General features: G+C 35.2%; 1 protein-coding gene across 1 annotated transcript; it reads right to left on the bottom strand.

Moving 5' to 3' along the window:
- Positions 1–4,387: 4,387 nt before the first annotated feature.
- Positions 4,388–60,952, bottom strand: TMPRSS15 (transmembrane serine protease 15). The gene is made up of 25 exons (XM_042788287.1): positions 60,808–60,952; positions 59,097–59,227; positions 58,727–58,794; positions 57,846–57,890; positions 55,451–55,593; positions 48,205–48,366; positions 42,510–42,618; positions 39,633–39,742; positions 37,482–37,619; positions 35,425–35,574; positions 33,007–33,109; positions 32,371–32,521; positions 31,008–31,149; positions 26,143–26,232; positions 24,689–24,814; positions 24,091–24,222; positions 21,516–21,626; positions 19,185–19,317; positions 13,185–13,280; positions 9,711–9,760; positions 9,112–9,286; positions 7,001–7,182; positions 6,654–6,749; positions 5,596–5,735; positions 4,388–4,543 (listed from the first exon to the last, which is right to left on the bottom strand). The coding sequence occupies exons 1-25, from the start codon at positions 60,950–60,952 to the stop codon at positions 4,388–4,390; spliced, it is 3,084 nt and encodes a 1,027-aa protein (XP_042644221.1).
- Positions 60,953–63,619: the final 2,667 nt, after the last annotated feature.

Below are 63,619 nucleotides of genomic sequence, written 5' to 3'. Positions count from 1 at the left end.
AGATTAAAATTGCTTGTTTCAGTAAATCTATGTAAAAAAAGACATTAAAGATCATTTAAATATAGCTAATAGTTTGTTAGGAATACTGTAACGTTGAATTAGAGAAGACAAATGGCTTTTCTGCAAAGTGGTACTAATAGATTGATCCCAACATTACTCAGGCTATCAGCTAGAAAAGCTAATTATGTTAATTGACAGACAGATTTAGAGGTAACCCTGATGCATTTAAAGTCTTCTTTTAGAGTTATTATTAACATTGTTAATGTCCATTCTCTTTTGTTCCTCAAGAGCTTTCTGTGCCATAAGAATGGTTTTACCAGTCATTAGGAACAGATCTTGGGGTGGTAGCAATAGCACCCTGGCTGATTTGTTGGCGTAGCAGGAAGTCAAGGGGATTTGCTGCAGTTGCAGCAAGAGAGTTCAAGAGCACGAGTTCAAGCTAGTTGGCTTTATGTTAACGCAGATTCAAAACTACCACTGGGTGGAAGTTGGGGAGAGAGAGACAGAAGCAAAACTGTATTACTCTTTGGGGTGCCTACACTGTGCTGACTCATGTTGACCACAGCTTTGAGTTCAGAGACAAACACGTATTAATTTTTCTGAGTAAAGAAAAAACATTTAAAAGTTCAATACCACTGATACTAATTGTGCAATGCTATTGCTGAAGCACTTTTGGAAGCGTCTTAAAGTTGCTGTTATGCCATGTTTTTACTTCCTCTTTGAAGAAGCCTTCTTCTGTAGTTCAGGTTAAGTATTGCTATTCCTACTTAAAATATTCTATAGTTTTCCCAGTCACAACTTCTTTCTTTGCTCAATCTGTTACTTCAATTTATTTTGTAGTGATTGTAAATAGAAAATACTGTGATCCTGCATGATCACCAGGACCAGAATTGGTTTTCTCCTGATTTAAGTATTGCTTAACTCAACTGAGGGCAAGGGATTCCTCTTTCTTGGGAACAGGTGTGATAAAAAGAACTTAGTTCTTTTTTTGTGGTCTTGAAGGATTAACTTCTTTTAATTTAAGGATTAACTATTTCATACTTTGTGCTTGCAAAGGACATGTAAAGGTATAGCAATTGATATGATTAATGCAGCAGAAGTGATTTCCATGCAGCACTTGGGAGAATGCAGGTAGCTTCAGATGACTTAGAGTGAAGGCAGTTGCTGGGCAGTTATCAGCATAGACCAGTCTTAAACTCAGTGTGAAGGAAGAATGGAAGGTGGCATGCAGTGCTTTTATTATAATGTATTCAGATTCAATATATAAATAAGAAATATTGGTTATTGGGACAGCATATTTCCATATCATATCACCTGCTTAAGGAAATAGTTTCCTTCCATGTATTTGTTTTGCTTAGGATGTTGTTCTTAGTTGCTAGGTAAAATCCAAAGAAACTCAAGAATCCTACATGGAGGACTGCAAAGCGTGCACAAATCAACTTTGTATCTTATGACTCCCACCTTTAATCTGGTGATTCTTTTCCATGCAAAACATACAAATCCCATACATACACAAATTCTTTCATCTTTATTTCCCTTATTTCCATTAATGAAAGGGAGATGGGATTAAAAGAGGAGAGGGAGAAAGACAGGTGTGTTACACACTTACAGAGAGAATACCTAGAAATTAGACATTGTGCTTGTATTTCCTTTGGACTTTGTTGAGGCTTAGAGAATACAGAAAAACAACAAACATTTTGAATTTATGTGACATGGTCCACTAGTGGCAACAGAATTGCTATTTGAAAAGAAAAACAAGCAAACAGAAAACAACAGAAAAACCAAACAAACCCCCCCAACCATCTGTCTTTTGTATTCCTGTTAAAAGCTACAGAATGGAGAAAAGAAAATTATTTCCAAATCTAGGTGACAGATACCATCAACTAGAGCCACTTCGGATAAGCTTGTTGGCTTTTACATATAGCTGTGGGGTCCCCTCGCAGTGACCACATTCCCTTCTGCTCACTGCCTTTCAGTCTCTTCCAAATGGCATCAGTAGGTGAGGCAAGGAACTGAAGGATGAACAGTAAACCTTATCTAGTCCTTGGGTGGAGGGCGTGGCTTCAGTGTGGCATTTAAAAAAGATTATATTCCTGCTGCCCCTATTTTCCCTAGGGAATGTGATTTTTAATTTTTCCACTGATCTTGGCCTTTTACAAGGAAGAAGCATCTGAAAGAGAAAGCTCTTGTTTCTTTCTTTAATCTTTTAACCTTTTTTGGGTGCAAGCAAGTGTAACTCAGCATCGAGCATCCACCCTCTAGTTCAAGACATCTTGGAACTGTGACTCAATTGAAAATTTAACATAGTAATGACTGGTATCCCCACAGGTTAATGTTCAGACAATTGAAGTAATGGATGCTGAATGAAGGCTATAATGTGGTTGACTAAGGTTATGTTGGCTTTATATAGACATAAATTAGTTGAAATAAAATGTTTATTTTTAATTACACTGGTCTATATTACATACATTGTTCTATACCAGAATTTATAATAGGAAATTTTTTTGTCTGATAGAATGGTTTATTAATGTACATCTGAAAATACATCTGTGCTTTGCATTTTGGGAAGCAGAAAATACACATAATAAAAGCATATTACTGTATTTCTGGGAAGCACATTTCCTAGTGACTTGATCTGCTTTCAGTTGGCTCTTGTATTTCATTAACAGACTGAAATACAATTTACAGTAGTGATGTATGGTAAATAATGCAGAAATGTCACATTTTAATTAAGCATTTTAACATAATTGCTTCATCCAAATCAATTTATACTGACAGCAGAATGCACTTTATTTTCAGTGGCTGTTTTCAAGTGAGGGAGACTAAGAGGAGAAACAGTACTCCACTACAAAAGATAGGATTTGCAACTTCTTAACAAATGTTAAGCTGGGTAATATATGAAAGAAGGTGTCTAAAACACCTTTTATGTTCTCCCTGATTTAATTACATCTGTCTGTGTTCCTTGTGGTCACAGATGTTTTGCTAAATATTTTGGTCTGGACCTAGTTCTCTAACACTTATGAAGACCCGAAAACAGTTTGGGAATTGATATTTTGTTTATCAGTGACTGCCAACCTGTCTTTGTAACTTAGCCTTGTGTTTTGAGCCCTTCATATCTGCATTTAGCGTTGTAAGCACCAAGTGTGGGAGCTCCTTACAAAATCACACATCTATGTGTATATGTATAGATACAGGTACCTAGTAAGTTAGAATGCATTTTATATTTTCATACAGTGTTTTAGAAATAAAAATATATTAGATTCCTACACTAGGCAGAAAACAAAAATGAAGGAGATGCATCATAATACACTAACATAAAGACACCATTGAATTTAAGGCATTTCAACAAGTAGATAATTATATTTTAATAGAAACCTATTTAGAAAAGATCTCAGGAAGATAAAACCCCCTTTTTTTCTTCATATTCTTCCCCATTTAGAATGCTGCAGTAAGGTATCATGATAGTTTTTATACAAAGCACAAAATCATCAAAAGTTACCAGTACAGAGAAAGCATGTAATATATCAAAGGAACCCTATTACTTTTTATTCACCAAGAATAGCTGATAGTCATTATTCAGATGTTTTTTAAAAAAACATTACTTTTTATGAGAGAAAGTCACAGTATTGTGAGTCTGTGCTTGGCTATACACAGGCACATATCTATAATTGCTTGAATAATTGCCAAAACACTTGCCTGAAAAGAAAACTAAAGAACTATATTCAATCCTTATTTAACTCTATTAATTCCAAATGAATTACACAAGACTTTTGGCTTACATTCAGTTTATTCATTAGAAAGCAGCATGATACATGATCAGCCTTTATGCACAATCCATAAACCTCATTCTAGAGCTTTTTGTAATGGACAAGAGAAAAATTCCCATGAGCCCAGTTTAAACAGATAACATGCCTTAATTTTGATAGGTGGTGAGATTACTGAAAGGAGTTAACTGTGCATGAAAATAAAAATGCACATTGAAAAATACAATGTAAAAACATAAAATCAGGTAGTGTTTGTTCTGAAGTTAATAATTTGGACCATTTTTCAATAAAGCATTTGGAGTTTGCAAACTTTTTTTTTAATCTGCCTGTGCTTTGTAAAGTCCTCCACTATACATGTAATGCACCGATGTTCAAAGAAACTGTTTCCCCATGTTTTCATATAAAAGAAAAATTAAAATTATTAAACTATTTATTAAAACCACAGCACCTATTTTGAAATATTGCTCTCAGTTGAGAATAGAGTTCTCAATTATTAGTATTTTCCTCCCTTATTCCTCCTTTATTCAGTTTCTGTAACTGATTCAAATGTCAGTCTGTTTTACATCATAAAACAATAAACTTTGAACATTTAACTTTTATTTCTATCAATGAAAAATCTCAAGTTAATAGATGATATTTTTGATCCAGTCCACAAACATGGTGACTCGAACATACACTCCTGGTCGTTTGGGAAGTGCACACTGATAGCCAAATGAAGTTACACCAACCAAAAACCACTTGTTGCCATCTTCAGATGTCAGGGGACCACCTGAATCTCCCTGAAATATGACATTCAAAAGTTAAGAGTGAACAGCGTCAACTCTGAAACAGAGCCTGTTTATGATGTTTTGTTTGTGTTAATCATTAATCATAGACCTTGTATCCCTATAGGTCTCAGACGCCACTAGTGAGATCAATATGAACTCTTCCATGTGGAAAAATTTTTGAGATAACCAAATAATCAATTTCCTTTTTTCTTTTCTTTTTTTTTTCTTTTTTTTTTTTTTTTTTTTTTTTTAAGGATGTGATCTTAAGCTCTTATTGATCTTCCAATACAGGGCTGGGTTTCAAATGATTTTTTTTTTTTCTTAATATTTTTATGTTAAGCCCTTCATCTTTTCCAAAGCCTGGGTGAATGTGTAGGATTATTTTTTAGCTGAATCTATTAAGCCAAAATGCAGTTCTATTTTCAGTCGCCAAAGAGTTTCTCATCAGACTTGAGGAGAAACAGCCAGTCTCCATGCTGTGGACTCCATTTTGATGGAAGAAACGTTATGTGACAGCCAACTCTGACATCCTCAAAAGAGAAGCAGTGTGTTATAAGCAGAGCTGGAATGGATAAAAACTAGATCCCCAAGAAGCACTATATAAGATCAATATAGAAAGTCAGCCTCTCCAAAAACCTGTGGCATCCACTTACTAAAAATCTCCAAAGTCTACAGATCATGGGGAAAAGGTCTCTTCCAGAATGAACCATTTCTGAGACATCAATCTATTTGGTATTTATTTCCTTGTACTCTGCTTTTCTCTCAGCATGTCCCTTTTTCCTTCATGGAATTACTCAGCAGTAATTATTCAAAGCTTAGTGCAGAAAATTTCCAGTCCTCATATTTTTCTCCCTCCATGATTGTTTATGTTGAGATGATACAAAATAGATTTTTATCTTTTCAATTTGTATCCTGATAAAAGATTAAATGGGCAAATAATCAGTAGAAATTACATTCATGGACAGAGATTGTCCCGGTTTCAATGACTGAAGGATCAGGAAGCATTTTATTTGGTAATTAGATGTGGTGTATGCTGGCAGTGGGAATGAGTCGCTTTTATTTACCTGACAGGAATCTATTCCTCCCATGTCATATCCTGCACAGATCATATTCTCAGTAATACTGTATTCTGGCATCCATTGTTGGCATTTTTCATTTGAAATGAGAGGGACCTCTGCTTCTTGCAATATATCTGAAGGGGGACCTGACGAAAATACGAAGTACGTTTACTTGCTGTAATAAATATGTACATCCTGTGCAGAACACTGATGGTTTTGTGCCTGTTCCAGCATGCTGGGCATGGTACAGAGCAGCAGGAAGCCCTGCCTCACTGCTGTGCTATTCAGGCTTATACCCCTGTAACACAGCCACTGATTAAATGGTGTTCATTAACTGAATCCTGTCTTTCATTTGTGTAATGGGACTGAATTCCGTTATAATTAAATCAAGATTACTAAAATCAATGACTATAAACTCACTGTGGGGAGATCTGGGGGATAATTAAGGTTTTAGGATCTTGGATTGTCCAATGTTTCCTCATTGTTCATTGTGTAACTTTGAGTATTTCAAGTTTTTATATATATATATTTTTTTTTATTAATTCCTACTCAAAGTTTTAAATACAATTTTATTCTGGAAATGTAGAAGCAAATGCATACAAGCAACTGTAGAAGTGAAATGGCATTTTTATTATTTCACAGAGACTCCAAATCTGGAGTATATGATATACAAACAGAACATACATTTCACACTACAGTCAGTATGCTTGACTTCTGGGGAAAATCATTTGCACATTGTCAGAAAGACTAATCTTTCTCCTCCCCCACCCAATATCGTACATATTTCATGTTGAGAAAAGTAGTCATCATAATTTCTAAAGGGATGCAATAAGGGGTTTTTAATAATTTAATGATCTTAGATCTCTATATTTTTTTCTAATAAATATGTTATAACTTTATTACTTTGCTCTAGAAAAGGAACAGTGGAGGGGGATAGTTCCCAAATTTTCACACGGAGTACCTCTCTAAACTGTTTGACCTTAGCAACTGCTATGGAATCAGGAGCAAGCTTTCCCTCATGGCTTCATGCCTGTCATGATTTTCCAAGCAGATAACCAACCCACCTTCATTGATAATCCTACCCCAGCCAGCAATGGAGCAGTTAATTCCTGGTAAAAACTGTTGATTTTTTTCTGGTAAGCAGATAGGTTGTATGTAATCTGTGAATGAGAAACAAGCAATCAATTTCAACCTCTTCCCTGTATTCAGGTTTTTATGAAGTCACATAAGAAAAAGTTAATTAATTCAAACCCACTTTTGGGGCAAGCTATCCAGGAATTAATTACTGGACTGATGCCAGAATGATTAAATTGTAAAAAATGTACAGCCACCCCATCACCCTCATATGCTTAGCACAGCTAGAGTTTTGCATAATAGAGTAAATCTGTTTTATGGGAAAATAACAGCTCACCTGTATATTGCAGTTTGTGTTGAAGATGCATGAGAGCAATATCACTATCTTTTGTACGCTTCATGTAATGAGGATTTATAACTATTTGATTGATGTTTCGAACTACTGTTGAAGGCTGTGTCATATCTGATTGGTCATACAAGCCAAGAACTGCTTTCCATTGAAATGGTTTTAATTGCCTCCTAGAAGTTGCAAGGAATATTCACAATTTGGAATAATTAATGAAAGTTTTGAAAAATATATTAGGTAAAAGGCTGATCTTTAACCTCAAGGTAATTCATAGCATTCACATGTTTTGTCTAAGTAGCATGTAGTGGAGATGCTTACAATTTTGTGATAGTAATACTATCTTAAACATCCACACTGTAGCAACATGTGGTTGATTTTTTATGTTACGCTTACAATAAATTATTTATAAAGACTTAGTCAGACAGTAGTGCAGAGGAGGGAACTACATTAACTAAATTACTATGGCTTTTTAAACATTGTGAAGAATACTGCTGACTGCCCACCAGACAATTAATATTGGTCCCAGTTAGAAAATGATTATGGAATACCTAAAAAATGATAGGTTTAAAATGTCATTGGAAATGTTGCAGCTCATAGGCTCAGAAAATTGGTCTCTTAATTTTTTAATCTAAATAAAAAAAGATATGCTAAGACAAAATATGACAATCTGCATTTTTCGCTGAAATATGCATGCTGGTTTGAGGCTGTGTTTAAGTTAGAAAACTTAATTATTTGCTGTTTTTTAATCAACCAGTTCATAGTTTCAAAAGTATGTTTTCAGCCTGATTGTTGTACTGAACTGGTTTCTGCTGATCTTTTGGTTTGACATCAAGAGGTTATCACATTCTAAACTAGGAGCGTTTAAGCTAAATGTTCAGAATTAAGGTGTGAAACTGCAAACTGTCACTTAGGAAAAGTCCAGAAAAGTCAAGATGATAGAAAGAGATTTAAGTGAAAACAGAAAGGTGATTTAAGTGAAAAGGAAGTATCAAGACAGGTGTGGATTTATTGTGTGAAAACTAAGAGGGCTTGATCTGTTTCATTTCAGTGTCTTGGTGTGGAATGTGGCTTCTGCTATGCCATGAGACAGCATTAATATTTGGCATAGTCTCTACTGCCTTACTACTTAGCTATTTATAATGAAAGCTCTACTGTAATCTTGAATATTAATGTTTCTTTTTTTGCCATTCCAGTTTCTAGGTGTCTTCTACAGCACTTGTTTTTGTTACAGATGTTATGGAAACAAACCCTAGAAAACATTTAAATATGCATCACTTATTTGAATAGTACAAATAACACCATCTAGAGGATATCCAATGTTGCCTAATCAATGCCCGTAAATCAAGATTCATTCTAATGATGCACAGTAACTCGTGATCAATCTATGATAATATACAGGAGGAACAGGCAACGCTGAGTTTACCTTTATCAGGTATGATGTCATCCTTTACACCCCTAGCAGAGATTCAACTAAATAGTGGAGGCCCACATTAATCATGGGTTAAGTGCAAGTGCTCGGTATTAATACCATATATTTAAAGTGCAATTCTCCATTGTTCAGAAAATGTCGCTTTGTTTCTATGATTCTCTGCTTTAAAGTAAGGACTGAGGGTTTACCAGAAAGTAAAGGAGCCTTTAGTTGAGCTCACATGTGATTAAAAACACAGAAATTAAACAGTCAGCTAGCTGTTAATTTTTTATATCTGTGTCACAAATTACTCATTTTCTGATGCGTCCTTAGTGAACCTGCACATAAAACAAGTGTTTCATCATCATTAAAATAAAAAAGACAAGACACGGCATGGATATCATACGGCCATCTCAGCTAGCTGGAAGGATGCCCTGGAGTCAGTGGAGAGAAAGAGGCACTTCTGGTTATATTCGTTGCATTGTAAGGTAAACATCTAGAAACTCTCTTAAAAGTGCCGCTCCCCAGTGATTTCATTATGATCCTTTGGAAGTATGTTTTGCTCTATACAGGACTGATCGATGGCTCAGGTCATACCTCAACCCAGTTTTGCTGAACAACTATCCACCATTTGGATACTTGCATGTTGTGGGAGTATCAGAACGCGTTAGCTTGCGAGTGCAACAAACGTTACCCGTATACACAGTGTGCTGCTGTCACCAGCCATTCATCACTTATGAGGGAAGCTCCACAAACAGGTCTGGAGTTAAAATGAAGTGAAACTATCCAAGGCCAAGCCTCTCTTCTGGCATCACTTCCACCTACAATCCTTGTTCCGTTGTTCTGAGTTACCAGATGTTTTCCACAAGCTAAAGTGTTTAAAAAAAAAAGTGGATTTTTTTAGGGGGATATGGCATATTTTATTAGACTAGCTAATATTCTCGGATAAATAGGCTTTGTAGTATCTAAACTGCTATTCAGAAATACGATTACTGTGGAAAAAAGTTTGGTGTTTTATAGCTGAAATCAAGATGCAACTTTATAACTTAGATTTAGATGTGTTCTTTCCTCAGACCTTCTGGATTCTTTATGTTTGTGTTTTCAGTATAGACCCATCTCTAGTTTATACCTAACTCTGAAAACAAGTGAAGACTGTAAATTTTCCTGTGTTTATATCATTACGAGTATCGCTTTTATAGTCCATTCCCTAACCTTTCAATTCAAACTATAAACATTAGGCTTTATGAACTGAACAGTTTGATTGTGAAATATTCCCAGGGTTTATGTACTTACATTTAATGTTACATTGCAGATGAACCACCAGGTTGTTCAAACAGTATTCTCTAGAATGAAAGTGCAATTAAATCCCAAATATCTGCACACCAGATAACACTAAATGGCTGTCAAATATACATATACACACACACATACATAAAAATGTATATAAGCATAGATATATATAAGTACATTATCAGTATCAAACTGCTAAATATAATATTTTGTTCTAGATGTTTTAATTACATTTTATCTATAAATACACAAAATTATATTATATATAATACTAAATGTACATATTCCTCTTCAATGGACACTTAATTGGTGTATCTTGCAGAAATAAACGTAAACTCCCCTTGTGTTTTAGGGAAATGAGTCATCTGTCTGACAGATTCTCAATAAAACTGTAATTGCATATGGTATTTTTTCTATCTTTTGTGGTGTTTTCAGTGCCTTACCACTAGAGATCAGTATGACCAAAGAATTTAAGAAGTTATTTTGATATCACTGTATCTTTTTACTAAGATTATAATGTACTGTAAAATATATAGCTGCATATACAGGGCTAGAAACTATTTAGCAGAGATATAAAGCCAGAGTCTGAAGAGCATAAGACCACAGATCAAAACCACTCAAGCATTTCCGATACCCAGAGGTTTTAAGATTATCTTCATAGCTTGTAATGAATCTGAACATTTGGGACATTGTGTGTGCTAGGAATTTAAATCTGATACACACTGAAATATATCAGAGAAAAAAAAAATAGTCTGCCCATGGCTAGTTTACAGTATGCATTTCCATATCATTTTTAAATGGAAAAAGGGAAGGATACTTCAAACATGATACGGTGTTATGTATCCCTAACTGTGTATGCTCTAAAATTTGATATCTGTTGTGAGGGAAATAATGCATGATGTGACCCAGCATTTTCACAATGGCATAGTGGTGCAAGAAGGACAAGTGGGAATATAGCCATCTCCCACCTCCCCAGTTAAATCTTTACTGCAGAGGGCTTAAGAATGAGATACGCCTCCAGCCCTGAATAATCTCACATAGCCATTTTCCACTTCAAGACAGATGCATAATTTTAAAGCTGTAATTTAAAAAGTGGAAACCAAATTCTGTAATTTGCATTCAAATCAGTATTGACTTGATAAAGGTGTTGCTTGGTAGTGAGACAAACATCAAGGAGGGCAACCAGAAATGCATAAACCCACAGGAAACCAATACCATCCTCTGCATAAACTTCATAGCAACTAAACACTTTTGACCAAGCTCCTTCCATGAGCCTTAAAAGGATGGTCAGTGGTACAGTATATTAGCTCCTTTATCCAGTCCTATGCTTTCTCTTAGGTAGATGCATAAACTAGCGAAACTAACAACGAGGGTCTTTGTCCCACCAGCAGTACCTACTGATTGCTTTAGTAGAAATTACTTCATGGACCTTTGCTTTTTCTTCTTTCTGAAGCTTGGCACCCAGTATGAAAATCACTTCCCTTCCAGCACTCCAATTCACCAGTCCTCAGCTGCCTTTTGGTCAGCACAAGAGAGTCCAGAAGGCAACAGAGGCATCGCATGTGCTGAATACCCATCCTCTGTGCCTCTCTGAGTGTCATCTATGAAGCAGCATGCCAGACAGAAATCTGGAGTAGTTGGGACATCTGTGAGTATGATCTTCACTTAGGACTGGCAAAAGCAATTATGCCTGTGGAATCTGCTCACATATATCTTCGAGACAGGATTTTGCCCGTTACAAATCTATCCTGCCAAGAAATACATTACCTAAGGGCATCAGAGAACAGTTTTGCTGTCTCTGCAGCTACAGCTTTCAAGTATATGCATCCTCCTTTGATTCAATGGCAGTTATGCTTAAATAAAGACCAAAGACAACGTGAGAAATACATTTTAGACTTGGGTCATCAGTTAATGAATTTGAATTTTTTAATTATCAATTCTGTGTGATCTTTCTATCATTCACTATATGTACAAAAAAAGTGTGCGAATCTGTAATGGTGTCACCCTGTAAAATGATTCCTATCAGCTGTCAGCTGTCCAGATGAAATGTGGTAGAAGATACCTATTTCTGCAACAGAAATACAACTAAGATGAATGAACCTATTCCATTTCCTCCTGCATTAGTCACTTCTTAGTGTTTAATAGATATTAACAAAAGACATCTTTAAATCATTGATGCTCTTTAAGATCTCTTGTTGTAATGCTGGTTAAGACATCCACTCAAGAAGAAAAGAAAAATAGCTTGCAATGATATTCCATTAGTTTAAGATACTTTAACTACCAGTGAGAATGATAAATGTTTGGCATTAACATTATAATTATAACATAAAATGTATCTTTTTAATTTTTTTTTTTTTTTTTTACTGTAGGTAAAATACAGCATAGCAAATTCAGAATTATCTCCTGCTTTGTTATTGTGTGGTATGTTTACAAAGGAAACCTGAAAGAACATGTACTCTTGCCATCCTCAATATGGTTTCAGCATTTTAGCAATTAGACAGTAATTTTCTGCCTCAGTGCTTTTGGTAGGATTCCAGAAAAATGATTATAATAAACCCTCCTATAAGCAGAAAGACAGTAATTGAAGTAATTATGTATATAATTTTTTTATTTGATGATGACAAGCCTTTCTCCTTTTGGAGGTGTACTGTAAATCCCCAAATTTCCTGAGAATATAATCCTGTGCTAACTTTACATTTTCATTTAATCTATTAGAAATTCTACCAGTTTGTAGGACCCTTCAGAATCACTTCAGCTGTTACTTGAAATGAGAAAGATTTGAATATAATCAAATATATTCTGAGGATCATCACATCTAATGATTCATTTCTAAATGTGGAGTCAAATCCAGAAGTAATTTTTTGAGTGGGACTAATTTGTCTAAATATAGATAACTGTCTGTGGATTGTTTACTTTAGCAATCCACACTTAGTTCTAAATCTGCATTAATAACATCAATGGATTATAGAGTATGACTCATCATATTTCAAGGAATGCCTTGATGGATCACAATTTGGACAGCTTATTTTTTTCTATTGATTACTGAGAGAACCTGGTGTGATAACTACTATAAAACCATGGGTGAATGCCACTCCATTTTAATTTTTCTATTATATTATATATTCGTAGTCTAGAGATTTCTAGATAATAAATGTTTTGTAAAAATAGCAGTATTTATCATTTACACGATAAATGTATAAAGACTTAATATTGTACTGAACGCTAGCTAAAAATATAGTAAGCATCCCTCTGCTTTTAAATTTACAATAGATGGGCAAGTATGAAAGGAGGAAGAGTGAGTTGCCTGATGTTTCACAGAATTCAGCAGTAAGCAGAGGATAAAACAGATAAGTTTATAGTCCAGACCTCATACAAAATCACATTACCCCTCAGATAAACTAGAAATTAGTGTATTAAATGATCACCATCATACTTTAAATTATCCTTTGTATGAGGAAGAAAACTCACTATATGCACCTTTTTGTAAATATTAGGCTGTGGTTAGCTGCTTCGATGATGTTGACAAATGGGCCATCTCCAGCGAATAATACAGTTGATGACATATTTGCATCCCTGCAAGGAAAAGACACACAAGCATATTTTTAGATATTTATCCTGTTCCACCAGTGGAGTAATGTTTGGGAAATTATGATGATGATGGAATGAACTGCATTTTTTTCCTGAAATAATGACTACGTATTGGTAGATTTTTGAGTCTTGAAATGGCTCAAATGGATTGAAATGCCTTGAAATGGATTAAAATGCCAGTCACCTACTTTCATGCTTACATATTATTGTAAGACTTCTAATGCTACAACAATATTGAAAGAGACAGAAATTCATTATTTTAATAGCAATAAATTATCAATTTTTGCTTTTCTGTGCCACAGTGAAGGTTTTGCAGTACCGATTCTTAAATATATGAAGCTAAATCTTAATATGCAAAATAGAACAGTAATAGTAGAACGTCAGAGTTTTGCTTTTGGGATGTGTGTGTGTGATTGCATTGATACTATAGTTCTTTACCTAGAGAAAAAATGAATCTATATTTTATATCATGAAGAATCTAATGGAATAAATGCTACCTTCCTTAGAGGTTAAATTTCACCTCATAGACCTGTTGAAATCAAAGTAACTGGAGTAAGTCAAGGATGTCACATTTGCTATTGAATAGGATAGTTCCTCTGAAGTGGGGTGTACTCCTTGACTAACTTTTTCTATAATGATGGCCTTCTGAACACCAAGAATGCTGTGTACTACTGGTGAGATAAATTGTTTTGGTGTTTACAACACATATCCAGATTTACTTTATAACCCATTCTGCATCATATACTTTGTGATACTACATATGAAGAGCTTGGAACATACACCCAAGAAAAAAACTTGCTTTCTCTTGAGGAAGTGTGGGGAAAAAGGATAGGTGTGGTCAGACTGGATAAATTTTTGCAGGGGTGACAGCCTAGTCCCATCTGATCCTTTAGCCATATATATCTCAGGAGCAAGAAGAGAACTTCTTGTGCAGGTTTGATACACAGGGAACACCTGTGTATGAGGGAAGTACCATCTCTTCTCTTTAAGTGCAGTAAATCTCATTCTCCTGGGAAGTATGAAGTTGAGAATCTTCCTGCAAATCTGCTGTTTGTGGAGAGCAACACTAGGCATAGGAGAAAGTGGGTGTTCAATAGCCCTGCTGTGCCACTAGGAGAGGTGTATGCTGCACCCTACTGAAAAGGTCATTACTGCAGCATTTCTCAACCAGGAGATGACAAAGCCCACTTAATTCTCTCTAGATATATATCTCTATAAAAAGAGAGAGTGTCTGTACACTCTAGCCTAGTCTACAGACTTATTTCAACATAAAACACTAGTATACTAATATGTAATTACCCCAGAACCCCGACTTGACCTTTTAGATGATCTAGGAGAGTTGTAAAGTGCCAACCCAGGTAGGTAGAGTCAAATTCTATGATAAGGAACCTCACTGAGACCAATTTAATCATTGAGCCACAGTAAGTGCAAATATGTGAAAAAGAAACCAAGTTGTGTCTTGAGAAAGTTAGTGAGCAAGAGCTTTTACTGATGTAAAAAAATGAACACGCTACCAGGAAAAGCTTAGAGTATGTAGAGTATGGACATATATGAATATTACTGGCTTACATTTTCCATGGCATATTATACCAGGAAACTTCAACTGAACGCATGTGTGTTTTACTAGATTACTGTAACAGACCCTATAATAGGGCAAATGCTATAAACCTTCCAAGTCAAAGCTTTCACCAACCTCGTAATACTTATGAAGATCTCTCATCTCACCTCAGCTTCTTTCTTGGTCTTTTTCAGCAAAGACTGAGCAAACTATTTCCCACTCTTCTGCTTGATTTTTTTTTTTTTTTTTTAATAAATGCTGAAATTTCTGGATTACAGTTTGGAACTTATATGAAACCACAGCGGCTTTATTAAGTTTCCCCAGCTCTGTGAAATAAAATCTAAGTCCTTTTTTAAGAAAATCTTTTATAATTTCATTTGGCTTCTTAGTGTGCTAAAGAAAATAAAACTGGAAATCTCTAAGCCTTATGAGTGACCACAAAAATCAATCTGCTACTCTTCTAGTTAACTTACTGGTAAATGATGAGAGTTACGTAAGTATAAGAAATCATACACTTTTTCTGGAGATATTCAGTCCAGTAACAATAATATATTTTCTTCTGCAGGTCCAGAAATACAGTGTCACAGCTCTTTAATTTAATAAAACAAGCTTTTAGAAATCTTGCAGATTGCAACAGAAATGGCCTTTAAAAGCTAACCTAGGTGTTAAGTAGCCCTCATTCCATTCAGCATGCTCACTAGGCAAAATTTACAGAAAACTTAAATAGTATTAGAGGTGTCTTACACAGAGACGTACATAGGTATCTGTGCAATAAATTCCTCAGATATTATTCATCCTCAAGTACCTAAATACTCTATGGATCACTATGATTTCAGTCTCAAGCTCTGTCTCAGATGTGATCAGTAACAATAAGCTGTAGCAAATGTTGGGAAAGATTCAGATTATGTGGTACCATGCTGAAAAATATATTCAGAATAAGGATAGAAATGCAATTGTCTGACAGCTACAATTCTTTTCTCCTTTAAAAAAAAAACAAAAAAACAAGACAAAACCAAACATCACATTTCTTATTTGAAGATAATATGTTCACACATTTTGTAATTCATTGTCTAGTTCTCAGGCTGTGGGATATTTGCAGTTTGTTTAATTTGTGTTTGAGACACAGGGCAGTGTTTCTGTTTCAACTGCTGATTTTCTGAAAGAAAAACAAACAATGAAGAATAGCAGTAAATTGCAAATAGCCAATACTTTTTTTTTTTTTTTTTTTTTTTTTTTACATAAAAGAGCTTTGTTCACCTTTGGATTCATATGAAAATCTGCTGGTTTCTAAATGCTTGCATGCACACAATTTTTTATAAGAAAATTTGCAAATGATAATAAAAGTAACCCCTCTATTCTTTCTGGGTTTAGAATGAAGCTTTTTAAGTATTGGGTTTAAGCCAAGCTTACTAGCAGTGTCTGATACTAAGTGAAGCTGTGGAGCTACAAATCCGAAAAAATGATCAAGACTTCTCCTTTGGCTTTCAGGTCAAAGTGCACTTTATTACTTGGTGATAATGGACATGAAATTAAGTCTACCACCAAATCATTAGAATTGTCTTAATTCTGATCCTCAATGCTGCAAATACAGCCTGAACACACTGAGAACCAGGTTTGTTCTTACATCCAGCACATGACTCTCATTGGCTCCACAGCAGAGTAAGATCATGCTGTCTGTATATTATATCCTAATTTATCCATCAGAATAAAAAGTTTTTGTGCATAAATGTTGGGGGATCATTTTCACCCCTTTCAGTCCATATGTTACATTCTCAGTGCACTGAAGAACCTGAGTCTGGCAGTCAAAGACAGGAGTTCCTGTGGTGTCTCAAGGAGCTAGGCATGTAGCTACTTCTGACCATTCGTAAGTGGGGAGGATGAAAACCTAATTGACCTGGAAGTCTCAAACAAGACATTGTATTCCAGTGAACTCATTTCCTTTTCAAAAGAAGAATTTTGTGAGTTCATGAAGAAAATAGACTGCAGGTTTGAGAACAAGGCCTAAACTCTCAGTCCTTATTGGACTTTTGGGTATGGCAAAATTGCAAGGTCTAACCCACTTTCTGGTATACTTCAGTAAAGACCCATCTGACTATGGTTCCAAGGAAACAAGCATGTTTCACACCAGACCAGTAGAATGGTGAAAAGCTCAGTGTCTGATTTTGTTGGTTCAAGGAAAAGCAATGCTAACAATACTCAGACTATAACAGTGTTGTCAGATGCAGAGAGTTATAATTGCAAGCTGAGCAAAGGATCTTGTTCAGGTTTCTCAAGAGCATCAATTTGTGCACCTTGCACTCCAGACTCATTACGAATATTTGTAAATAATGTGCCTAAAATATTTTTTGTAGATTAACACATAGGCGTGCCTCCAGATTTGCTTCCTGTTTGGCACATATCATGAATGCAACAATCACATATTTGAAAAACGGAGGCAAAAGGATCACATGTGTGATTTTTTAGAATCTGTGTGGAACATTGCACTTTCTAGCCCAGCTACATAAATAATCAGGATATGCTACAGGACTCCTGTCATTTCAGTCCTTTTCATAAATTGAACAGTAAATGAGACTAGCAAATGTATAAGCAATTAACAGCAGAAGTGAATTGTCCTAGATGAACCTTAGCCTCTTTCTCTAATAAAGTATGATTCTAGGTGATTATTCAGTATAGGAGCATGAGCTACAGCCTACTCAAGACATATTATTACAAACATCCATTTAGTAATGAATATGGTGCTACGGGGGGATTCATAGAAGGCAGAAATAGAATGATGCTTGTAGAAGTGATACATCTCTATATGTATATGAGAATTTTATCCGATTCTGTATGATCAGTAACAGCAGTAATATCCAGGATACAAGAATGTGATGTAATTTAGGTTTAAAAATACTTTTTCTTGACAATTGGAATATATAATAAACTGAGAAATTGAATTAACAAGAAGTAACTGGGAAACTTAATAGGAATCTTTTTATCAAGTATATCTGACTAGTTTTTAGAGACAAACTGAAACGTATTGCCACAGAATATTATGGAGACAAAAACATAAGTAATTTTTAAAAGGTAATAGAAAGTACCATGGAGGACAAAGTTCACTGAAGCATATCAAATATAAAGTAACTAATATACCACAAAATAACTACTGTCTGAAAGATATAGGGGGAAAGAAGGCAGGCAAAGAGGAGGAGGAATCAGAGGAAGAAGGCTACTGTCTACTGTAAAAGACAACATATTTAGCTAGAATAACAGTCATAGTTTGTATGCTCTTATATGCATGTGTAAATGAGATAACTACGTACATAAATTACAAGCAGGATTTGTGCTTGCAGGTATCTGATATTTATGGAAATGCAGTACCTACCCAAAGGGAAAAAAGTAAAAAAATGAACCAGCACACATTCATCCAATGATTAAAATTATTTTCAGATAACACTTGGATATTTTTCTAAGTCCTCCTAACTCTGTGATTTCTATAATTAATTTATCAAAAGGACATTTTTCAGGCATCCTATTTTGGTCAGAGACCAACATAATGAATTGCAAGCTTAGAATTTGATTTGATTATTACTTGGATGAGTGACATTCCCTAAAAACCTCAGCACTGTAGGAAAGCTATTTATTATTCAGTGGACGGCAGTGAAGTTGCATACAGTGCAAGTAAGGTCAGAATTTAGGCCATAAATTTTACCATAGATTGAGAAATAGAACACTTCTGCATTCAACTCTGCCTGCCTTTTCCCTGGAAATTCTGCTGAACAGTGACTGAAGCCAAATCTATTTTTTCAGTCATATGCTTCCCTCCTCCCTCGCCCCTCTAAGTATACCTCAAGATATATACAGTTTCCTGTCTCAACAGCTCAGGTGTAATGGTAGGCATAAAATGTATCGGGACCTCAACAACAGAATACCCAAGTGATTATCTTGAATTTACTTGAAATGAACATTAGTATGATAGCAGAGCAACTGAGGCTGCTGTTTGCTCCAGCTTTACTCTTGAGTCATCCTCATAAAACTGAAGATGTAAATGATGACATAAAGTGATAAAAGACTAATGCCTCCATATCAGTCTCCCATTGTTCTCCAATATATATCCTCATGCCTAATCTGCCACATTCAAAGTCATCAATCCTGTAATGAATGCCATCAAAATAGGGTTTGCAACACTTACAAATTTGTTGGCACACCAAACACTTCACTTACCACAGAAAAATACATTTGCCCCTTCTCTAGATGGTAAAGACACCAATAAAATGATGAGGAAAACACCAATATACAGACTCAACAAACCTACAAACAAGTTACAAGGACAATGAGTATTTTTCACTTACCCTAACCCGAGCAGCTGGCAAACACTGTCTGAAATCTGCTCATTCCAATCATATGCACATGCCAGGTGCCATGTCTTCCCAATCCTGGCCTGCACCAGCCCTTCAGTGCTTAGAGAACCATTAAGCAATCTCACTGTAGACCAAAATGGACAGAAGCATTTTAGATAGGTGGTAAACCACCCTCTCCCTCACCCCAAACAAAGAGAAATGTAATATACAGAGATTTATTATTGCCAGAAAAGAAAAAAAAAAAAAAAAAAAAAGAATACATTACAGTGGTAATAACGCCACCATATCCAGGACATTGTGTTCCTAGAGGAAGGAAATGTTATTGTTATCTCCTTCTACATTTCTGCCACAGGAGAATTTCATGCCCCGTATTTTGCAAATGTTTCGTGACCAGACAATAAACAGTACATTATCCATCAACTTGAACCAATGTTTTTTCTTAGCAAGCATTATGTAATTTCCAGATACTCTGTGAAGCTTTGACCACACAATGCTCAGTAACACTGATTGGAAATAAAGTTAAAACCTGAGCTTACAGAAAAAATGGAATTTTCCAGTTCCAACTGCTATGAGATTTTCACTGTTTTCATTGCAGCTTTATTTAAAACACCCACAAAAACAATAAAAGCTCCCTGAAAATCAATATTTCTATCAAAACTTTTCCCAAAATAAAATATTCAGAAACTCATTAATTATTTGGTGAAAAATCTATTGGCATAGTGACTAAGAAATTTGGACCATAAGGTTTAAGAAGGTCAACATAATCCCATATATGCTTCAGGAGCTACAGTTGCATTTCAGACATATGATAGTTATTGCCATCATGAAATAGAGAAAAACATACAATGCATTTACTGGTTGACAAGATATTATTTTTTCTAAATCTTAGTCACTCAGAAAACCCTTTTCCACAAAAAAAGTAAAGCATACCCACTATAGTAAAAAAAAAAAAAAAAAAAATTGATTTTTAGAAATGCCTCTTTGACACCCAGAGTGCATGAATGAAGTGATATACAGTGATTAATTAATGGTAAACTTCAGTCATGAGAAATTTTCAAGCAGTCTTGAAAAATCTCAGAATTTTTTGTACTGCAAAGTTTCTCCAAATTACTTTTGATACCTCTCCTCTCTTCTAATTGAACTATAATTCTTTTTCCTTTTTCCTCATCAGATCCATATTCTTCTCCAAATATACTGTTGGTAAGGAATAAAAGAGTCATTGAGCACTCAACAACTGCTTCATTCAAATGTCATACGTTTTAGAATTTTGCAAAGGAAGAGGTATCCTATGCCCTTTCTTTGCAGTCTCTGGGAAGTTTCAGAAGTTGGAGTATTTGAAAATGACCATTTGTCTAGTTCAAATTGCCACTTCTGATAAGAAACAGAAATTGGTGTCAGGAAAATGAGCAAGATTTTTGGACACTGGAAAGACTCAATAGGAAGATGCCTAATTGAATTTTCATTTTATTTTAAAGCTTAGATGGATTCAGCCAACCTTTGGATTAAATGGGTTTTTGGAAACAATTCTCCCAGTGTGAGGTAATTTGTTGTGAAGTAATAGATAATCTGTGGCAAAATAAATCTCTGGGGAAATGTACATCATATTAATGTAGATGTTGGTTACCTTGTTCAGATCTTCTTTAGCAATGACTGGAAAAACCCACTGAAGTCCTCTTTGCTTAAGAAGAAGCTGAAGTAAATTTTATTCTATGAATTTTAAAGGAAGAATATGTTTGCAACAAAATAGTTAAGTGCACTAAAGCTGCCTCCTCGTAGGAGCATCCACATCCACTATGAGCAATGGATGCTACTCTTGCAGCTCTGCCATCCCTTCACCCTGTGGCAATGCCTCCACAAGATGGAGTCCAGGCAGGCTGGAGGGTGCCACATGCTGCAGTGTGGCTTCACACCCACAAGACTATCTGGGAATTTCCATCAAGAAGACTCTTATTCTCTACAGTACATGGCAGAATTTATACTGCTGTGAAACTCAAATTAATTACAGCAACAAGTGATAGAATTTGGGAATAGAAAATAGATACAGAAGGAAAGCATGTAATGCTTTAGTTTTGAGGCCATTATAAGCAGCCACAGTTTTAAGCACAGAGGAACTTCTTCACCATCTTACATACACTAACTCTGAAAAATAACGTTTTTTTTTTCTTTGGCCCTGACAAACTCAATGAGATACCACTGTGTAAATTGGTACTGCCTGCATGCAGGTGCAGTAGTTTAAGCTAGCTGACGTTTTGTGGCTGTTTTCCTAGGTAGTTCCTATTAATTATGCATGCATTCCTTCTCTTTGTATGAAAGAAACCTTACTGCACTTTGCTTCATCAGATCCATCTTCACACTGGGGTAGGTTGTCGCAAAGGTTATGCAATGGTATACAATCCCCACTACCACACTGGTGCTCGTCAATTGCACAAGCTCCTGAAGGAAAACAAGAAAGAAAAATGAATCTGTAATTACAAGGATGGTTGATGTTCACTGGAGATCATACAGTTTACCTAAAAGAAAAATTGAGTGGATAGTATGCAGAACCTTTGGTTTAATTTTCTTTCCTTTCCTATGCATGTCTTTTTCCAAATAAAGATTATTTTCAGATAAATAGAAGTTAATTAAGAATAAAATCTGTGGTATTATACCTTGTGGTTTCTGCTATAGTTAGCATTGCTCAGTTACCAATGTTCTTCTGTTACACGTAATAAACTCTGGAGAGATGGGAAAAGTCAAATCCTGATCAAATATTGTCAAAAGTGACTAATGATTTAATGTATCAGATGTTCAACACTTTCATTCAGCACTTTCATAAAAGTATAAAAACCTTAAAATATGTCAAATCAAACATACAAGTAAAGAAGCACTGAATGTCAAGAGTCTCATTTTGAAACCTGCCTGGGACGAAAGGCAGAAGAGACAAAAGTAACAGAAATGAATGAGGAGAGCATTCACAAAAGTAGAATTAAGATACTTCAGTGTCAGTTATGTAACAAAATCAGATCAGATAGAGAGTATATATAAAGTTATAATTCTTTCTATGGCCAAAGCATATTTTTAATGCTACGATTCTATATATTTACAGGAAATACACAGTCACAAACTTAGATTCTATTGAAAAATTGTTTATTTTCTTTATTTTACCTTCCTGGACTTAACTGACTGAAACATTTAATTATCTAGAAGTCTTATTTAAGGCAAGATAATTGCTTTGCTTCTGAATTTTCAATATTCATATAAAATGATTAATTCATCAGTCAGTATGGCCTGTTGCACAATATGGAAGCAAAAGAGTATGGTTTATAAAAGGCCTGAACCAGATTTTCACACATTCAGTGGCTATAACTGATGCCAGATTTTCCTTAGAACTTTGTTCTCACTTAGACAGGTTTTTTATTATATTGTATACTGCCAAAAAGTATTTCTTTTCAAATTATGCTTCCTTTTCAAAAACTCAATATTTCATAGAAAAAATAAAATACAAAGAAAAATCTGATTTTCTTGTAAAATTAATTTATTTACTAACAATCCTTTTATCCTTGGGCCTGCATGCTAATGTTATTAGTCTCTGTCCCTTGGCTGCAAAGATCATGAATAAGCATAATTCTTTTTCAAATGGGACCTTTTTAATATATTTAACCAGAACTGGCAATGGCCACTTTGAAAACTCTACATTGCTAAGCTTAATTTTTATTTTACAACAATATATGGACAAAGCTGGCTCAGCAAAGACACTAAACCAGCTAAAAAAAAAAAAAAAAAAAGCATAGTGTTGTTGGACTGAAAAAATGAGATAGAGAATGCAGAAAAAGAAGCAGCAAAATGGTCATACATCCATACAAACCTACCTCTCAGTCTTGCACAATGAGACTAAATGGAGTTGATTTTAGAAAGGTAAATCAATGCTTAAGATTTTTTTAAAGATTAAGAAAATATTACTATTGTTAATCTATGAAAAATCTGCAGCTAGCTAAACATGCTGGGAGACACGCCTTTTATGATATGTAAAGTAAGAAAAAGAGCATAGATCCTTGTTGACTTTCTGTTCATGCAAATGAATCGTACTTCACACATCTCTGAATACATACTGCTTTTTCATTCTCTTTTTTTCTGCTGTCAGACTTCCACAGAACTAATGCAAAGCCTCTAATTAATTCTATCACGATTTAGCCTAGAGTTAGTGTAAGTATTTGTCCTGGTAAGCATATTGCTGTTCCATGTATTTTAACATTTGGCTACATTTTTAATGTTTTTGGAGAGCTGATTGCTGAATTACTTGTATGAGTGACAAGTCTAATTGCAGTCCCCAGTAAAACCGAGAGTCTTTCAGAAAGGGACTGGCTGGGACCAGAAACACTGCTGTCCAAATATTTAAAAGACTGACTCTTCTCAGATCCTCCACACACTAAGGACTAAATTTTTAAAGATGCAAGGAGAACTGTATTGCAAATATTAATCAACCACTATATACATTTTTCTCTTCTAGTGGATGTGATTGATAATAATTATTTTACAGATGCATTTTGACACACAGTAATGACATTCTCAAATGAGTCACAACATTATGTTCTTTTCTGGGGCTTGTATAAGGAATAGTTTACATTTGCTCTCTTTATATTTGAATAGTTTCTGGTCAAGTTATTGAGTCAATTTTTCACATAATATCACACAGGGTTACAGATGATGTGGACATCGATCCAGTTACATTAAAGCAACAAAAAAGTCACTTTTCATGCTAGAAAACATAAAGTACAGATGAGTAACTGCTAGGCTTTTTCTCTTTAACTTCTTCATATTTCTGTTGAACAAGGGCAGAGTCACCTTCCACTCTTCACTTTTTCTCAAATGTATTTGACCAGTGCTATAACCTCTTATATACAAGGGTTCATATGCTTACCTAGATGGTAGCCAGTAGTAAAGTTTGCAAGAAATCCCTTCTTTGTTGCAGACTTGTCCGTAAGAAGGATTACTGTCATCTGGTTTGTTGTAGAGAAGACATCTGGCAATGGGTCTTGTCCTGTATAGACAGCTGTTCTTCAGGAGAACATGAATACATTTAAGCTATTTTGTTCTTATACATCTCAAAATGTTTTGTATTCAAAAGCAAACACTGCTACCACATGAATACAGTTATTCCCCCAAACCTAGCTGCTCTCAGCCTACAGTGGTCAAAGCTCAACCCCAAATCTGACATCTCATTACAGAAAAATAAGGTTCAGCTAAGAGATTATGCTTCTGTTTCTCCACATACATGAGCAGTCTTACTTATTGAGAAGTCAAGTTTATTTGGATTGCAATGAAAGTTGAGTGTATGCAAACATTTGGGAAATGTGATACAGTAGACTTCCTCAAGTTTTCCTCAGAATTTCTGAGACCCAAAAATGTGAAGAAATATAGAATGAATTTAGATAGAATTAGTTTTCTTTCTGTTATATCCATCAGTTTGCTCCAGCAGTCTGATTACATTCATCTTAGTACCCAGTGCTGTTACTTGCCCAAAAGTAAGGAATTTGGTCCTCTGCCATCTCTGACTTCAACTACATCATGAATATTTTCCAGATCAAAGACCTGAAAATGCAGTTGAATGTTTTTTCCCTTTTCAGCGTGTAAGTACCAAACACCTACAAAATAATAACACACACACACAAATCACATTTTCAGTTGTTATGTTTACTGTGTTATTTTCATGTTGAAGGATTTTTGGGAAAAAAAAAAGTTCTCTGCTAAACTATTGGGAATCACCCAAGAGACTTAGAAGTGTAAATCTTGTCTTTAAATGCAACTGACATTGTCAGGGTCCAAAATTCAATTGACTCATACTCTAAAACACTTTTGAAAAATGGATTTAGTCTCCTAAGACATTCACACATGCATTTTTTTACCATTCATGACAACTGTGAGTTTCCCTAAAGTAGCGAAGCTAATAATTTTGTGACCGTGAAAATGTGACAAATAGTCTTGTCAGTTAAGTCTTATTTGATAGTAAGATAATTTCTATAATCAGTCACAGAAGCCTGTCTTTCAGGTTAGATATCTTTTTAGAGAAGAAGTAAGTATTTACTTCTGTTTAGCCTATGCTTTATTATATTTAATCTGTGTAAGTGTGGATACTATGGAAATCTTGTAAAGAATGTTAAAAAAAACAACAGGTTTTTTTTTTTTTTTTTTTTTTTTTTTAATGTTCATAGAATAAAAAGCATTTTCTCACTAGTAGGAATCTCATTTGGGAACTTGTGAAATTAATACCTGGAAATGAGAGCCATATCTCAAGTGGGACAGAAACAAAATTACAACTGTTGTGATTAGTATCCCAACAGAATTCTCCAGTTGATGGTGAAGTAATAAGTAATTAAAATTCCATCAAGAAGCAATGACAAAGTACTCTTCCTTGCTTCATCCATCAACAGCACATAGTAGACCACCTTGAAACATTTTCACTTTTGTCAGCTGTAGCTTAATCTAAATCAAGTAACATCAGTAGAATAAAGATGCTTTTTCACTAATATGTCAAAAAACATTCAATAAAGAGAGGTTCTCCTGAAAAATGCATACACATTCTTTGTCCCTAGAAAAGGTTAACTATTTAACAAAAGAGATGATGATATTAACCTGGAAAATACATTGAGGTGCAATGGTGAAATGGGGCCTTCCAGAACTTTGTCTGTTTTTGCATTGATATAAAGATATTTGACATAATAGGCATGATGGAATTGGCCTCTCTGAACCCATTGCAAGGGATTATTCTTGTCTTCATCGCTTTTTAATCAACTCATGATTAAAATGATTCTTTAACTTCTGCTAAGTGCCATATAGGCTTCAGTTAAAAGATTCCACTGTATATAGCTTAGAACTTTTTTGCTTGACAGTATCTGACTTGGGAAAGCAGATTTAGTATTTCTACTTTTATAGGGCTAAACTTTTCCTGAAGACTTGGAGACAAATTACTTACAATAAGCTTGATTAGGGTAATTGTTTGGAAAGTTTTCAGAGCTGAATGTACTATTTGGCTCCCAGAGTTCAACTGTCCCTCCACAGTCAGCTGAAAAAGAAAACATTTAAAAAATGTAATTAACGTATTGTCTTAAGTTTGGAACCCATTGAAACAAAGATAATTTGGAAAAAGTAATATTATGAAGAGGATATTCAAGCTAACTTGATCACTGTAAGGGTTCAGTTATGATGCCATTGGTATAAAGCTTGAACAATGAGTTAAGAGAAGCCAACACTCTGGTAAAGACATAGATCATTGAAGAAACAAAGTGTGTAAGATATTCATCGTCCTGATTAGTTACAGTGTCTAAGTCAGATCTGCTGACACATATAATTGATGCCATAGCGTTAGCTCCAGCTACAGTGCATATGTTGCTGTTTGTGAAGTGCTGGTGTGTGGCTCAACTGTATTCATGATGGTGCTATGAGAAGTCTTCCCCATGAAGTTAGGGGAAGGACACAGTCTGTCCTTCATTTGGTGATTATTGTTCTTCAAGTTTTGCTCATGATATAAAATATGAAGAGAAGAATGTGATACAGTCAGCTGTATAATTTACTAGTACCTTAATACAAAAGCTGGAAAATGTCAAAGAAACAGAGGAAAGCCCTCTCGCCTACCAAAACTCATTTATGCACTTAGCTTGTATGCCTTGCTTATTATCTGGTTGATCTTCTTGCAGCATTACCAGACATACTCAGGTATAAAGCCCATTTTGTCTTCTAACAAACAAACAAACTTTATAACAAAACATCCCTTATATAATTTTTCTGATTTCATCAGGACTCTAAAAACTTTTACAGTTAAACCTTATAAATGGTAAAAGTAGCAATTTCCTTTTTCCTTGAAACAACAGGTCTAATAAGAAAAGTCTTTATCATAAACATGTAAATACACATATATAAAATGAATAAAATTTATTTAAAAGCAAATATTGTAGATATGCATACATACATATATACTCACACACATAGACATAGCTAATTGTATTTTTATATTCATTATTCTCTTCCAGTATATTGTTTAGAAAGTGGTTTACATCCAAAGTATGTCAGCTTCATATCTCAAAACTTTACATCATATTGAGAAATATTATTTATTTTCATTTCAGCTGTACCATCAGAATGAACTTTGGTGTTTTCCAACTTTGGTTGTTGTCAATTACTTTATTGAAAAATAGAGTGCTCCTCCACCTGCTTCAGGAAATAGATGTTAAGGCAGAAGAAATCTACCTTTTAAATTTTGTTTTGTTGTTTTATTAACTGAATTAAAACTGATTATTTTTAACTTTCAGACTTTGGCTAAACTTCAACACTCCCTTTCACCATCCTTTATGGCTCAAATTTTGTGTTTTGTTATGTTTGTCAATATTGCATATTCTGAGCCACTTGGTTGGGCATAATCTATGAATTCTACTGAGTTTGCCCATTGAATCCCCCTGGGAGGAAGCTCCACTACATACAAGAAAGATTTGAACATTCTCACGACAGACATCTTACAGAACTTTCTATTTCACCAAATCACTCCAGACAAAAAAAGCTAGACTCTCTGAAAAGAGAAGGAATGGTTGACAATCAGAACCAACTAACAACGGTAAAGGTCAGCTGTATGGCTCACAATGACTGCTTTCTATAAATAACATTAAAAACAAATAAAGATTACATTGGCCTTTTTTATGAAACATTACTACATGTACAAACAGACACACAACTATTGTAAAGCTGCATGAAGAATATATGATTCTTAGCCAGTGTCATATGATGATACGAGCAGAGCAAACCCAAATTTCTTAATAGCAGAACAGGGCAACTTATGATGAAGTCTGATCTAGTACTGACTACATGTAAGGAATATCAGTAATGATCTTTCTCTTGCATGGAAAAATTATAGAAGTAATTGATTTTAGTCATGTCTGGAAACATGTTTTAACAATTTTCAGTGATCTTTAAACACAAATTTATATGGAGTTATTCATATAACTGTCACTCGTCAGAGAACCAAATATCAATCAGCACCAATAAACTTGGTCTTTTCATTGAGCATAATAGATGATTTTCTCAACACTCTAGAAAATTATATATGACCTATTCATAAAAATTCCTCTGTGCTTTGGTTAAAACTTTAATTTATATTGACATACACATCTTAAGTGCGGAATCTACACTGTAATTTCCACACTGTTGTTTATGTTAAAAGACAGGTTATAAATTAATATGAAGATGAAAGCAATCTTTGTTTTAGATGAAAGTGTAAGCTGACAGTGTTGTGCAAAAGACAAAAGCAAATTCAGCTTCCATATCCCACCACCAAAAATTCTTTTGAGTTTTCAGTGAGCTTTTGCAGCACTGTGAATGATGTCAGTGCCTCTTACTGAAGCTCTAAGTCTAGCAAAAGAAATTGGCTCAGATTGGATTCTTTCATCTTTTGTTTATAAACATGACACTTGTAGTAAAACCATTAATGTTAGTAAGCTTGCACCACATCCATCAAAGTAATTTCATACTTCTTTGAAGACAACTGATAACATTCACATTTTTTCATCAGGTTACAGATACTGTACACATAACACACCTCAACAAAGTTATGCAAACAAGTTAGTTTTTCACCAGCCACAGCTTAGACTGTGCTTTTGTATCATATCGAAAGACAGTATGGATCCTCCCTAATCTGTTCCATAAGGAGTTACATGTCACGCAACCACTTCCTTTTTTTTGAATATTAAAACTTTATCACTATATTTTGGGTAGAGATCTATAGTTTGAATGACATTTCTTTGGTGTTTTGACAGCAGCACTCAGCTACTATTCACCAGAGGGTCATCCTGCCACTAATCATTAGGCTTATGCTAATTTGTGAGGTGTGCTTACCTACAGCATCTGAAAGATGGATGGAAGTGGCAGACATCAACACCTCTCCACACTATTACTTTAATGAAAACTGCAATCAAATTCCAAAACTTACTTTGATAAATTATTACTGAAATTACTAGTGTTATTAAAGTTTATTGTTGCTGACAGAGACATCTGGTTGAACTTCACCTCCTTGTGTCTCAGGATGGAGCTCTAAAACTGAATTTTGCTCTTATATTTAGAAGGCTTTGTCTTTTCACCTGTCTTGATGCAGTAGATTTAGAGGTGTTAAATTTGATACAGTGACTATATTAGTACACAGTGATTCAACATGAATACAATTCAGTCTTTTTCTATTATTTTGATCTTAGACCACTTTTATTTACTATATGCTTTCAAGAGAGCAGCTAGCTGTGCTTTGAAATAACAGTAGATCTAATAGAAGGCAGTCCTGGAACATACTCACTGTTTGTTTTCATGATTTGAAGCCATCTGTGAATATGTCTTCTGTAGAAATCTCTTTTTTCCAAGAAGTTCATGCCTTTTTCACAAGTTACAAAGCCCTATTTTAATTATTTTTACACAAGATCTGTTCATATTTGTACCATCTTTTGCTTTGCATGTGTGTGGAACTGGTTAAGATCATATGCAATCTTTATTATTTTTTTTTATATACATTTTCCAGATTTATAACAATGGCTACAGATATTTCTTTTGTATTTTTCTCAGTGAGATTCTACTAACTAGCTCTGTGAAACTGGAATGTTTTGGGGAATCTGAAATCTCTGTGCTTTCCTCTAAAAGACTCTGCTGATGGGTCTGGATTAGGCTGTACAACCTGTCTGGAGAAGTGCGTATTTGCTATAGGTAGTGACATTTCATGATTCATTAACTTCTACTTGACTTGAAGAAGATGGCAAAAATGTGCAAACAAAACCGACCCTCCTCCAGTTTCCCACTGAACCTGGGATTCAGAAGAGGTGCCAAGAAGATAGTGAGATGAAATGAGATGAGGCCCAATCAAGCAGGAGTAGAGCCCCATTCATTATTACTAGAGCAAGTACTTTTTCATCACTGCTGCCTTACCACAAAGAGTACAGTTAGCAAATGTAAAATTGAAGAAATTAGGCATAGATTTTGACACTTCCACAATTTATGCAAATATTGAAACCTCATTAGATCAGGGAGTGAGAAGAGTCCTTTGATTATTTTTTTTTTTTTTTGTCCACTCATTTCCTCTGAAACCAAAAGAATTGATAATTGTCCTGTCTTTTCTGTTTCCCTATTTAGATTTTTTTTTCCAAAGCAAATATTGCTTCCTTTTTCCTTTTTAATGTAATAAGACATAGTAGGAATACAATAAGGCCAAATGAATATTGGAAAGAACTCATTTATTGTGAGCCTTGCTTCAGGTAATACCTCCATTTTGAGTATTAAACACTCACATAGATCATGCTCCATTCTTAAACTATTCTGGCACTATTATAGATTCATTCCCCTCAATATCAAATTTTCAGTGTGAATATGTTTTCAGAGCTTGGTGAATTTTTAATATTGAGACATCTAGTGATATTACTATGTGACTTTGCTCACTGTCTATTTTCCTGCTACATCACTTATAATTTCAAATACAGATGTTATAATCTTTTTTCTCTTTCTTCTTCATTCCCCTTCAGTGACTTCCTGGAAGATTTACTAATTAATGCTTTTAGAGACAAATTCTGAATTCTTTAATTATCTACCACTCTTCAAGATTTGGAAGATACTGTACTGATAGGCTGTGAATCAAACAGTTCTGTTGCTCTCAGTGGATTCATGGGCAGGGAACCTGATCCCTAGGATGTTATCCTGAAGTTAATTTTATGATATTGAAGAGATATTTTTATAGAACTGAAGGCTGAAAATTCTTAATCACTTATACACATTTACAGTCATAGGAAATGGCAATCAATCAACTGCAATTTGATGTTTACTTACTAGGAACTGAAGGGACAGTAGTAACCGTTGGAATCACAGTTGGCTCTACATGAATGCTTTCATTACACTTTCCATTTGTCAGGCCAATGTCATCCAAGGCAATATCACTGGGACCACGCTTTTTAAAGGCGTCAAAAATAACCTGAGGTTCATGAAGAATAATTAGAATTTTATAATTTAATGAAACAGTTTTCAGCTTCCTATGTTGAAACATTGTCTTCTTTCTTGAATACTCTTATTTCCATGGCAATCTGCACAGGTGTTACACTCAGAGGAGGACATCAGGGATGAGACAGGATTCTTCACAAAACAAAACAGTACTATGCAAACTGAGTGGATCATTGTAAGGAATGCAGAAATTTCTTCGTATCCAAGTGGATCATTCTAAGTAATTCATGAATTTCTTCGTATAAATGATGTACATGATTTAAAACTATTCAGTAACTTTACTTTTTATATAGAAATACATGTAAGTTTTGAAACACAAATTCTGTATCACTCATCACTCCAAACTTCTCCTGATCTAATAGCATATCACCATGAAAAATTGAAATTAATCTCATTTGTTTGTTATTGTGCTTTAATATCCACATATTTAAGGGAATTTGTGCTGGTGAAATACAGCTAGGTACAGTGTTCTTCCTGAGATCGTAAAACACACATTTGCTGGAAATCTGATGCAGCCAGGTCACAGATGCATTTACTTCCTCAGATGGTAAATACATCTTTCTGGTAGTGCTTTTGCATTAATCAAAACTATTATAGCAGGACAAGCCATCCCAAATACCTATAAAAAGAAATTGTTTTCAATAGAGAGTTGCTGAAGGAATTTTCTAGCATAAGTATCCTCCTTTTGTTTACAGATAAGTCAGGTTAGTTTTTAACCATGTGGTGTCAAATACATTTCCCTCTGGAATACACTTTCAGTGACTTATCTGTAATTAATTAGTGAAAATGCTGCTTCCGAATCTGAAGTTATTTAATTTAAATCTTCTCATTGCTAAGTGCTTTGTATCAGACACACTCTCCGGATTTTAAACTCCACATCAGATTTTGGTAGGCTTTGAACACCCTTGTTTTGCAGAAAGCTCTCTTTTGTGATAACTTTATTGTCCCATGACAATGTTAAGGCTTTCTTTTTTCTACTATAATAGTACTTTAAATTCCAGAGTAGGGGAGAGGAAGGATGATAATTCAAATAGGGACTCCAGTCTTCTGCATGCTAGCATTTACTTGAAGGCATGCATTAGTAAATAATACTAGATACTATCTTTGGGGCTGTGCATCACTGAGTTCATTTGGCAGGAAACTGGTATCAGTTTAGCTAAAATAAATTTTAAAAAGGACTATCAGTTTAACAAACCTTAAAATCAGATGTTTCATTTAATGTTACTTGTCCATAATTCCAGTTGTTTCCATAGTTTCCTTCTTTCTGGAAAATAATCTTTTCCAAACCATGCTCATTACTTATGCTAATTCTTAAACGGTAAACATTAGTACCATACATGAAATACCTAGAGGGGGAAGAGAAATTTTGGTATTAATAGAACAAAGTGAAATATCATGAAAAAATATCAAGCTTTTTATTTTATAGACAGTTTTATGGTATTAGGACTAATTTGCAGTGATCATGAAGACAAAATGAGTTGTATGTTTAGGTTACACCTGGAAGATTTACTTGGTACTTTGCTATATTTTCTGAAGAGGCCTAATTAAGCTTCATGGCAAAAAACATTTCAAGAGTTCTTAATATCATTTCTAAATATAAAATTATTATTGGATTCATGGTGAAAAAGAAAACAAATTAAAACTCACTGCAAAAATCAAACCTATAAAGGAGTCAAAGTTTCAGGTCCAGGATTGAGACTGATCATGGAAATCCAAACAGGAGTAGGCCTGTATTGCCAGCACACTGGCATGGATTAGTATTATATATGAAACAATGCTAATTGGTTTTATTCTTAAACTAAGTATATGTTTAGGAATTATGTAAGAATACCAAAAGCTTAGACAAGATGTATCTGAAGAGACCAAAGGCAGACTCAGAATTCGGACTCTTTCTTCTCCAAATCCAAGTCCTATGGGTGTTGAAATATAAAATCCTGAAAGATAATGAGCATAATTTAATCAGTAAAGAATTATTGATATTATTTTTAAATGAGAGTATATACATTAAAAATAATATCAATAATATCAGGCACAGATAGTGTTGCATAACTTGGAAGAGTCCTGACACAATATATGTGAATGATTATCCCAAGTTATATTCACAAATCAATGACATATGAAAATGGGTGCTGAAGCTTCTCAGTCTCTCCTCAGAACTACATATGAAATGGGAAACTAGTCCTTTTGAAGTTAGTGGGAGATCTGCTTTTTATTTAGTGAAGGCAGAGATTCACTTGAGCAATTTGTACTTAATTTATAAAAATGTCTTCCTGTTTGACATTGTTTTTGATTTTGCAGAATTTCCTAACATTTTTATAATTTTTGTCCACATAATAATGGGAAATATGGGCTGTGTGTTAAGGGGGGTGAGAGAATGACTACATGAATATTTGATAGCAAGGGAAAGAAAAATACATTATTTGGGGAAATTGGGCTTTTAGGTTTTTCTGTGTTAATTTCTTGCAGCTGGGAGTTTGGACTTCTTGATGCCAGATGGAAATATAACATAAGGACAGGCTACAGAGGCACTGTGATTTATCACAAGAAAAGAAAAACTAGGTAGAGTTAAAAATCCTAAAATAAAATTCTTGCTTTAATGAAATCATGACTATAGTCTTAGTTTCTATCTGTCTGATACATATATATGCAAATAGTAAGTTCACAGAATTGACAAATAAATATAATTATAGCTATATAATTTCAATTATATATAGTATATTTTGTTGTATATACCTCTAGATTAGCTAGCTTTTCCATGTGGAAGGTTAATGTACCTGAAAATTAGTCTGGAATCTGAATCAGGCCTTTAATTTCCTGTGTTGATTTAGAAAGCATGCATTAAAATATACATGGTGTCTAGCTTTAAGAAAAAGAGCATAGCATTCTTTTCAGAAAAGGTCTTCATATAGTCAAAGTGATGTTTCTCTATGTCATCAATTCTCTGAACATTCAGAATCAATTGCTGAGTATATATTAGGTACTTTGCTTTTCAGGAGCAGCAAAACCAAAATACACTGTCTCACTGAATGTATGTAATAGCAGGATATTAATGATGCATCTCACATTTTTACTTTGAAAACAGGTCATAGAAATTTGAATATTCAATATAATAGCAACATTACATATAGCAGCATTATATATGTCAGCTTAGATCTAGCACAGTGAAACAGAGAGCACCTAAAATAAATTAGCATTTTCAAGAGAGCAGAAATGATTGGCAAATGTTTTATTAAAAAATTTTACATTCTTTCATCTGATTTGTATTCTAGGAGTCATGTGGGAAGATAAAACAGAGTTCTGAAGATTGTTTAGAAAATGCGCATTTAATCAGAGAGAGGTGAATCATTTCTACCCAATACCATGCTGAATAACATTTTTCTTTTCCTGGGGGTAACTTCTTCCAGAATAACCTTCAGTTTTTCTAATTATTTGTCACTAAATAAGTTCTGTATAAGTCTTGCATAGAAGACATATAACCATTGCAATAGACAGATTATCTTAATCAATTTTATCTGGACTGACAGATCAGCTGAGAAAAAGATTGGTTTTACTGTTGAAGCAGAAAAAACCTTTTGGAGTCTAATTCTGGGATAAGAATTCATGATAAACCTTAAAACCACGATTCCTATCAGTATTGTGTCTTTAATTAAAACCCACATTTGATATAATCACTCTTCCAATTAAGTTGTTTTGCTATAGCAGTTGCTGGAGTGCTTGTGTGTTTTACACATATGAAAATTAGTGTTTGGTGTGTGATTCTAACTGGGGACACAAGTGCCTATGTACCCTACAGGTCAACTTTATGTTAAATCAAAATTATTCTGTGACAACCATGAGGATGTCACCAGTTGATAGGGATGAAATAGAAGTGATTTCCCTAAAATGTAACTATACTTGTTTTTTTCCTTAAGGTAAACATGCAGTTATTTGACCTGTAACACTGTTGATTAATAGAAATTTCTTTCTCAGATAAGGCACTTCGACATATTAATAGCATTGAAACTTTTCAATACCTCATATTTTAATCACCTTCTATATTCCATTATTTCTTCTTTTGTCTTTCGTATCTTTCCACAAGATGTCAAACAGTAGCATAAAATGTTTTGTCTGGTAGCCCTGGCTCATTTTTATGGCAGAACAAAATTACATCCCAACAATACCACTATGAAAAAATCTATTCTACAGTGGTATAACATAAACTAAATCAAGTTTTTCCTATAATTTGCAAGCAACTTGTATTTGATCTTACCTGATATGTTGCCAAATGTATGATCAAAATCAGGACCACTCATAGATGGAAAGGTAGGACCCTGAACTCTCTCCCAGTCTGAATCATCATCTAAATCCTGTATCCAGTAACAAAAGCCATCTTCAAAAGTGCAATTGACTTTCTCATAGTCTGTGAATAAGAAACTCTAGTAATTAAAAATGACAGAGACATTAAGTATTTTCTCAGTATTACATAAGAATGAGTGACGAACAATGTAAATGAGAGAGGACCTCTTGCATAGCTAATTCTAAGGGCTAACCCTGCTCTTTTCCTCGTTTCTTTGCCAAGGCCTGGATTGCTCCAGCTGAACAGGCTCACAACCAGAGCTGAATGCTCAGATGTTAAGTGCTGTGGTCCATGCACCAGGGATGCCCCTTTCCTTGTCTTTTTCCTTGGCTCCCTCTTTGCTCACATATATTTACTGCAACATCCTCATCACTTTTCTTCCCATGATATTTTGCTCAGTGTCTTTTCATGGTGCCTTGAAGTGCAGGTCAGCCCCCAGCAAGGGCTTCCTCATAACAAGAGTTTGCTGGCACTCTGGATGCTTCCTGCAGCATATCCCTTTCCAGGCACATCCCCTATTCACATCCTGCTCTAAGTTTAGCAGCTGAAGAAGCCTTCACTTGTCCAATCTGCATCTATTTTTTTTTCCCAACTACTAAAGAACACCAATACATGAGTCATATTGCTGAATTTTGTTGTCACTGTAGATTTATTACATCTGGACTTTTTCTAATGCCTGTTTACTGAAACAGGTATTTTTCGGAATGCTAGTTTTACCGTTTGGGATTACTACTTGTGACAATGAGTTAGGATGTCAGGAACCCTGAATAGTAGGTATTGTCAGGTAATCACAGAATAATGATTAGCATCAGTGATTCAACAGTGTTCATTAAGTGAATAAACTGGTTGAGAGGTTTCTGACTGAGACCATGACAGGCTTGAGAGATGGGACTGTGAAAACCTCATGAAATTCAACAAGGCCAAGTGTAAGGTCCTGCATGTGGGTTGATGCAATCCCGTGCACAAATACAGGCTAGGTGATGAGTGGATTGAGAGCAGCCCTGTGGAGAAGGACTTGAGGTTGTCAGCAGAGAGAAAACTTACTATGAGCCAGCAATGTGTGCTCATAGTCCAGAAATCCAACTGTATTGTGGCCTGCATCAAGAGAAGTGTGGCCAGCAGGTTGAGGGAGGGGATTCTCCCCCTCTGTTCTTGTGAAAACCCACCTGGAGTACAGTGTCCAGCTCTGGGGCCCCCAACATAAGAAAGACACGGACTTGTTGGAGCAAGTCCAGAGGAGGCCGTGAAGATGATCAGGGGGCTGGAGCACCTCCCTTATGAGGACAGGATGAGAGAGATGGGGTTGTTCAGCCTGGAGAAGAAAAGGCTCCAGGGAGACCTTATAATGGCCTTCCAGTACTTAAAGGGGGCTACAGGAAAGGTGGGGAGGGACTCTTTGTCGGGGAGTGTAGTGATAGGATGAAGGGTAACAGTTTTAAACAGCAAGAAGGTAGATTTAGATTAGATATAAGGAAGAAATTCTTCACTGTGAGGGTGGTGAGGCGCTGGCCGAGGGTGCCCAGAGCAGCTGTGGCTGCCCCCTCCCTGGAAGGGTTCAAGGCCAGGTTGGACGGGGCTTTGAGCAATATGGTCTAGTGGAAGATGTCCCTGCCTGTGGCAGGGGGATTGGATCTAGATGATATTTAAGGTCCCTTCCAACCCAAATCATTCTATGATTTTATGATGATTCTATGATATGGACACAATTTTACTCTAATTTAGACAGATTAAGTTTTAAGGCATCACCCTACTGCTAGATACGTGCCTGTAAACCTGTATAGTCGTACTGAAATCAATGATTTGATCTTTAAAATAGTATGAAATATCTCAAAGTGGATCTAGTTAGTGGACTGAGGCCAGAAAATACTGCTTCTCTTTTCATCTCCATTTTGTCAAACTGAAAATATAGTTTCACCAAACTTTTGGGATAACAAGCAAATGCACACACACACACACAAGAAACCACTTACTTTTTAGTTCATTTGCATTAAATGTAGTGTACGTTGCATTGAAGCCATTGTAATTTTCAGAATAATCGGATATAAACTGTGCTGTAGCCTCATGAGAAAAAATGTAAATTGTCTCAGGATTAGACCCTGACAGAGAAGCTGAGAACAAATAAAGAATAATATAGTCAGAGAGAAAACAATCCCATGTACATTAAAGTCCCCAGTGCTGTCACAAAAATACAGTGGATTAGATTTTTGAGTCTTAAAGAATGCTTTCCGTCTTGTACTGTGATCCTGCCTACAATAGCTTCAAAGCCCTGAAGGCATTTAGCTGTTTGGCTGCCTTTTAAGTATTCTGTATATCCCATCTCTCATATCCATCAATATGGATATCAGCTAGTGGAGAAATGTCTCTTATAGTACACATATTCAACACTATAATTTTAATATTCATGCTTATTATGCTGCAAATGTTCTCAACATTTTGGAGATATGCACTCTGAAACTCTAGAATCACAGCATTGATTACATACTTTTGTTATATATACTTATTCTCACAGTTTAATAATTATCATATACACTTAAAGATATTCAAAGAGTAAGAAAACTGTGAAATTACATAGGAATTTCATTTTGTGATATATGTATCAAGGTATGTAGCAAAGGAACAATTGCAGTGTTCTGAGAAGTGACTGGACAGGGTGCTAGATAATCTCATCTAGGCTTCCTTTCTCATGAAAGGTTTGACCAGAGAATCTTTCAAGGTCCCTTTCAACCTGAACAGTTCTATGAGTCTATGGTACAATAAATCTAAATTTTGACTTTAAATTCTAAATTAATTTAAATTCATATAAATTCCATATGTGTAAAATTAAAGGATCGATACAAGTAATCATACAATAAAATATTTGATCCTCCATGTGAAGTTGATATGCTGCCAGGCAACAACAGATAAACTAGTGACCATGTTCAGGATAAAGAAAATCCTGAATTCTTCACTGTTCTGTTAAAGATTTGCCTCTACTCTTTCTCTTCTGAAGTCCTTGCCCAGTTTTGTACAGATAGAGAAACTTTGGTTTTCTGAAGAGGAGCTACTTACCTACCTGTAATACTACATATCTGAAACAGTGCCAAATTATTAAGGAAAGACAAAGGTCATCATCTTTCACACATAAATATATGTGCATTATTTTCCTTCCTCCTTCTCATGTTCTTTTATTTACTTAAGTGGAGAGTCTTAATCTGGAAATGTCTTGTAGTCCCTCTCTCCTCTAGATTAGGTATTTCCAGTAACTGGAAATTTACCCCACAAACTGCAAAGTTTTAGGCAAAACATTGAAGGACAGTCTTTAACACAGTTTGTATATCTTTGTGGTATCAATGGTCATCCCCACAGCAGTCCTTAAACCATACATGTTAATGATTGTTGCAAAGAATATTATTGAAGCAATTTCCTGCATCAAAGTGTAAAATTCAAAGCGGCACTGAAAAGGTAGAATTTCTCTATGCTTTACTTTGACTTTTTTATTATTTTTCATTCCCATTCTCTCCTGTTCTCTCCTTGCTTACAAAAATAAGGATAAATAATAATATATCTTTCTGTCTTCTCTCTACATATCTATCTTTAAGTACATGTATTCCAGCTCTGATAGAATTCAGCATAGACTGAGACTTATGTAAAATGGGCAAAATCCCAGTTTTCCAGGGTAGAATCTAGAGACAGGGATAAGGTATCATCAATATTTCAAAGTCTGAGGAAAGCAATGCCATGCCTGTAATGAATTTCAGGGAGTATCATAGTACTTTTCCCAACAGTTTCAGTTTAGATGCTTTCATTTTACGTTACTATGTGTGATGTTGCAAGTTCTTCTGACAACATATTTCCAATGAAACATGGATCCCACAGGACCATGGCTCTGGTCAAGTTATCAAGATTGTTCAAATAAGATCTTAAAAAAAGTAGTCATTTCTTAATATATTAGGGAAGCATTTATCTGGTCACTTTGTAAGAGTAGGTATGTATATCAAGATCTATTGCTTAACAGGTTAACTATACACAGATGCATTGTTCTGCTTAAACATACACATGTAATTTTTTTCACTTCAAAGTGCTTGGTTTACCATTTAAATTTTATTAATGGAAAGTAATATTAGCTGAAAAAATAACCTTACCTCTTAAAATCTTGTTTTGTCCTATACCTTCAAAAATATTTAAATTGTCCCCATATTGTTGTGTATCAAAAGAAGTGAAGTTCAGTTTAATGGATAACCCTTGAGGCACTCTAAAATAAGAGAAGAAAAATAAACCTCAAAACTGAATCTTTGTTGTTTTTTTTTTTTTTTTTTTTTTTTTTTCTGACTGCAGTAAATTACTTGTGTGCCTGAATTATGTTAAGTTCAGAACAAATGTGAAATTACATTGATCAAGATTATTAATCAAGATGGCCTATTTGGTTAATTTATAGATTGTAAAATTACCAAAGGAGTAGAGCATAGAACTTCTATAACAGTACAAGTACTCCTTTACTCACTGGACTTAAATGTATTTTAGGAACTGAATCTTCTCTAGAATGTGTTATTCATCTGAATAGTTTTTTGTGTGTTTTTTTTTTTTTTTATTTTTTCCTCTGCATTTCATTAATTTGCAATTACTTTTGAATACATGTTACTAATAGCTAACTTCTCACTGTTCAGGTAGACTTCCTAAAGTCATAGGAATGGTATCATGGTATCAATACGAATAGCAAGATATCAAAATCTGCCTCCTGAAAGTCCAGAATAATGTCTTCTATGACAAAATCAGGATTTGCATGAAGATTTGAGGATCTCAAATGCACTGTTTGAGAACATGTTATCAAACTTAACCATCACCCAGTAAACTGAATAACAAAAGTCACTTTAACTAAAGTGTAAAAAATGATGGGTTTTATTTTGCTGCAGTTATGTTCTTTCAATAATCTATATTTAAGTTGTTCTCCCATTGCCTTTCCACTAAACATATGGTAGTCCAAATTCTAAAAGTCTACCACCACAATCAGCTTAGCTTCCAATACCAATATTTATAATTTTTTGGAATCAAGACCCAATGAAGATAGCTTTTCAACTGCAATCTGATGGTGCTTATCAGTACCGACTAGTAGGGAAGCATGAAGTAAATATTTGAATATTTGCATTTGCTGTTTTTTTTTTTTTTTTTTTTTGGTTATGTATTTCTCCATATGAAAAACATATCCTCGGTTTTAAAAAAGTAAAACATATAGCTGAAAAGTAATCCTTCAGGAAGCTAATCTTTCAGGGAAATATTGAGCATGCTGCTCTTACTTTTAAAAGGAGAGGAAATTACATCTTCATTTGGGGAGGAGTTAAATGGGGTGAAAATGTAAAAGCTTTTTCTAAAGGTAATGGGGAAATCTTTCTAGACAAAGAAAGCCAGAAGAGAAATCAAATCTTGGATGCATTATAGGGTGACTTTTGACACATTTTTGTAGGGATAATAAAAATAATAGGACAAAATATCTCTCAGTGGTTTCTGGAAAACCCGAAAGGTTCCCTCACCAAAACAATTATTTTTGAAAGTGAGACAAAATTTGAGTAACACATTGAATTTTTCAGGCCTTTACTGTCAGTCTTGCCAGACTTTTTTAAAGCAGAGAAGTGGAAATGGAACCAGATGGTTTTTTTTTTTATCATTGATCAAGCTGTACTTACACAGATCTGAGCACCTGTACTATATTATTTGCAATTATTCATGATTCCTTTAAAAGTTAAGCTTTTGTTATCTACATACCTGGTATAGATATCTACCTAATACAATGCTTCTTGCAGCTACAGCAGTGTTTGAAGCAAAATTAACATCTTAGAAGGAACTAGTGCACTTGAGACATGATTATTTATTGTGCTCAAATTCTGCAACACCATGAACTGAGGAACAAGTCAAGTTTATATTCTGAAGGATACAATCTTGTGCTTTTTCTGTGACACACCTATATTTTAAAACCAGTTGTAGCCAGTAATTACTAGTGAATTGTATTGCTGAAAATGAGAAGGAACAAGTGTACTAAACAGAAGCAAACCCGTGACTTTTTCCTGAAGCATCAACATGAAGATGAAAGTCCTGAACAAACTCAAAGGCTAGCACTTTCAAAGGAGCCTTGGGAATGAGAAGTCCAAATCTTATCCAATTTTAAAGGCATTTCCTTAATCTCCTTTGAAACTCTACCACCAAGTTAATACTTCTCAGAATCAAAGAGTGACCATTATTACAAAGCCATAATAAGAATTACTGCCTTTCAAAGCAGTAACTTCTGAATTAGCAGTCATTGTATGGATTTTTAGGAGCTTCTGACTTGCAATCATCTAACTTATTTTAAATGTGTACTTTAGGATGAGATTTATCACATACTATAGCTATCTTTTCTTTCTGACCTGTGAAGTGGACCTAGAGTGTCAAAGAGCTGTCCCTCCCTGTAGGTATGTTTCCTTGATTAAACAAATTCCACTCCTTGTGCCTAAGGCTTAAAAAGCTTTTGGTGCCGTTAAGTCAAATGATACTTGTGCTTTTAAAACATATTCCTAAATGACTTATGAACACAGGTGCTGTTAACTCCCAGATGAAATGTGCATCTGTAAATGACAAGGGGATTCTTGAAAATTCCATCTGTCAGAAACAGTTACATAATATAAAACCACTACCTAAAGACTAGTATTTACTGTAATACTTTTAAACAAATTTCTTGCAATTATTTTGAGTTATGTGATTTATTGCGACCTTAAAAATATGTTCCTGTGCATACATATAATACACAAGATTTCTCAGCACTATACCTAAAAATTTTTGTAAATAGGAAAATTATTGATATAGTTATGGGGCTTAGGCATGCAAATTTTTAAAGAAAAGTTACATAAATAAAAATGAGAAATGTTATTACATAATTTCCACACTGGGGTATTTGGGAACACAAACAAATGCCATAAGATTTATGTGCAGGAAACAATATCACCTCATAATCAAAAAGCTGTTAGGTAGAAAATTATTGGAAAATGGCTTACAGTATAATCCATTGGCAAACGATATTTGCATTATATGGTTTTGGAAAATTCATAGAGTGAAAAAACCCAGAGGAATTGGTCAACATAAATTTTCCATCACAAACTGCAGCTGTAAAGATATAAGGAACATTTGTCAAGATCCCATTTGAAAAACAGAATCAGAGCCAATATGAGGGTGACCTTACATGTTGTTTTACATGTGTTACCTTGGAAATCCTTTGTAAGCAACAATGGGAAGACAAAGTAAAACACACTACCAATTTACTCCCACTTCTAATTCCTATGACTATTTGATCTCAACTTACTATATGAGAATAAAAGCAGTACAGATAATTCACTTTTAAATTAGAGACAATCCAATTAATTCAGACTAGTCCAAACCAATCAAAATAATTCAAATCCAGCAGGTGGATTTAACTAATCCAACTCTCTTTCATTTTATTTTATATTTTTTTGTAACAAAACAGGATTTTGCCTTAACAGTTCTTATCTACAGCTACTTTAAATCAGGAAACTGTGCTTGCACTACCAGAAACAATTTGATATCTTGTGAATAAAAGCAAGAAGGGATATGGTTGACTATTGCTATCTCTACTTTTATGAGCAGCTTCCTAGTTGCTAACCTTATATATTACAAAGTACTCAAAGAGATAAGTGGATATCCCAAGTTTCCTGCCAGCTATCAAATTCATTCATCTGAGGTAAATGTCATCCATCATAATACATTTTTTCAAAAAGCTTTTATTAGTTTTGTTACCTTGGTGTTGCTATTCCATTCTATGCATGTTCTTCTGTTTAAAAATAAGTTATTTAAAAATAAAATATGTATTTTGAAGCCTCAGCAAGATTGGAAATGCTAATTCATATAGAATTATTTTATTTCATCAAACACTGAAGCACTGTTGAAGGTTTGCTGTATTGTTTGAACATTATGTTAGGAATCAGCCTGATGATGGTTTTTCTTCAGTTTTTCAGAAAGCATCATAGAACTTTCAAATAAGGATAAAATCTGTACCATACATGATTATCTGGAGAGGTAAGGACAAGTTATAAATTTGAGGCAGATAAACAGGAATTAGACAGAGATTTTCATTAACATCAGAAATTAAATCATACTTATAATGACTATTCAAATTATGAATAATCAATCCTATAAAAAATTAAATTAAAATTTTATTGAGCATAGTTATCCTATAGGAAATGATATACAAAATCATAAATCAGGGCTCCTTGTCTGTTCATTTTATAAGTGTAAAATTCTGACTACCACTTTAGTAAATATAACATAAAAATTAAGCTTTGTTTCATGCACTGTTAAAAAAAAAACCTGTGCAAAATAAACTTCACTAATAATGATATGTTTAATACATGAGCTGGAATAGAAACATACTCCCTTTTGCAATCTTCATGGCCTTTGACATGAAAAAAAACATATAAGATTTTAAAAGCATAGGGAAAAAATGTCCATGAAGGAGAAAACTACTATTCTATATAACCTTTTAATCAGAATAGTACACATCTTTAGAGCTGAGTATTAGTCTAGTACTTTTTCTGTCAATTTTAATTAATTTGTTTCAGGTTCTTACCAATAGTCTAATATTTACAATCATTTCCCATTGAGAAGAATAAAATCAGTGTGAGAAGAAGGAAAGCACCCAGCCTGTTATTAATGAAGTGTGCAAAAAAGTAATACTGTTAACAAATGGTTAGCAAGGCACATCCTGATCTAAAAAGGAGTTTACAGAACTGGCAATAATGAAAAGAGATATAGCATACTGTTGTAATAAAATTAATGACAAAAGTTTGCTCGCGTCAACAATTTCTGTTCTTGTTTCTTTTTATTTTTTCTTCTTATCTCTTAAGAGACAGTGAGTAACTTGAAACAGGACAGAAAGATTCAGGTAAAAGTCCTTAGGATTCTCATCCACAGCCTAGCAATAGTCAGTGCTTAGTGTCTCAGGAATGAGCAGGGAGATAGCTGGGACTGGTCCTATTTCCCTGAAGAACCTCCGCCAGCTTCCTCGCTGGAGGGAGGAGACAGCTGTGGCCAAAAGCAGGCAGGGTCACAGAGCTCATTGCACTTCTGCCTCCTCCTGGAGCCCTCAGAAAAGCCTCAGTTCTGATGAGACAGGAGACATTCACTGCTTCCCCAACATGCACCTTGCTGTCCATTTCTATTTACTTATGTTGTATACAGGGCACATTAGGAGGGCTTAATCCTGTTATCTTTGAATTGCAAGAAGCTCCCCAAAGTGGTCAGATCAAGCCCCCATATTTCACTTGACAGGACCTTTCTCTGCCAAGGGCAGTGCATTACTTCCTAGCTTATATATGATTAATCTATCTCAGTACTGTGGTGATGCTGTGAGGTAGGTAATCACAAAGTGTTAGCCTAGACATGGAATAACTGCAGAGAGTCTGCAGAGAGAAACACCTCCTGGGATCAGCCTCCAGTCTCCCTTTCCTTACACTTATGTGCTACATGGCTGCTTTCCAGCAATGCCAGCTATTATTAATAGATGCTGTTCAGACTTTCACATTTCTCTAGAGACCCTTTCATTGAAATTGCTAACCACACTTTTGCAGTGTCTTTTGTTACTTCACTACATTGCAGAGCCAGAAAGAAACCTTTCAAGATAATTTTAATCAATAAAACCAAAAAAATGAAGGTGTTCAGTTGCCTCAATCTCTGCTGAGAATCTGAGATTTTACTGAAGTCTGTCTAATGAAGGAAGAGACTATTAAAATTCAACCTTGTACCCTATATTTTAAAACCGCTAACATATTCTGAAATCAGAAGTACTAGAGGGAATAATAACCCAGATGAAAAAACAAACCAAGTTGTTTAAAGGGTAGCAATGCTGTTGTGTGCAAGAACTCTTGTAAATTGATAGTAAATCTCATTGTGAAACTCTGATGCATTTCTGAAAATCTAGACAATTTTAGCTTTTATGTCACTGTATTAAATTATTCTAGGGATGGGACATAAGTGAAAAATCAAAGAGGTGGAAAAATTGGTGTGTATCCAAAACGTGCATATGGCTTATTACCACTCATTCCACTGGTCTTGCAAAGTCTGCTGAGAAACCTAAATACATAAGTTTAGAAAAGCTCTGAGTTTTGGACTGAAAAGGTAACATAAGAGTCATGGTGCAACAATTTGTCCTCCAGCCAGAATTGTATTTCTGTAAGGTTATGAGTTGAAACTGCTGAACTAATGGCAACTGAATGAATTGCTTGGAAATACCAGGCATCAGTGAAGATGAACAGGGGAAAATCATCCTGTTCCCTGTAACAGCAGCTAGTTTCCTTATGACATTCTGTCTACTTTTTACTCGTATGCACGTTCCTGAAATTTTCATCTCAGTTGTGCATATTCTTTAGTGACTGTTAAAATGCTGATTAAGAAATAATATCCTCAGTTCCAAATGAGAACATTCACAACTTACATTTGGTAGAGATTCAGGGAGAGATACAAATCAGATCCAAATGCCATGTACATAAGAGGTCACGCCTCAGCTGAAAAAAATCTACTTAAGCACAATTCATAACTTAAACCCCTGTGTAGCCTCCGGGGCACAGCTTGAGTCACGTCTCCATAACTCTGACAGCAAGTAGGTGAGCTTATTTTTGTCTGTATCTACCAATTTATGATTATGAATTAAATTCTGTCCTATATAACAGGTCTGACTGGATCATCTTTAATAAAATGTAAGCAGAACTTGTAAACTCAGACCTAATCTTTCATAGTAACTAAAAAGCATTCATTTTGATGAGGTGTATAATACTACTTTTTAGCTATAAGGATCTGCACTTTTTTATTTCGCTATACCTAAAATAAAATAAATCAAAATAAAACAAACTAAACAAACATCTCAAACAAAATCCACATCTCAGAACAAAACTATGATGGTAAAAATGAATGACTGAATAACTCTTTGGGGTTGTGCTATCCTACTACTTGCAGTGGAACAAAGGTCTACCTGAGGCTACTTTAAGACCTTCTGATTTCTTCAACTTTAGAAGGGCCTTCTCAGAGCTCATCATTGTTATGATCTAGCTGGATGCAGGTGTTATGCTAGATAGACATTTGGATGTGTTTCAGTGGATATTCTGCTAAAGGATTTTGATGGATATTTTCCCCTAGAGTTCAACTAAGTCTCCTGAGCTGGCTGCACTCATAAAAATGCAGGTAATAGTCAGATCTGCAGTTCACCTTTTTTTTCTGAAGAAAATTCCACTTTTGGCAGAAAGGGTCAGCATGTCACCAGCCTTCAGAATCAGGCTTGCAGAATCTTTAAAATAAAAATGGTCTTTTACTTGCTTGTTTGTTTTTAAACCAGAGCCCAGCATGTTTCTGAAAGCTCAGACTAGACTGTCCCCACTGTTACTCTCAGGAAAGCTCAGAAGACTGTCCTTACAGCATAAGGGCAGTAAGCTTTCCATCTCTCTAGCACTAAATTCTATATTTAAAAAACCCCAAACAAATAAACAAAACACTCAGGAAGTTAATTGCTCCAACTTATCTTAAAACCACCTAAAATCTGCATAAGCAATTTGATAAGCAGTATGTATTCAGACTCATTAGTATAAATCCAGTGTTCACTGCCAAGTGGATCAGTGGCTGCTCTGCACAAAAAGGTGCTGAGGGAAACTAGGCAGTCAGATACAGGCAAACAAACTCAATGGCACTGAAGGATATAAACTTTTTCTGTTAACAAACCAATCAGGTTTTAGGTTTGTAAGATTTTCATGAAATCACAGAAGGGTTGAGGTTGGAAGGTACCTCTGGAGATCATCTGCTCCAACCCCCTGCTCAAGCAGGGCCACCTAGAACCAGCTGCCCAAATTTTCACATCATCATCTTGCATGTCTCACTGTGGTGCCAGCAACTCCAGCATCTGTGCCGGTGTGATGCCGACACTCCCGTTCCCTCGCCCTTGGTGTAGTGGACACGGGTGGGCAGCCACCAGACAGAGTTTGAGTTCCACCAGGGCTCCATCCTGCCGTGGCAGCAGGGACACTTGCCTGCCCTGGATGAAAAATGCTGCTGCTGCCCACCACTCCCTCCTGCTTCATCTACTTTCTGGATGTACAATATCAGTGTAACTGAGTGTACATAGTAACCCGGGAAAAGCTGTTTGTAGTGTTTTGTATGATGATATTCTTAACACTGGAATCAAAGAGAAAGCTTTCTTCTCACTCCATATATGCCCTTAAGTGGTTTCTGATACTAGGTAATGTGACTTTGTATCTGTATAGGGTCAAAATTTTAATTTATTTGGAAATAACATTATTTGATATTACTGGTACACAACTTCATATGACATTTCTCTACTATTTCATCATTTATATTATATTTATTTATATTATTAATAAACACTAGTTAGTAATTATATATTATTTTACATTAGTTAGTAATCATATATTATTTTACATTTGTAATTATATATTATTTTACATTAATATATCCAGATTGTAATATTTATTCATTATTTATTACGCGTACTTTTAATTATTTAGAATTTTAAAGAAAATTGTTTTCTTTTATGAGATAAAGATTATAACCATCACTCATAGTAGTAGAATTGATTTGGACTTCACTGTGCAGTTTATTGCCTATAGATTATTTTAAAACTACTGACAGGTTTAAGTATGTTGAAAAAGACTGATTTACAGGGGTTTACATTCTTACCACATCTTTTTTCTGACTCATCTGAACCATCCGGGCATTCTAAGACTCCATCACAAAATAAATCTTTTCTAATGCAGGTTACACCATCATCACAAAGTTCAGCAGGTGGCAAGCATTCAGCTGAAATAATAAGGACAACAGCACAGCAGTAATGCAGTTTCACTAGAAAGGAAAATTGACGTACCTCTGGTTAATTTAGCAAAAATCAAATCAACCTCTATTGTGTTTTACACAACTGCATTTTTAGAAGCCTGGAATGAAATATCAGATACTAAATACACAAATTTGTCACAGAATAGAGGTAGTTCTCAGAAGTGACATATTTTTTGAAACTAAGCTTGAAGTAGGGCTGGAAGAAAATTTCCATGAATTCCCATTTCCTTTCTCTACCCAAAAAACTACTTTATGCAATATAATAAATGACATTTTCAAATTTCTTATGCTTGAATAACATGAGAAAACTGTACTTTGGTTTAAATAACAGTAAAAAAATCTCTGGTTTTAGTTGAATATGATTTAATTTAATTTCTTCAACACATCACGATGCACTTCATCATGCTAAAGAATCTCATTTTGACCAGCAAAGCTTGAAAACAAAAGCCTTAAAGACTGGATTTTGAAATACCAGGAATATCAGAAATCCTATTATTTTCAGATTTGCAAATTAAATTTGTAAATTAAGAACAAATTTCTGCAAAAAGAATACATGGGCAGATCCTTAAAATTACGGCATCTCACTAATACTGTTTTTCTAGAGCATAAATGTTCATCCACTGCAAACATATCTTTAGATGGTTTTGATCTTAGACAGCTGTAGAATTCAAGTAGGTCCTATTAAAGCAAACAAGAACATGCAGGTAAAATAAGCTTTGGATAATTACTAATTTAAAAATTCTTGAAAATTACATTAAATTCTATGGAAACTGTTCACCTAGCACTATTCACATAGTCTCTTATGTCAGTAAATGCTTACTGGAAAAGGTCAAAATTTCTTATGCAGGAAAGAAAAATTTTAATTTGTAAAACTAGTTTTGCAGCCTCTAACCATTATTGGTTGATTTATTTTTTCATAAAAGTCTTGGTTCTGTGATCAGATTAAATAAATATTTGTATGACATTGTACTGAATATCAGTGTAAGTGACAAAGACTGAAATTGGTTTGGATGTATTGTAGCATTTCAAAGTGCTTTACAAAACACTTTCAGTGTTAGCAATGCAGATGGTGTAAAGGAAAAGAGCAGCCATTTTGCATTCAATTGGTAAATTGAAGCAAACCAAACATACTTTAGTCAAGTGTTGGAGGTGATACAGTGCCAAGGAATGAATTGCCACAGATGAGCAGAGATGAAACTGAAACTAGATGCAAAACAAAAACTCAGCCAATAGTCTAGGAATGTGTTTTGCACAAGTGCAATATGAAAGAAAACATTGTTTACATATGACATGATCAATTCTAGTTTTATTCTTCAACTCAAAAAACTAAACAGCATTGCCACCTACTGGGCAGAAAGAAATTAACATTTTATAGTAAAACATTTTGACTTTTCTTGAACAGCAAATTACCTTAAATTGCAATGTTATTGCTATATTCAACTAAAAAATGGCAGTAAATACATTAGACCCATTTGAAAATGCTTATAAATATCATATATATTTCATCATTTAATAAGGGAAAAGGAGGTTTTCAAAGATTCAAACAGTTTTGTCTTTCTGTCCACTGGAAGTCATGTGAAAGTTTGCTAACAGGTTTTTTTTTTTTCTTCTTTTTTTTTCCAAAAATCTCCAAGAAATAATAGGAAGCAAAAATGAGCAGTCAATATGAGAGTTAATATATACATCAATATACACAACACATATCCCGTATTTGTAGAATGTACTGTCTTAGAAGTCCCTTCTCTTTGAAGAAGTCTCCTTAGTCAAATCAAAGGTAAACCCACATACTGTGCGACTGTAGGAATGGGATGTGAGAAATGAATGATGCGAGAAGAGGCTGTACACAAACACCATAATTCTAAGATCTCAGATTGTTTCATATAACCTCCCTATTTCTCCCCATACATAGTTACCTACCTACAGTTGTTGAGGTCTTGCTTGTGGTCAGTTGTCCTGAACCTGGGCAAACACAACCCAAGGTTAGAACTCTCCTTCTTGCTCCCTGGGAGCAACTCTGCCATTGCTCGGGAAGAACTAAGCAGCGGCTACTCTGCTCTTATATACGCATTATTTGTTGTATCTCCAGACCCCAGCTTAGGTAATGATATGGTAATACCAGCTTGAGTGGCTTGATCCTGAAGGTCAAATGTCACAATAAACATAAGAAAAATAATGTGGAACCCAAGTGTATGTTAAATATAATTCTTTTAGCACTAGCCACATGTTTTTCAATAACCTCAAAAGTTTTTGGTTTTGGTTTTGTTTTTTTCCCCCCCACATTAATATAACAGCAATGCTTTCTTGTCTTCCCCCGGTATGTAAAAGTTCTGACCTGAAGTTGGTGTCGGGGAGCTTGTAATTAGACTCATGGGATCTGTTGAAACAAGACAAGTTACAACAACTTTAATATTAGTACTAAAATGTATATGTACATTTTGTTATAAATAGAATTGCTCAACAAATCAGTTATTGTAGTGTGAGGAGATGAGCTGAAACCTATCTAGTATTTGTATATTTACATACAGGCATACATACTTATTTACACATGAAGAAATGCCTGGGCACATAAGCAGATTTGTATTAGTGACAGTGAACTGCAAAACATTCTGGAAAACACTGAATGCTTATTTGTGATTGCTCCAACACAACTTCCACTTAGTGGTGCTTTTGATAACAATCACTGGGGATGCCTGGTGTTTCTGGCTCCCAAATAGTCTTTAGCATCCCTTTTTACTATTTTTACTTTCTACATTAAGACTGAAATACGTGAGCAAGATGATTATGTCTTCAGCCGAAAAAGATCCCTCTGTCACTACAGTTAATGGATCCTGTCCCTTAGTTTATAAGATGGAGGGCCAGAAGGAATAAATTGAGAGATGTAGCAAGGCCTTTTCTATAGTCTGTCATCTATCAGTTTTGCTGGCAGAAGTTGCTGATCATCAACCATCACAGACTTTTGTTAGATGTTCCTGCCCTCCCAGGCCTACTACTGCACAAACCTGCGTGAGAACTTCCTAGAAATTTTCTATCAAGACATATTTATTTAGCAAACAGTATTAAACTAAGCTATACTATGAGTCTGCAATGTGTGCTCACAGCCCAGAAAGCTGGCTGTATCTTGGGCTGCATCAAGAGAAGTATGGCCAGCATGTCAAGGGAGGTGATTCTCCCTCTCTTCTTGTGGGAAACCCCACCTGGAGTACTGTGTTCAGCTCTGGAGCCCCCAACATAAGAAGGACATGGACCTGCTCAAGTGGGTCCATAGGAGGCCGTGAAGATTATCAGGGGGCTGGAGCACCTCCCTTATGAGGACAGGATGAGAGAGATGGGGTTGTTCAGCCTGGAGAAGAAAAGGCTCCAGGGAGACCTTATAATGGCCTTCCAGTACTTAAAGGGGGCTACAGGAAAGGTGGGGAGGGACTTTTTGTCGGGGAGAGTAGTGATAGGATGAGGGGTAACAGTTTTAAATAGCAAGAAGGTAGATTTAGATTAGATATAAGGAAGAAATTCACTGTGAGGGTGGTGAGGCACTGGCACAGGTTGCCCAGAGAAGCAGTGGTTGCCCCCTCCCTGGAAGGGTTCAAGGCCATGTTGGATGGGGCTTTGAGCAACCTGGTCTGGTGGAAGGTGTTCCTGCCCATGGCAGGAGGGGTTGGAACTAGATGATATTTAAGGTCCTTTCCAACCCAACCCATTCTATGATTCTATGATTTTGTATGAAATAGGTTATGGAGCATTCTATGTATAACAAATTTAAGGGCATTCCACCTGCAGTGAGAGAGAAGAGCCCAGCAGAAGGTGCAGGGAGGGTGCAGCTGGGTGGACTGTTCTCACGCAGCTACAGAGAAGGAAGCTTAATTCATACCTTCACAGTAGTTTCCAAAGTCTTATATACATGTGTATCTACCTACATATCTGTCTATATATTTTCTAAATGATTATTTCGGAAGGAATTAAACATTCAAAGACTTAAATCATGGATGCATACATGAGCAAGCAGTTATAATAAAACAATTATCAGGAAGGTAAGTCTTGAGGAATGTTGAAAAAAATTGGGATTGTTACAGGTACTCCCAAAAGTGCATGCACAAGATGACAGCAAAAGCCATGAAAGGAAAAGCACAGAACAGTGGTAGAGGCATCAGTGGTATAAGAACAAATCACAAATTGTCAATTACTGCGCAATCTCAGGTAAGTAACATGTGAGGTGAATAAGGACGGTTTTAGGTTCAACAGAGCCAGAACCCAAGCATCCAGCAGATGTAAATATACTACATATGATAAAACTTGGGTATAATATGGGATTTTGACTGAAACAGGAAGAGCAAGGAAGCAGACAGTGTTAATAAACATATAAAAATGACCCCACACAGACCCAAGTCCAAGAGAGAAGGAATCCACACCAGGAACATTATTTCCATTCCAGCCTGGGTGCTAACAACTCCCAACTCCCTTCCCCCTTCCTCTGGCACCTCCCACCTGCCACCCAATTTCTTCTTGAGGATAATTAGCAACATCGAACTTAGAACTCAAGGGAGCACTGAGATAGCATATCAGAGGAAGGAATAGATATGAGAAAATTTGTTTGTTAGCAGTTTTAACTGTATCATTTGGAATAAGATGTATCAATTGTACACTTTGGACTATACACATTAATAGGCCTGTAACTAGACTAATAATAAGTCTTTAATTGTTATGGCTGCAATTAGATTATCAATAAATACTTGGCTCCTATATTCATAGGTGAATTTCTTTAGCACATACAAATTGCATGAATCTCTGCCCTGGAGAATTTGTATGTGATAACTTGTATGCAGTTTGTATGCAACAAATCTACCTGCATCTAGTGCTACAAAGCTCATTCTGTATTATTCAGCTGTCTGACTGACTTTTGGCAGGTTTGTACTCAGTGAATTTGTAAGACCAAGGAGTTGTATCTGCTTCATACCCTGTTGTCATAAGACTTCCAGTGATAGCAGAAGGCAAGTCTATCAATCAGCATTACTCAATATATTGGTAACCACAGCATGAGAGTAGAACACCTCATCTTCATCTACCTGCCTAAATCTGCAGAAAATTCAGCTTTCAACTCAGCTGGTTGATGGATACTCAATTTTTGTTGTGATCCACTAATTAATCGCTTAGAGCTTTTGTAAAGACTTCAGATCGCTGCTTTCTCAAGAGCTCAGAAATGATGAAAGGTGGCTATCACTGAATAGACCCTAGAAGTGAAGCCTCAACTACGGTCAAGGCAGCTTTATTAAGTTATATCAACTGATCAGCAAGTCTTATGTTTTGTCATGTTGTGTTGGTAGCAAAAAATAGTTTCTGTTTTATTAAAGATACTGACCTGATGAAGTTATAGGCATCACTGTAGTAAGACTTTCAGTACCTGCTGGAAGAAAGCAAGTTCATTATAAACTCCTTTTATAGCACAGTATCTAATTTTATACAACTCAGAGAAAGAAAGGTTAAAAAAAAAAAATCAGCTGTGACTATTTCTCTTTGAATCTCTAGCAGTGTCCTGCTTCCCTCCTTTTAACCATCTTACCCTGTTCCCAGACTTTTCTCAAACTCTATGATCTTTCTAAGGAGGAATGGTCTATATTAATCCCTTTCAACCCTCAATTAGTTGTACTGCATATAAAATGTCTTCATCTGGAAGAGCTCTGTCTTGACACTTTTTGCACTGAGGAGCTTTTCAGAGCACCTGTGTCTTATAGAACAGCATTTAGACCAGATAAATGAGTTAAAATTAACCCAAGATAATTTGCAAGAAAGTTACTTTTAATCACTGTGAAAACTGTGATTTTAAGCAAGTCACACCTGTGCTATAGTTCCCGCCCTTTCTGAAACAGGAGTAAGACTTCTCTTGCAGAACATACTGATATAAAGGATGCAAAAGTGCCAGATATGATTATGATTGTTAATTAGTTGCAGTTGTTATTTTATTGAAGCACCCCTGATGGAATGGACGGATGATATCTTGTGTGAAAAGAGGCATTTTAATGATCCACAGCAAGAAAAGTTTGACTACTTCGAAGTTCATCAATAAATATACAACTTTTTAAAAAGCTCTTCATAATTTTAGTTGGTGGCATTTTTGAAGTATAATGAGCAATCACTTTCCACAGTGATGTGCAGTTATTTAGAACAACTTCTTATATGTGGTGCAAGTACTAAAGAGAAATAAAGATGTCAAGACTCTGAATTTAGCCTTTGAATATCTGAGGTACTTATCAAAAAATTCACCTTTTAGAATAGAGTAAGAGACATTGCACACCAGATGTCCCACTCTTCTTAAAGCAATCAGTTTCTACTTAATAGTATCTCCAGCAGGTCTTCAAATGTCAGCTAATCAACCTCCACTTCAAAGGTTTCAAATAAGTTTTTATCCTCATCCTCAGTGACAGTCTGTTTTGAAGATTATTGAGGTAAAAACAAGGATTCCCACTGATCTTGTTGGGCTTCCACTTAGGCTTTGATAATTTTTCTAGTACTTACATAAAATCACTATATTGGTATATTTGCAGAAATTAAAACTACCTAATCTTTAAAGCCACATTCCTTTTTTTCCCATTTACACTTTACCTAAGCTTTAGAGGAATATGAAGTCAGTTCCTTGTGCATATTTCTCCAGAAGCCACACTATGCATTCAGTTTGTTGTTCTTACTGACATCTTTTCAATCAATGAGTCTTCACTCACTGTGAGGCTGAGCCCTTTTCCTTATTATTTATCATACAGAATGATAATTGCATTTACTAATGAAACAACACAGTTGGGGCTTATCTGCTTTAATTTGAGGGATAATTAAATTACAGGTGTTATGCTACACAAAATAAAAATTGAGTGGTTTTCACCAGGAAATGACTACTTTGTCCTTTACTCCCTCCTTAGTGAATATACATAATGCTCACTCAACAAGGTTGTAAATGTTTTTTTTGATCTGTTGCTGAAAGTTCTGCATGGGGAAGGAGGGAACCCATGACTGTAAGTAGCAATCCTTTTGTTGTTGGGGTGCCAGATTTTCATTCATGTTACCTGTCATTCTCAATGATTTATACAGAGAAAAAAATGTTTACTAGCATTACCTGTGACTTGTATGCTGTTCACATCAATTTTCAAAGTCTGGGTAAAATTAGCTTTATTTGTGTTGATACCCAAAATCAACTCATTTTTTACTTTCTCAGCTGTTACCATCTGGGTAAAATAAAGGTTGAAGATCACAACAACACTAGCAATAGAAAACAGAGAAGGTGATTAGTTATGCAAGCTAATGAAGTAAATCTGCTATATGACTTATCATCTACACAATACTTCATTTCAACACAGGTTCCATTTTCAAATTCAGAGTATCTTTAAGTGTTGGCTGGCAAAGACGACACATGAAGAAACACCTCTTAATTATCAAATAGGTTTGAACTTTGGAGAAACAGTTTTCTTTTTTCTTTATGCTTTTTTCACTGTGGTAAAAAATAAAATAACATTCATATCAATTGCTGCAGTGGAGCTGAATTTGTATAAACAAAAGGAGAAGTAGGTTTATTGTTATTCAACAGTTCTTCTAGTTTAAGCTGTAAAATATTGATGGTGGACCTTGAAGTGTTATGAAAATTATATCATATATTCATGTTACAAAAATATAATACAAAGTGATCACTTATATAAAACAAACATCATCTGTGAGGATCTGCTGTGTGACTGCCTGGATTCTCATAAGGAAGCAGTAATGGCTGAAAGCACAGATATTTTGAAATCAGTGGTTAAAATACATTTAATATGCATGGGGCCTGAATTTTATCTAGAGTGTTTTCTGTTTACTGTCTCCCATCCCTTTTAGATACTATTATTAATTTTTATATTTGTAGCTAGATTAAGGTGGTGTCAAAGTATGATGCTTGGAAAAGATAAAAGTTTTTCTCCATTTACTTAAAGTTAAGTGTAAACTTTTTTATTTGTAATCATTTATACTACCCAATTGCAACTGACTCAGTAGAGCTTTTCGATAAGGGGCAATTAATCCTGCCGTTTTGCTGAGCATAGTTTGCAGTTTGCGATATATAGAAAAACTCTCCTCTTTAATTTCTTACATGTTTCTGATAACCTCTAGGCCATGCTGAACAAACAAAAGCTTTTATTACTATCCTTGTGACTCAGCAGAGTTTCAAGGGTGAAATAGCACGGCAATTGCCCAAACAAGTAGACACTTTTTAAATGACAACAGTCAACTAGAAAATAATTTCTGAGACAAAGTAATATTTCAAGTATTATTTCAAAGCAGAAATGAAGACAGATCCTTACTGATGTATTAAAAGCCAGATGCAACATTCACTGACATCAGATTTTCTATGATTTCCATGGTATTTGTGTCAAGATACAGGAGTGAAATTGGTTTTACCAAACACAGATGTTTGCAGTGCAGACACCCAGATTTCCATTGTAGTTGATGGAAAGAAATAAGCTGGCATAATTTATGTCCTCCTAAGAAAAGTCATCTAAATTGATCAGATGAGAAAACTCTTAAAAACCCATGATTTACAAAGACAGTCTTGAGCAACTAGCTCAGAGATGTCTCCATCTTTGATGCCCAAATTTTGATAAGAATAGTCCCTTTCTATGTGCAGAAACCAAATTGGATCTACCTTCACAAGGACAAAAACCTGGAAGTGACTTACTCCTACCACTGTGTCCTCTATTCCCTTGATGTTATAAAATCTCTCATAAAGTGATCATACACCACCTTTCTAGCTAATTAGATTCATGTCCTCAGTATTCCAATGAAAAGATTGCTCTAATTCAAATCTGCTTCCCATTTTCAACATGCATGTATTCATGGATGGCTAATACCCATTTGTCTTTTGCAGGCACAGTCATTCAGCTGAACTATGTCCTCTGAATATTTATCCAATTTGTGTATTTACAGAAAGCATTTATATTACAAGAACAGCTGGTATCACAGAATCACAAAATTGCATTATCTGTTGTCATGTAATGTGCACTTTAATTTTGTGGTCTCATCTATAAGACAACTAGTTATGTCACTCATTTCTCAAGGTCTTCCAGTTCTTCTAGATTCTTAATCTTTTGTCTTCTGTTTTGTTCTTGCCTATCATAGTGTGCCATCAGACAGTTATTTAAAACTTGTTACCAGTGATAATGTGAGATCTACCCCACAGTCTAGGTAGCTTTCCACAAGCAAGCTCAACACAGATATCCTTTCCTTTCTAGCTAGTTTTCTACCTACTTCACTGTCCTTACCTTTTCAATTTTTCTTTCTAAACTGACAGTCCCATGAATTATTACATTTTTTTTTCTTCTGATCATGAAGGATGTTTTTGAAGAAAAGATAGGCTCTTTAGAGGGCCCTATCCACTCTCTAAAGATGTATTTTTTTCATCTATTCACTGTCTACAGAAGAACTTTCTAAATTAATAACTTAATTGTCTCTTGACCATATTTTAAGTAAACTTTGTCATATGCAATTACCCAGTCTCTGATTCCTTGAATCTTTCACAGCCATCTTCAGATTTCCTGTAGAATAAAAACAATAAAAACACAACAGAACAGTATATGATTCCCTGTGAGTTTATAATGGTGTGGATACATGGAAGCATATTCTGAAGCTGTTCAATAATGGGAGACAGTATTGCATGTGTTTTGATGAATCAGGACTTTATTAAGAACAGTGCAGATAGAATTAATGCTATGGACCTCACTGCATATACTGGACTTTTTTTGCCAGCTGGCCTTCGGTAGGACAACCAGCATAATAGGTTATTGAAAAAGTGGGGTCAAACAAGCTTTCATAAATGAAGCAGGTCTTATTGTACCTGTTTTATGGACTTTTTAGGACACACAGGGTGCAGCTTTACCTGATGTCAAACAACAGCCTCACTTGCTAACACCATAAGGAATATGAGTTAAGTGGATCCATGTCCATATGGACATATGAGTGTATTTCCATTCATCTCAGTTTATGCCAGCAGATCTCTAACCTGAACTTTCCTGTAGATGACAAGGGCCAGAAACTCTGCAAACATAGCATAACTAATAAACCTTGTGGAAAAAAAAATAATTAAACAACTTATTAAAATAAAGAAGTTTTGTGAGTTGGTCTTAGGCCTCAGCCTTACTGGTTTGGTCAAGGAGTGGACATACAGGAGTCCAGGAAGGAAGTTTGTCCAAAGAAACACACTTGTATCAAATTTCCCACAGCAGCACTTGGAAGCCATGAGATGTGAAAGGAATAACATAGGATGTTCCCAAGGATCTCTTGAAAGGCAAGGTATTGGTAAGCACTACTGAGAGAAATAGCTAAGTGAGAACTTTTGACATTTATTTACAAAGTTTAATTAAATTGTACCTACTTGAACTGGGAAATTTCACATCTCTCAAATTTGTTTTTCAGATCACTTGCTTGAAAGACTTTTTGTATCTATATGGAAAAGAGAAACCTTGAACCAATACAGTAATTAAAAATGTACCCAGTTGCACACTGCATTCATGGTTTTTAATACTAAACAATTTTTCCTTCCCAAATTTAGACTGTAGAAGCAAATGTTTTCTTTGATACTTTACTGATTTTCACAAATAAGAATATATTGAGTTCTGACTTTGCTTAGGACCTGAAATATCTCATTTTGGAGAGAGGAAAAAGCCATCATCACCCTGTCATGTTAGGGAATTACTGTACCTACAAAATACTCTTGAATTAACCAGACACCAGTAGGTTCTTACCAGTTGTTCAACATCAAAGGCAAGGACTTTGAAATCAGCTGATGATCTGTTTTGCAAAGCAGGAGTGAATGATGTCCCAGAGAGTATTTTAAATGTTCCCATGTAGCCATGAATATGCCTGTCTGCTTCAGCTAGGTATTTAAAAATAAAATTCAATTTGTTACTATCAACTAGTAACAGAAGACTGCTTTGTGCCAGTGTTTCTAAATATCAAAGGCCTTTTTTAGAAATATATATAATATAATTTTTAAAAAATGGTTTATTATTATTATTTGTATATGGTTAAATTCTTGCCTGTTCATCTCCTAAAACTTCAGTCATTCATTTAAAGCCTTTCTGTACATGCAGTAATACACCATCATGACCTTTAAGCTCATTTCATTTTACTGGAATGTCATAGTATTCTAGTAAGAGGAGAAGAAAGTCAGTAGGGAGAAGAAGTTTTAAAATCTGGAATGAAAAACAATATCAACTAAAGGAATAAACATGAATATTATGAAAAAACAGTTTTGTGTTTTTTTTTTTTTTTTTTTTTAATATGACTTAAATCTAGTTTAGTTTTCATGTGCTTCAGTATAAAATAGTATAGACTTCCGGTTAAAGAAGGCACCAAAAATGTCAATGTATTAGAATTATTTTTTCAGCTACAAAAACCACTATAATGAAAAAATATATTTCTTGAACCTTTTGCCTAACTTGGTTCCTTCATCCCATTTCAAAATATCATTTTGTTATTAGCAGTGATGGCTTCATAGACCTAAATCAAAAAAGCAGATCACAGAAGGGTTGAGGTTAGAAGAGAGCTCTGGAGGTCAACTGGTCCAACCCCGCTGCTCAAGCAGGGCCACCTACTGACAGTTGGTCAGGATCATGTCCACACAGCTTTTGAATATCTCCAAGAATGGAGACTCCACAGTCTCACCAGTCCTTCACTGGACTCTCTCCAGTAGCTCCATATCTCTCATGTACTGGGGAGCCCAGAACTGGACGCAGTAGTCCAGGTGTGGACTTACCAGAGCACAGTTAATATATATCCACAAGATCTTTAAATGAAAATTTCAGTTCCATTTGAATGTCATCCTACATCAATTTTTAAATTTAATTTACTTTGAGTAACAGTAGCTTGATTCTAACACATTCTGAGCATTGGCTAAATATTGAGAATGACTTTACCTTAACTTTACATAGGGCTGGGAGCTGACTGTCCAGTGCATGATCTGTCTCACATCAATAAATGACTTTTAAACTTTTTTTTAATAAAAATGAAAAGATTCCAAGAGTTGTAGAACACCTAAATCTCCCAACAGACTTTGGTGGATTATCAATATCTTTCCGAGTCAAACCTCATACATGGAGAAAATAACAAAAATTCACAATTTGCAATATCATCTTCTCTAGTTGATGAATCCAACTGAATAAACAAAGTTTTATAGTTTGGATTGCATTCCAGGGACCTCTCACAAAGTCTAAACCATGAAAATTATTTTCTATGGCTTCAGGACATGCTTTAAGTGCCTGTATTTTTGCCTATTTTGTTCACATCAATTCCCAGGGGAGGAGAGGAGGAAAATATACATTCCCCAACCTTCTCTCCCCAGCATTAAAAGCATAGAATGCAATATGAAAAATAAATATAATGACAACACCACTGGCTTTGAAGTCTGAACATCTATTGAAAAACTCCTGAAAAGGCTAAAGGTTAGCTACTTACCTCCTTCTAACTCCTGAATTGATAACCATGAAAGTACAATCAGTCCAACACACACACACACAAAAACTGCAAGCAGAGAAGCAAACAGAATTTCATAGTAACTAAGAGGAAGATATTTTTTATCAGGTGATTTTTTCAGCTTCATTTCTGTCTTGAAAGCTTGTATGAATTGAGGACTGACAAAAGACACAACCTGAAAAGGATAGTAATCCACACGAACATATATTTATAGGAGATGCTTGTAAATTAATTACACCATAAAACTTCATTAACATAGGTTTTTACAACATTCCTGAACAGTCATATTAATGAACAAGATATGCAAATATGAAGAACTGTTTTCAGAAAGGAAGCACTTAAGTTTATGTCTTAGATAAAGAACAAACAAAACCACAGAAATATAAGGTTGGTCACTAGATTTGCACTGTTTCTTGTCATTTAATATTTTTAAGTGAAAATTAATATAAAATACTATTGTCATATTTACTGCTTGTGGAGTTTTTTTGGTAATTCTTCACAGGTGTGGTTATGAGGACAGCAGTGAAAGCCATATCTTTCATCATTCTGCTTAAAAAGTTGCTTTAGAAATGTTTTTATATAGATAGGAAATGCTGGCAAATGAGTTATTTAGTAGTGTGACATAGTTTAGTAATGTGTTCAGCACTGAATGGTGTATCAGCTGTAGAGGCTCAAAATAAGACTCTTTGATGATATGACAATTCTCTGCTCAGTCTTTGAGAACTGGGATATTTGAAAACATCTGCAACACAGCTGATCAGATTTAAAGCATTCTATATCTCAATGAAAACCTTGGCCTGACATTAACATCCTTGATTTAGTGTATTATCACAACACAATGAAAGAATTTAGTAGTGTTTCCCATTATTAGCAATTTATAATAACTTAAACCCAAAGTTTTAAAAACAGAATTAAGGGCAGTTTAATTATATTGTTCTTACAGAGCAAAAGTAAATTCAGTCTATATCCTGCAATTTGGATGAGATCTTTGAGTCATCATGCTAGATGAATTACAGTAAGAATTGGTTTTGTGTATCTTGTGTGACACATACATATATGAATATAAATGTGTGTGTATTTATATATAAACTTATGTGCATATAAGAGCAGATTAAATTTGTACTGCTGAACACTTTGCTGAACTGTGGCACAGTAGTATCTCTGTGACTATTTCTGATTATTCAGCAATAATTTTAATACACTTTATTACAAGGGTTTTAAGTTTCTATATTTTTCTGAACATTCATTCTATCACAGAAGTTCAGAATACCTCTAAATACATCACTTTGCTCGGTTATACATGTTAGGTCATTCCACATCTAGCAGAATTACCTAATTACATGATAGTTGGACGGGGCTGGCGGGCGGGGGCTGTGAGGGGAGGCCGGGGCCGCCCCGGGCCGGACACAGCCGGTTCCAGCCGGCTCCAACCCACCCACCGCAGGGCACGGGGGAGGGAGGGCAGAACGGTGCCCGGCTGGGAGGGGAGAAGGGTGAGGAACGGCCCTGAGAGCTCCAGGGGGGAGGAGGAAGGGGAGGTGATCCAGGTGCCCCATCAGGGATCCCCCGCACCCCATGGAGAGACCGTGGTGGTGCAGGTATCCACACTGCAGCCGTAGAGGACATCATGCTAGATGGAGTAGGTGGATATTTTTTTAAAGAACTGCAGCCTCTGGAGAGCCCACACTGGAGCAGGTTTATACTGAAAAACTGCAACCTGTGGGAAGGATGCACACTGGACCAGGGCGGGAATGTGAGGAGGACGGAGTAGCAGAGAAGAGCTGTTACGGAGCGACCACAGCTTCCTAGTTCCCATCCCCTGCAGTATGTGGGGATGGCAATAAATTAAATTACTTTTCCCCAAGGCTTTTTTGCATGTGATGGTAATCGGTGAGTCTTTATCTTTACCCCTGTCTTTATCTTGACCCATGAGCTTTCCTATTTTCTCCTCCCAGTCCTATTGAGGAGGGGAAGTGAGGAAGTGGCTGGGTGTGCATGTGGCAGCCAGCCAAGGTTCACTCACTGTAATCATCCATGCTGCATGAAACAATACTAGTTTATTTCTACCTTATTCCTAATCAGACAATTTCTGTCACAAATCTGAGGAGTTTTGTTCAGATGGACTTTGGATTTCTCTGTCATATTTTTCATAATTTAACTATTTGTATCATTGACATTGTATATCACTAGTAAAAGATAAACACAGTTACCCAAAGATGTCACTGCATTTTAAATTCTGACTTTATGCTCAAATGCTGAAGCAATTAACAGGAGAAGTAAAAGTTGTGGGCATTTACAGTTCAGTTCTTCTACTATCACCTTGCATGTTAGTTAAATTGTATATGTACTCATATACATTTATTACAGTCTGGCCGAGGACATAACTTAGTATGGGTAGTCTCCAGTTGGAACTGTGACTCCTACAAATGAACTCATTTGCTAATTTGTTCCATCCAGCAGCAAGGTCATGGCAATAACTAATAGGCAAGCCCTCAACACTGAGCTGATAGTAATTAAGAGTGAGCTCTTTCATTAATTTGTTTGTAACATGTTATAGTCTGAACTACTATGAGCTGGCTAAAGAAGAATATAAGAACCCATGATTTCAGACATTCATTTGTAAATCTTCAAAATGAGGAGGTCAGTCTTCAACACTGTGTCAGTGCTAGCTTACCATTTATCATGAATTATAGAGGCGGAGAAGTTTATGCTGGAAGGGACCTATGAAAGTCATCTGGTTCAACCTCCTGCTCAAGTCAGGGCTAACTGCAATTAAATCAGGCTGTTCAGGGCA

This window comes from Tyto alba, unplaced genomic scaffold (genome assembly GCF_018691265.1).
Source record: "Tyto alba isolate M040663 unplaced genomic scaffold, T.alba_DEE_v4.0 Super-Scaffold_14, whole genome shotgun sequence".
Classification (NCBI taxonomy): Eukaryota; Metazoa; Chordata; class Aves; order Strigiformes; family Tytonidae; genus Tyto; species Tyto alba.
This window is presented reverse-complemented; position numbering and strand designations above follow the sequence as displayed.

What these genes read in the sequence shown, in the direction of transcription:
- TMPRSS15 (XM_042788287.1), bottom strand. Translation starts at nt 60,952, where the DNA reads ATGAAGCTGAAAAAATCACCTGATAAAAAATATCTTCCTCTTAGTTAC. An exon ending in TGCCAGCTGCTCGGGTTAGG is followed by an intron (nt 13,281 to 19,184) that starts GTAAGTGAAAAA and finishes TTTTCCTTGCAG; the next exon opens with GGATGCAAATATGTCATCAA. An exon ending in ACACAAACTGCAATATACAG is followed by an intron (nt 6,750 to 7,000) that starts GTGAGCTGTTAT and finishes TCTCATTCACAG; the next exon opens with ATTACATACAACCTATCTGC.